The sequence below is a fragment of the Mus caroli genome, unplaced genomic scaffold (genome assembly GCF_978045245.1).
Source record: "Mus caroli unplaced genomic scaffold, Mus_caroli_1 scaffold_3, whole genome shotgun sequence".
NCBI classification, from domain to species: domain Eukaryota; kingdom Metazoa; phylum Chordata; class Mammalia; order Rodentia; family Muridae; genus Mus; species Mus caroli.
In genome coordinates, this window is record NW_028227258.1 from 21,699,956 (window position 1) to 21,772,044 (window position 72,089).

At 42.6% G+C, this 72,089-nt stretch overlaps 2 protein-coding genes across 2 annotated transcripts; both read right to left on the bottom strand.

Moving 5' to 3' along the window:
* Positions 1–3,530: 3,530 nt before the first annotated feature.
* On the bottom strand, positions 3,531–18,938 carry LOC110291935 (alcohol dehydrogenase 1-like). The gene is made up of 9 exons (XM_085835249.1): positions 18,885–18,938; positions 16,349–16,450; positions 11,787–11,925; positions 10,019–10,106; positions 9,666–9,885; positions 8,756–9,016; positions 7,428–7,563; positions 5,707–5,845; positions 3,531–3,882 (listed from the first exon to the last, which is right to left on the bottom strand). Exons 1-9 carry the CDS (start codon positions 18,900–18,902, stop codon positions 3,858–3,860), a joined length of 1,128 nt encoding a protein of 375 aa, XP_085691375.1. The 5' UTR covers positions 18,903–18,938; the 3' UTR covers positions 3,531–3,857.
* A 20,726-nt stretch (positions 18,939–39,664) lies between these two features.
* Positions 39,665–59,022, bottom strand: Adh1c (alcohol dehydrogenase 1C (class I), gamma polypeptide). Its single transcript, XM_021157535.3, has 9 exons — positions 58,869–59,022; positions 56,867–56,968; positions 56,186–56,324; positions 54,037–54,124; positions 53,725–53,944; positions 43,389–43,649; positions 41,463–41,598; positions 40,431–40,569; positions 39,665–39,829 (listed from the first exon to the last, which is right to left on the bottom strand). Exons 1-9 carry the CDS (start codon positions 58,884–58,886, stop codon positions 39,805–39,807), a joined length of 1,128 nt encoding a protein of 375 aa, XP_021013194.1. The 5' UTR covers positions 58,887–59,022; the 3' UTR covers positions 39,665–39,804.
* Between the last annotated feature and the right edge of the window lie 13,067 nt (positions 59,023–72,089).

Below are 72,089 nucleotides of genomic sequence, written 5' to 3' on the forward strand. Positions count from 1 at the left end.
TTCTGGGGCACCACCTGATCTTATCTCACGCCCAGATTAGTCACCAGACTCTTCAAGGGCCGATGTTCCACTAACAGTGTGTAGCCTGACCTTGTTCACAATTTGGAGTGGCTACTCTCAGGCAACCTAGAATGAGATAAAAGATCCAGAAAACTAAAACCTAACCTCTTGTCTAGTTCACCAACTGACATAGGTGGCTATCGGGGTTCTGTGGGCACCTCTGAAAGAGTTTCACGGTCTTGTGTCCCAGAATGAGGAACTGAACAGAGACCTGTGGATAGAGCAGAAATGGAAGCTCATTAGGAAAACACCCATTTCCAGGGGAGCAGGAGGCCAGAGTGAAAAACGGCAGTGGCAGCACAAATGCAGGGGCTTTTCCCTCTGACGCACAGAGCAGGCGTTACAGATTATTTGCATAACTGAGTCTTCATCAGCATGTTCTATGTGTTGAAGCGGTCGTGTCTAGTTAGTTCTATATGTGATGTCTTGCAACTTGTTCCTCATTAGCATTTTAGATTTCCTCCCAGATGTGGATTTTAATGTAACAAGCTCCAGGTCAATACAATGGCACCTTTGCACCTGCCCCAGCGGCGCCAGCCAAATCTAGTCAGCCTTAGCTCGTCATTTCCAGCCTTCCTCTGTGCAAAGAAGCGTTTCTCATGGGCTAATTTCGCAGCCTTTGTGTGTAAGGCTCTCTGGACCTGACTCTCTGCCCCCATTCTCTTGTCTTAATTATTCCCTCCAGTGAAGAAGAAGAAGAAGAAGAAGAAGAAGAAGAAGAAGAAGAAGAAGAAGAAGAAGAAGAAGAAGAAGAAGAAGAAGGGTTGTCTAGTCACTTGTATAAATTCTTTAATTTTTTATTCAATAGATTATTACCACCCCACTGAGAGCTGAATTCATGATCATTACTGGCATTGGAAAGGCAAATATGATAGGTGAATTTACTATTCACTGAGTGTCATCTGTGGGTTTTTGATTGGGAGCTGAAGGTAGAGGAACAGACTTATGAAAGGCAGCAATACTTTCAGTGTAAATATTTGGAAGCGAAAACAAAACAAAACAAAACCAAGGAGAGATGGCAGTACCTGCATACTGAAGTAAGAAAAAGAATTTGGGTTATCCTACAACACACAATTTATGAGTCAGAAGACATCAGAAATTTACATTACACATACTTTAGCATCTCAGTTACAGCATATAAAACAGACTTTTGGGAATTAAATTTCTTTCCCTCTGATGGTGTTCTATGGTGACAATTCTGAACTCCTGGAAAGTGGACAGTTTTCTTTCTTGGCTAATTTGAAATGTTCCTGGATGTCAGCATGCTGGGTCTCTGAAGAAAGCAGAGATGTTTCAGTCCACATGTCTCTGGTTCTGCCTTGGCCAGAGTCTGGGGATGTCAGAAGGAAGTGGTCTATTCATTCCATATCTCTTTCCTGAAGAGTCACTGTATCCCAGAAACCAAACTGAATTTAAAAACCTAAAAATACAATTTCAAAACACTGTTTTGAAAAGTTAAAAGTGCAACATTACACATAGTTCCCTTTATCTACAAAATGGTGGATTTCAATTTAAAATTAGCAGAGTTACAGCAGAGTGGAGGAAAAATGTAAGAGGACTTTTCCTTGTGGACTTGTGTTTCAAAATCCAAAGGATTGGGTGAGTTTTAATGAGTGCAGGTAAAGATAGACAGTATGAGGGAAAAGTCATGAATGAGAAGAGCTAAGCGCCTACCGGGGCAGCACAGTGGAGCTGGCCCTAGTAGAGAGGGCATGGGTGAGCCGCTGAGAGTATGAGCATGGGCGAGCTAATCCCATCACTTGTCTGCTGTGAGGTGGAGTTGGTGCAGGGATAATGCACTCCTCACCTGCCCCTCACCACCTGTGGTGGTCCATGGGCCTGGCCCCAAGGTCATGAGAGCAGGAGAGGTAGCCCTGCCCCTCACAGGTTATAACACTTGGGAGCACAGGCCCTGCAACTCACTGGAGCAACACCGTGGAACCAGTTCTGATGGCAAAAGTGTGGATGAGCCAGTCCTGAGGGTGTGGGAGCTGGAGAGCTGTCCCAACCCCTCAACAGAGGCAGCCCCCTGGAAGAGTAGCCCTACACCTCGACTGGGCAGTACAGAGGAGCTGGCTCTGGAGACATGGGTGCAGGTAAGCAGGCCCTTAGGGCTTGAGAGCAGGAGAGCTGACCCTGCCTTCTGCCCAATGGTTGTGGGAAGCCACATGTGCCGTTGCAGAGTGGCACAGGCTTCTGCTGGCCACCACGCATACATAGGCAGGAAAGTTTTTTGCCAAGATGAGGTTTTGAGAATTAACCAAAATTGACCAATCAGATGAGAGAGAAGTTGACCAATCAGATGAGAGAGAAGTTAACCAATCAGATGAGAGAGAAGTTAACCAATCAGATGAGAGAGAAATTAACCAATCAGATGTAGGCATGCAAATGAGGTGGTAAGCATCAACCAAGCACAACCAATCCGGGTGTGAGACACGCCTCTCCTAGGCCTATATAAAGCAGCACCAGTTCTGGGCTCGGGGTCTATTCTCCTCTACAATCAAGCTCTCCCAATAAACGTGTGCAGAAGGATCCTGTTGCAGCGTCGTTCTTGCTGGTCGAGTCGGACGCGCGCAAGAAATGGTGACATTGGGTGACCTAGCCAGAGAAGTGTTGGAGAGCTTGCCCTGGTGGTACAAGTAAGGAGAGCTGTTGCCTTGAGCAGCTCGGCTACCACCCAGGCCCAGATCTAGGGCTCTGAGTTGGCTCACCCACAAATCTCTATCATCTGTGACTCATAAAAGTTGATCTGCTGATCTAAAGTTGCAGGACCTCCATGCCACAGCTCTGATGAGGATCCAATATTGATGGTGTTATAGAAACCAGAGAACTCATACCAGACCAATGACTCATTGCAATGACGTTTGCGAGTAAAGATGTATGGACAGAGGGATATACTATGGGACACACTATGACACACTACAACTTCCACAACGAGATGTTTTTAATGGTGTCCATGTGTGTCCGTGTGTGTGTGTTTTATTTTCTTTTGCAGGGGAGATTGCAAGGGCAGAGGGCAGATATGAGGGGACAGGGAGATGAGCAGGACTGGGGTGCATGATGGGAAACTCACAGAGAATCAATAAAAAGTTTGGAAAAAAAAGAGCTAAGCCTCATTCTCTTTATTTTGAGTCTTTCAATTGCAAGTGAGATGACTACACTGGATTTGGTGAGGAAAAGAGGCTTGATAGAAATGGGGGCGGGGTGGGGAAGAGCCAGAGGCGTGGCTATGTTCCTCTCAGAAGATCCTATACCTTGTCCCTTCACTGCAAGTTTTAAAATCTCCCAAACAGGCAGCTGGGAGCCATGCTTCACTACTCGGTGAGTAAAAGCAGTGGTTGATGCTGAGGGACAGAAGATGACTCACTGCATCCGAGCGTGCCTCTCACTAATGATGGCTCCACAGCACAACGGAAAATCCGCAACATCAGCACATCAACTCAAGAGTGGGGTGAAAGGCGCTGGGAAGTTTGCACGTATACAGGCACCTAGAAGATGGGACACGAAGACTGCTTTCATGTACTTATGGCGGACATCAGTTGGATTGTGGACATGATCAATACTATCGTGAATAAGATGCCATCATTTCTTTTTTTAAGGTCACATATTGTGAGTTACACAACACTCGTTCTTCCAACTTATTTTATTATTAGTATGGTCTAGAAGTCCTCGTTTCAGGAGAACAGCTGCACTCTGTTTCTGTCTCTTCCTGCTGCTCAGGAACACTCAGGGAGGTGAAACAGGAAGGAAGGAAAGCCCTTCTGGTTGCTCCCGAGCTCTTCTTTATCACTGAGATCTCAGAAGAGCAGAACACAACGGATGCTGAAATAGAAAAGCGTGATCATGAGATGCCTGGGAAGCACTGACGTCAGCAAATCCGTTGCATGGGGCACCCTAAGGACTCTCAATGCCCACCTGTTCCCATCTTGATTCAACTATTGCCCTAGTTCACCCAAGTAAAACATTAGCATCTGAACAGGGTCTGGGTTGGAGTCCAGCACATAAAGAAAAGGAGGCACTTTCTTCTAGCACCTTTCCTTGTGGCCACACAACCACCAAAGAGCCCCAGGAGCTCACTGAAACTTCTCATCAACATTCTGCTGCTGTAGCATCATGCCTAATGTCTGGACCAGAAAGAAAAAGATGGCTTTCTTTGGTTCCTTTCACCCTGCAATATGCCTACTGCCTGATGGATGGCTTTCCCCATACGTAATAATAATTTCAACACTTCAGATAAGTTTTTCTGGAGCTTTGTTCTAGATTTCAATGGGTAGACATACTCAATGAAAATTTGACAAAGAAAAATAGGGCAAAAATGTGAAGATTTTCATTTAAAAAAATTAAGCAAATGAAGTATGCAGGCAGGGTTGGGTAGGAACGTGTGATGAACTAGAGACCTGCTTCAAGGTGAAACAAGAAAAGCACATTTGCCGGGCAGTGGTGGTGCACGCCTTTAATTAATCCCAGCACTTGTGGGGCAGAGGCAGGCGGATTTCTGAGTTCGAGGCCAGCCTGGCCTACAGCGTGAGTTCCAGGACAGCCAGGGATATACAGAGAAACCCTGTCTCAAATAATAATAATAATAATAATAATAATAATAATAATAATAATAATAATAATAATAATAAAACAAAACAAAAAAACAAAACAAGAAAAGCACTTTCAGGGCAGCTTTGATTGGTTCTTTACTGTTTGAAACTTGCTCTACACTGACTCTGCAACACTTGTAGCACTCCTGGATACAATTGATGGTCAGTTGTCTTCAAATTGAAACATTTGCTCCCAGAGGGAGAAAAAAGATGCAGGAAAGTTAGGAGACAGACAAGCGACAGAGTCAGGGAAAGCTGAAGCCTGCCTGCGTGATTCTTTAGCCCTGCTATAGAAACAGTGAGCAGTTGTACAAGAGGAGTCTAACCAGCCCAGCTATAGACCCTGGGACAGTTAGAACTATTTGTAACCAATGCAGAGGGCTGCAGGGATGCAGTTCTTGTGGATCATCACCCATGCTGAGGGGGCTTCTCTGTGATGCAGCCGCTTGAGAGTCATCCCTGTTCCTGTGAATAACCCTGTGCCCCTGTTAGTAACCCCAATAAAAATGTTCCCTTTCTGGGGTGAATAGGTGTGTGTGTGTGTGTCTAATACAAGTCCCCAGGAAATCTCTCACACAAGTCTGCCATCAATTCTTGAGCATTAAAAGAACATGTAAGCAGATTAGTATTGAGGGAGCAAATGAAGCGGACCTACAGCTGTGCCGACATGTGGATTGAGCATCATTCAGAAAAGATGTGTAAGAATTTGTGCCCTTAGCAGGAGTCTCAAGCCATTGTTAGACTTCTTGCAAGGTTCCTGACTCCAGAAATTCAAATAAGTTGTTTTAGGTAATTTCTCTAACCAGGAAAATATACACTATTGACCAGTGTGGAAAAATCCATTATCTTTAGTATCCTTCTGAAATTCTGAAGTTGATTGTGTAGATGTCTCCTAAACAGATGCCCTGTAGGTAAGCCTTTTCCTATCTTAATGACATCAGAAAGCAGGTAGATGTGTGTAAAAGATACTCAGGGTTCAAGTAGACACAGCCCCCCTTAATGAAATATCTGACTAGTCATTTCCTCAGAACGTAAGACACCATTGATCAAAACTCACGCTTTTCCTGAATGATACAGCTCCAAGGCTTCATGGAGCTTGTTAAAAGGCAGCTGATAAGTCACTAAAGGATCTATATTAATCTTATTTTGGAGATAATCAGTCACTATTTGGGGTATGCAGTCTCTGGTTTTATAATCTGCAAAACAAAAAGTTTATTATTTTTATATATTATTAATATACTATTAATAATAAGACCCAAGACCAACCAGGCTATTGAGATGGTTCAGTGGGCAATGGCATTTGTGTAGAAACACGACAACCTGAACTAGATCTTTGGGATCCATGTGCCGGGAGGAGAGAACCAACTTCAGCAAGTCATCCTCTGATTTCCTGTTTGTGTCCTGGCATGCACACACACACACACACACACACACACACACACACTCAAACACAGAAGTAATCATAAAATAAATGTAATAAAAATGAGAAGTATCAACCAATCAAAAGAGTAAAAAAAGGAATCAGTGAATCATGATAGATGGTAAGATACCCATTTTATCATTGATCATGAAAGAGAAAGCATTTGTTCCTGAGAAGCCACTGGGTGACAGATGTTGTTTAAATGTGGCTACTATAGACAGTTCTGTTACTTAGTCATCTGTTAAGTAAAATCTGGGTCAATGTTCATATTCCTGAATCGAAAAGCAATCTTTTAAACCTTATCAACCCACACTGGGATTACCATTATGAAACCATCTTCTCTCACATGCTTAGGGATGGCATGGGGATGTTCTTTATCTACACGCTTAGAACAGGCATAGGAACCCTCTTTATTCATGTGCATGGAGATGCATGGAGAATCTGCTATATCCACATGCTAGGAATGACATGTAGACTTTATCAACATACATGGGGATTGCACAAGAGCACTCTCTGCCCACATGCATGGCAGTGGCATTGACACATACCACTAAATACATGGGTAGAAATGCAAGTGTTAGTTTTTCAAATCATCTGATCAATATTGATCAGAAATAAGGGTTTTTTTTTTCTGGAACTATAGAAGCACCTGTTCAAAAACACCAGTTTAAATGCATACAGCAACACTTAAGACATGGAGACATTACTAGTAAAATAGCACAATAAACTTTGACGCCATCAATGCAGAACCAATATTGATTAAGTTATTCTAACTGTCACAAAAATATTTCTCTAAGAGAACAATGATAATCCTCAACACCTCCAGTGTTTAATTTAGCTAATTAAAATTAATTTGAAGCTTTGGGAAAATGGCTTGTTTGGTAAAGTGCTTTCCATGAATTCATGTCCCCAGCACCTAGAGTAAGCAGGCAGGCATGGTAGTTATGCACATGTAATCTTAGCATAGGAAAGCAGAGACAGGAGGATTCCTGGGACTCACTGGTCAGTTGCTGAACTCCAGGCATAGTGAGGGACGCTGTGTCGAAAAATAAGCAAGACAGAGGAAGACGTCTGATATCAAACTCTGGCTTTCACATGTACACTCATATAGTCATGCTTACACAACCTTATACATGTATGATCATACATGAACCTGCATACACACACAGACACATGAATCCATACACATGCCTATATCATACTACAGCATCCTCCAAATTAAAAAAAAATGTAATTTGAGGACTGTTACACTCATTTCAGGAGGAGTCTTTGGACACATGTACCCTAGATGTCCCCTAGATGTCTGGTCCCCTGAAGGGAGAAGCTAAGTGACCACACCATTCTATTCCCCCACCTACCTCCCAGACACACGCCCTTCAGAGTTTTCCCAGACAAAATCTTGGCTGCCTCAAGGGATAACTGTGCATCTAATGGAGCAAGCCCAGCGATCAGACAGACGCCATAGCTGTTGTTGCAGGAGTTCCAAGCAGCAACCTGAGAAAACAATGATAACTGCTAGCACACCCTATGTGCTCATACCAGCTGCCCACAAAGGGAAAGAGTCCTGGATACTCTGGACTTTGAATTTCTCTTGGATAGATGCTACTTCAAATTCAACTCCATTTGCCACTGGGGTCGTGGGGTCTCCTCAGAGAATCAGTGCAGCATAGAAATAAAAGATGCCGACTCTGCAACTTGTGGGACTTGGGCAATCTCTTTAACTTCTTGCTCACTGTTTCCTTGCAGGGTTGCTCTATGAATTGAATAATTTATCATCTCTAAGACCCCCAGAGCAACACCAGTGTACAAGAATAAATGGCATGTTCAATCAACTGCTGTGAAGGCCATGCATTCTGTTTGACTCTTTGCTATGCTTTACTGCTCAGCTAATTTCTGCTAAAACAAAACAGAATAGAGCATAGTAAGTATAGATGAAATTTAGGGAAGCTTCATTTTTTTCAAAAAATGAACTTTCCAGTGATCGATAGGCACACATTTTAAAAATTTATTGTCTTCTTACCTCAGTTTTCTTTCTCTTTCCCTCAAATTTTACTGTATTGGCCTCTTTTCAGTCACCTACATTCCCTACACTAACGTTCTTCAGCCTTAGACCTAGGAATTAGCCACACATTTCAATGTAATGAGTGTAAACATTCTCTTCTTTAAACCATCTGACCCAGAGGAATGGCACCTAGTTCATCAATTCCTGTAGCCATAGAACCTGACACATGGAGGTATAGGAATTGACGGTTTCTCAAATTTTGTTAGAACACGGAGATAAATATACGTGAATCCAATAATGTTCTTATTCAGGTATAAGTAACTAGAATTGAGAAAAGAGAATTACTGATCTCATGGCTCTTTGCGTGTTTAAAAATTTGGTATACAATAGCCGGGCTGTGGTGGTGCACGCCTTTAATCCCTTTAAGCACTTGAGAGGCAGAGGCAGGCAGATTTCTGAGTTCAAGGCCAGCCTGGTTTACAGAGTGAGTTCCAGAACAGCCAGGGCTATACAGAGAAACCCTGTCTCAAAAACAACTTTGTATCTCTTCATACATAGTGTTTTTGTATAATAAAATAAGGCTGTGGAGTGAATTTATATTCCATTTTTCATCTGGGGCACATAGGCCCAGAGATTTTAAAGTTGTGCATACCCCCCAACCCCCATTGTGCCCAGTAAACACACCATGGTATCAACCAGTCCAATGGCCTCAAAGGCAAAGTCAACACCAACACCCGTCATTTCCATCACCACCTCCTGCACAGGCTTCTCCAGCTTGTTAGGGTTGAGACAGTCGGTGACCCCCAAGGCTCTTGCCCGAGGAAACTTCTCCTCATTGATGTCAACCCCGATGATTCTAGATGCACCAGAGGCTTTGCAGCCCATGACAATAGCTGAGCCGACCCCTCCGAGTCCAAAAACCACACAGGTAGAGCCAGGGGTGACCTACAGATTCATAAAATGTGTTTGTATTAGTTTTCAAAGCTGGGCGTAGGCAGTTAAAAAAAATAACCACGAGTAAAAAAACTAGTGAGGTTTTTGAAACCTGGGTATGCTACTTTGATCATTTGGACAGGTTAGCCCCCACTCCCCATCCCATCTCCACCTCCACCTCCTGCCACTGCCCCATGTGCAAATAACTGTAATATATGGATAACACAAATTTAAGCGAGATGCTGTCAAACCGCTGACCTAGAATACTCCATGGGTAGAAAGAGGTTTATTGGGGGCTGGGGGGGGGGCAGCCGAAGTGGCAAAAGCCTTGTAAGTTTTATTGGGGTAGGTTTCTAGGGGAGGTAGATGGGGGCTAAAAGAGGCAGGAGTTAGTGTGGGGAATTTAAAATGATACAGGCTGTTTGGGTCAATAAGGAACTAGATACGCTTTACTACTGGGGACGAAAAAGGGACATCACTGCTTTCCTGATGAACAGAAACCTGCATTATGGGGTTTCTGAGGGATGCCAGGTTTACATTTCTGCTTACCAGATAAGAATCTTATTTACCCAGTAAGAATCCAGGCCTCTTTTTTAGGACACTGTTAGCAGCATTGCCGGTCCCGCCCGCTTTGTGAACTAACAACAAATACCGTGCTCACCTTGGCAGAGTTAACAGCAGCCCCATAGCCTGTAGGGAAGCCACAGCTTATGAGACAAACTTTATCCATAGGAGCTGCATCATCAATTTTTACCGCTGCGATCTCGGGCACCACAGTGTACTCTGTGAATGTGCTTGTTCGGAAAGAGTGATAAATCTTCTGTCCTCGGCAGGAAAACCGGGAGGTCCCGTCGAGCATCACCCCAGAACAAGGCAGAACACTGCTCCACGGAGACGCAGACGGACACCCACGTACAGGCACAGTCATGAGGAGTTGAAAAGAAAGACGCGGTCACCATTAGGCACATTCCATGTGAGCCATTTGATAAAAGGACTAGGGACAAATCTACTAACTCTTGCTTGTCGCAGAAATTTCCTTTGGGGTTCAAGCAGGCGTCACATTCTCTACACTGTGGAATAATGAGGATGAGGACTTTATCTCCTGTGGGGGAGGGGAAAAGAAACCAATAAATCTCAAATTATTGATGGAATAAAAATACAATAAAACCTTACCCATTCTCTTGAAAACATGCTACGGACAGATGGCGGCAGCCAGGGTGACGTCTGGCGTTATTTTAAAGCATAGGTCGTTTGACCTGGTTTCAGATCCTTATCAATTGTTAAAGATGAGGAGACGTTGCCTGCTGGGTAGATAGCTGTAGGACTGCTTAGAAAATAGAACACTAAAACCAGGAAGGAGCCTCAGAGTCATCTTTAATGGCTGCCTAGTTTAGTCTAGTGCAGGTTTAATTCTTTTGCTTTCCATTAAAAAGACAAATCCATCCCCTTGCTGGTGGTAGCCTGTTCACAGTGACCCAGCCTTCTCAGAGCTTCCTCCTGAGTCTTCCAACCGACACTCCCCGCCCCCCCACCCAGCCCCCAGCCCCGCCCGGGTCCACACTGATATTCAGCAGGCCTCCACACTGGTTCTCTCTGATGAATTCTGAGCTGTATCGACTTCAGCGGGAGAAACGCTTCTGTTTCTCACTCTTCCTGGAACAATGACTAGGAAAGGTAGCTTTAAAGCCACGGAGCTCTGGAGAGGATCTTGATCAAGTTTGAATCTTGGATCAGCTCACACCCGGAGGTTTATAGTGTCACACTGAGCTTAACCTACTCAATCATCACAGACTCCAGAAGACTCGGTCAGGGTCCACCGTGACGTCTCTCTCTACACGGGCCCTTACCCAGGCTTATTGTAGAGGAGAGTTCCTTAAGATGGCATTAAAAATCTCTTTAAGTTTAGATAAAGCACATCTTAATTTTATTGACTCTACAGCTTTCTAGCTACGAGATCTCATATCCGGAAGAGGTTCTAACTACCCTTTTCCTTCAGTGTTCATGATTGGCTCCCACAAAGTCCCCCACTGCATCTATCAGGCTGAAGAGCAGGTAGACTATAAACTCTCCCATTTATACTACCTTCCGGGAGATGCATATTCAGCCCTTTACTCTCGGGCTTTTTCCTCGATCCACAGTAGGCATCTCATAATTGCTATCCATTTTTTGTGAATACACTTGACGGCCATGAATGGCCTTGCTATGTACTTTCTTAAGTTCTCAATCTGCGGCTGGTCCCAAGTTACGGTGTTTCTAAATCGCCATTTGCTCATTCACTGCGATTGTTGTGGGCATGCTAAGAATAGTAATGTCAAGATCCTTGAAGATACAGCTGGGAAAGACTCACTGGCATGGAACCATCATCCTGCCCTGTGACTTCCAAGCAGTCCATTCTAGTCCATTCTAGTTGACTAAAACACTCACTCATGTGTCAAAAGCTCCAACTTTGGAATGAACACTAATCTAAAACATTCTGGGGAAATCAAAACATAAGAAGGTCTTAAGCCTAAGGACCTTTCAACCTGTTTAGAGGTTCTCTGCTCTTCTATCAATCGTTAGTTGGCTTTGGGTAGAGACCCGGGAACTGTTCTCCACACCGTATATTTATCAGAAAAGAGGTGACAGCCATTGTAGCTCTTTGGATTACTGGCCTCATTTGATGACATGATACCTCGTCAACTACAAGAACCTAGAGGCAAACCTAACTTGTTTTTCTGCTTGTCTATACCAATAGTGCAGGCAGAGCACCTCCTCCGTGGATCGCAAGTTTCCCATTTCCTACCTGGTTTCATGGAGCAAACTCCATCGCCAACACTCTCCACTATTCCTGCTCCTTCATGACCCGGAATTAAAGGAAAGTTCGCCATGAGTTCTCCTTTCAGCAAGTGGTCATCAGAACCACAGATCCCTGAAGAGATGATCTGCATAGAAATTCAATGACCAAAAGGCAGCTGCTTTAAGATTTTTTTTTTTTTTTTGAGACAGGGTTTCTCTGTATAGCCTTGGCTGTCCTGGAACTCACTTTGTAGACCAGGCTGGCCTTGAACTCCTCCTGCCTTTGTGGCTGAATGTTCAGTTTTGTTTTGTTTGATACAAAAGACCTCACTTGTCTCTAAAACAACAGTCAGGTGTTAGAACAAAACCTGCCAGTAAAAGAGAGATCCCTTTCAAAAGGGCATACCCCACTGCCTGCAGAGACCCTGCCTGTGCCTCCCTGCACCTCTCTCTGTGACAGAAGTAAGAGGCAGCCTGTGCTGTGACTGAGTCCTTCTGTGTTCTCTGTCTTGTCCACCATGTTGAACCAAATCATGTGATATAAAACTCCCCAACAGCCCCCCCTTACCCCGAGACTTATAGAAGCCAGATTTTTGCTTTGTTCTGGGGATTGACACAGAGATTTCTCAGTGGTCTTTGCTTGGGGAGTACCCTAAAGACTGCTCCCTGTGAGGCAGCTCTGGCCTCCCTGCTATTCCTGTCCTGGTTGCTCTTTGTTTCTCTTCCAAGCTCTCTCATTTTTACTTTTGATGAAGTGTCACTTCAGGCTTTAAAGAGAAATCTCTCCCCTTTATGTCTCCATCATGTTTCCATTTAGCAGATTATTTCTGTTAAAGGCTCCCTCTTTTCATGTCCTTATACTGCATTGTTTCTGTGTAACATCCCTCCCCTGCAACCTTGAAGCCAGAACATGGCCCTGAAGTCCTTTCTCCCAATAAGCTGCATCTTTGGACTGACCACTGCTAATTTATTATTGCTTCTTTTATTATGGTTGACACTAAGTTCAGAGAAAGTCTTACCCTCAATTTAGGTATGGGAGAAGGGAGACCCAGAGACTTAGAATGACTTCTCCAGTGTCACATGGCTTCATGCTCAGACCTTGTATTAACTTAAGTCTTTTAAAATATAGTCTATATTATTCATGCAATAAAGTTTTTGAAACAAAAAGGTTTTGTTTTCATTTTGGGAAATATTAATAATAGCTACCATTATCAAGACAGAAGTTTAGGTACAATATTGTGAAGTTAAATGCTTTGGGTAAATCAATTTTCAAAATTTTAAACCTGTACATTTAAAACCTGTACATTTGGGCATGATGGCACACACCTTTAATCTCAGTACTTGGGAGGCAGAGGCAGGCGGGTCTCAGTTTGAGGCCAGCCTGGTCTACAGAGTAAGTTCCAATATAGCCAGGGTATCTTTAGCATTTGGAAGGCAGAGGCAGGCAGATCTTTTATGAGTACAAGGCCAGCCTGGTCTACATAAAGAGTTCTAGGCCAGCCAGGGCTACATAATAGGAGTGGAGGAAGAGACAATATTGTAAAATAAGGGTAAGTTAAATAAGCTAGTATTGCAATATTTAACTGTCCCTGGGAAGTTTGAAAACTTCTTAGATAACTGCTTAAGATCTCTTGTCTCTGGTTTGCCTAACCCATCTATATTAGCCCTTCCAAATGAAGTGTCACATCCACAAAAGCCTATGTCTTCTAGGTCCTAGAAGAATGCAGAAAAGCAGTCAGTGGGTTTCTGTCATCTGTGCTGGAAGTGTTGACTAGGAAAAAGCCAGGTCTGCATTCAGCAAGTGGGAGAAAAGATGTGCCAGAGAGAAATGCCCAGGTTTTGGGTCCTCACTGTGTTAAAATGGATTCAAGATACTACCAAAGGCTGGAAATGCTTTTTATATACGGAGGAGACTCCATGAACCCGTGAGTTTGTTGTGTACAGCAAATGAGAATATGTGATTGTCCGTGACCATGTTTCCTAGAAGAAGCTAGAAGGCTATACAGGGCATATCCAGTCACTAGCTTAGATTTTCATCCAGGGTTCAATGTGATAATGCTTCCTGCTTGATGCTGAAGTCTCTGACCTGGTGGGGTAGTCTATGTCTGATCTTCTTTATAGTCATTATGAGTTAGGAGGATAGCAGCCTAAGAGCAGCAGCCAGGTAACTAGGAAGCATTGGGGACTCAACTGTGTGGCTCAACACAAGAGTATGCACGGAGTACTGCCCAGGTTTGTGAGGAACAAGGGGACACTATTGAACCATGTGCCCTGCCACACCTGTCACGCTCATTTTGCCCTCAGCGTCTCTCTCACACTTGCTGGCCATGGTGTTGGTAATTTACCAAGTGGGAGTTCCTTAGTTTTCTCTTTTGCCTTCCATCCCTCATCTGCCCTTTTGTTTTTCCCTTTCCCTCCAAGATTTATTTTTTAGTATTTTAAAATTCCTAGTTTTATTTTTTAAATCATTTTTTGAAAGATCATATATACAAATATATATATATATATATATATACTGTAGCTGTCCTCTTTAGACACACACTAGAAGAGTGCATAGGATCCCATTACAGAAGGTTGTGAGCCACCATGTAGTTGCTGGGATTTGAACTCAGGACCTCTGGAAGAGCAGTCAGTGCTCTTAACTGCTGAGCCATCTCTCCAGCCCCCAGGAGCTTTATTTTTAATCATGTGTCTGCATGCATATCTGTGTAGGGATATGTGCATACAAATATGTCTGCCTGTGAAGGCCAAAAAACGGATGGAATCCCCTGGAGCTGGAGTTATAGGCTGTTTTGAGACTCTAAACCTAGGTGCTAGGAACTGAACTCAGGTCCTCTGGATTGGCAGTAATACTCACTGAACCTTCTTCCCAGTCTGTCTGTCTGTCTGTCTGTCTGTCTGTCTGTCTGTCTCTCTCTCTCTTTCCTAGTATCTTGCCAACACATTAAATTGTTGCTTGTTGCTTGTCTGTTTGTTTGTTTTTTCTTCTGTTCCTCTTGTAACCCCTGACCTCCATTCTGAATCTTGCCCTACGCTGTTGAGCTGTTATGGGCAAGAGTTATGTACCTTTTTGGAGTTGTTGTACTCCATGTATCTAGTGTTGAATTTCCTGTGTAAAAGTAAAATGAACAGGTGAATTTAATGTGTGTTATTGTGTGCTTAAACATATTGGTCTGGTGGTCCATGTGATAAAGGGCTGGCCCCAGATACTCTGAGAGGGGCTGAGACTTTCAGGCAGGAGGCCTAGCTGGGGACTGTTGGATCACTGGGTGAATGCCTCTGAAGAGAATTGTCGCTTTGCCCTCTGGCTTCGACATGAGTGGGTTTGCTGAGCTGGGCACTTCTGCTGAGATGAGCTGAGATGCCCTCATCCCAGATTAAACAAAATGAGGAATAACAGATCCTGGGCTGAACGCTCTGTATCCCAGAGTGAGCCTTTTGTCTTTCTAAGTTAATTATCTTAGGTATCTAGTAATGGTGAGAGAAAATTAATACCACAGGCTGTTGGAGTCTAGTCAACATATCCCCAGTCTTTAATACTAAATGGCCTTGTGGAATTTGAGATGACAGGTTAAACATTTGACTGGAAAGTGGTGAGGGAGTTTTGGTGAGCCTGCTTTTCTAGACATTGTCTAAGCTCTGTGCAGTATATGCTGAGTTTTGGAAACCATGAATCTTTCAGTCCTCGTTATTTCTGGAAGATGAAGTTACCTCCCAGTGTCTTTTTCCAGACGTGATTTAGAGGCTTGTACAGTGTGTAGGCTTAAATCATGAGAGCAGGGCAATGAAAAAAGATACTGAGACTGGAAAAAAAAGCCTTTTGGGTAACACTGAAAAATACATAGGCCTATAACAATACATGGTTTAAGTTAGAGTTACTGTAACAATGATCCTAGGTAACGTGTTTGCCAATGCTTACAGTTATTAAGAATATGTGCACATACCCACATATAGACATGCATATATAAGAATATTTTTTAGACTGACAAGTGATAAACTAAAGAATAAATCTTTTTTTTTTTTTTAAAGGAATATGTCCTGGGCTGTGGTGGCATGTGCTTACAGAGTGAGGTCTCAGGAGGCTGAAGCAGGAGGATTGTGGGTTTGAGGACACCCTAAGCTGTATATTGAGATTCTGTCTCAAACAAGCAACTAGCTCTAATTATTCAACAATATCCTTTATTTACTTTAAAATCTTTTTCTTTTATTAAGAAAGGTGGGGAGAGTGATATGCAAAAATGCTTGTCATTTGTACATGTCTATGCCTATCCATGTTTTTAAACAGATTGATTTATTTTATGTGTCTATGTGTTTTGCCTGCACTGTTGGCTGTTGCACCATATGCATACAGTGTCTTTGGGGGCCAGCATGGGCATTGGTTCTCTTGAAGCTGGAGTTACAAATAGCTGCCATTTGTAGGTGCTGGGAACAGAACCTAGGTCCACTGGAAGAGCAGCCAGTGCTCCTAGCTGCTGAGCCATCTCTTCAGCCCCTACATCTATTTTTAAGGTGTAGCATTCATTATTTTCTTTTATCTTGAAAAGTGGAGGCTGGCTGACTTAAGCTTACCTTAATACGAACTTCTCCAGACTTCGGTGGCTCAACTTGCACTTCTTCAATTGAAAGAGGAGAATTTTTTGCCCAGGCAATGGCTGCCCGACATGTGATTGTCTAACAGACACAAAATAAGATGTCAGTTACAATAAACTTCATTTTTTTTTTCTGATCACAGTTGCTATTATTTGTCAAAGTATGAAAGTCACAGGGAGAGAGTCAAAAGTAAATGAATACAAATAAGTCCTACATTTCAAAAGTAAACTCCTGTGAATTTAACAAATTTCCTCTAGATATTTCAAAATGCTTTTAGTTAAAATTTTAATAATTTAAAATTGTTCTGACATCATTTCATATAAGGACACTTGCCACCTTCTTCTCCTCCTCCTCTCACTTCATCCTTGTCTTCTTTCTAAAACAGTCAGTAGTTACTGAAACTCTAACCACCACTGACAGGTTTATAAGAATTTCTCTTGACATTGAAGAACTTCTTCGTCGTAGTCATAGATTACAACAACCATTTTATTTGGGTATATCCTAATTTTCTTAATAATTACCTAGATATGGGAGTGTTTCTATTGCTTTTATCTTACAAAGGGTATTGCACTGAACATGTTTGTTCATGTTTTTGTTTTTTGTTTTGTTTGTTTTATTTTTTGTTTGTTTTGTTTTGTTTTGTTTGGTTTTGTTTTCTGGGTTAGTTTGTTTCCTTAAGTGAAAATTTCTTTGGAAGAATGGAGTCATTGTTAGTGCTGTGCTGATTTCCAAATCTCTTTCCAGAAAGATTAAATCCCTTGACACACTCCCCAGAATAATAAATAGTCTATGCTATCATGTATTTCATTTTACTTAGCATGGACTATATTGTAAAACAAAATATTGGACAGGCAGAAAAACCTGGTATCTTCATTAGTATTGTTCAGTGTATGGGTGTGGGTAGTCACTACGGTTAGAAGCGTTGTAAAAGGCCTGGTCCTGTGTTTACAGAACTATTGGCATCTTGTTGCTTTTGTTAATGCAAATGTTTCTTCAAACATCAAAGGAGTGACTTGCTGCCTGGCTACTGACCTTACCCACTGTTTTTCCTCTGCTGTTTTGCTCATATCAGTGTTGTATGAAATTATGCATATGTTTTGTGATGTTTGTGTATAGCAGTCTCTTCCTTTGGTAATTTATTCCGTTTCTGCAGTCTGAAATTTCTCTGTGTTGTAACAAATGTTTCTTATCCTCTCTTTGAAGTTTTTTCCAGTTTGATTTTTAATCACTTAACTCATGTTTAATGGAAGATTATTGTGTTGTATAATGTGAAGCTAGAATTGAATGCGTTGTCCCAGGCTACCATGGATTACCATTCTCTTCTCCCCTTTCTCCTCCACTAGAATTGTTGCTGGAGAACAAATTCTTATTTTTCCAGGTTCCTCTTCTGAGGCTGTTTTTATTGGCCTGGATGTGCATTCTTACAGCAGCTCCTTCTTCAATGAGTAGACTAGCTTCCCTTTTAGATTTAGTCCCCGGCAATACTAGTTTGTATAACTTGAAATGTGTTCCATATGTAGGTAGAACTTCTGCATTGGTAATTGAAAGTGGAGTAAATCTGTTGTTTCTTTGAGGAATTAAGACTCCAGTAGAAGAGAAAACACAGGAGTTTATCATATAAAGGAAAGAAAAAGGTGTCACAAGAGTGTCCAACTAAAGGTACTTCTGTCTAAGAACAATATAATTAGAATAATTGTGCTTTCACTCAAAAGTTTCATAAAAGATAACTTTTAGGGGAAGAATTTCTTATTTCGAAAGCAATATACACATAACTCAAAACTCAGACAAGTGTGAGGGGAGCAAACGGGGGAAACTTGGCATCCAGCTCTCCCCACTGCTAACAATAGAGGGTAAATTCTTTAATCGGAACTCTCTGTGTGCACTGTGGGTTTATGAGACCACACTGAGCACTCTGGACACAGGCTGATGTTCTGTGTAACTTGATGAGTAATGTTCAGGTGATCTTTACTGACCACTTAAGTTTCACGGAGTAATACATTGTAACCACAGCGCCCTAATATTTAATACATTGTAACCATAGCACCCTAATATTTAATACATTGTAACCACAAGTCCCTAGTATTTAATACATTGTAACCGCAGCTCCCTAATATTTAACACATTGTAACTTCAGCTCCCTAATATTCCCTAGATGTTGCTTCCACCCAGGCTCTCTTCACCATGATGCTGTCAACCTGTTCCTAAGAACATACAGGAGGGACACTTTTACTGGGCTCTGTTTCCAGAGCAAGGTCCCTCCATAGCACAGCAGATAGCATGTCAGCCCCTTAAACTTCCAGAGAAAATGGTAGGCAAAATTTTAAAGATTTTTGCAACAATATTAGCAAATGATCCCATGTAAACTTGTCAGAAATTCATTCTCCAAGCAGTGGAGGAAGCTTTTCCACATCTTGGAAAACTTTGAGTATTGCTGTCATTAAAACTTGACAATAATCTGTTCAGAGAGTACAGAATCTGAAGGTGATGTGGGGCCATCACAGAGCAGCTCACTCACCTTTCCCAGGGTATTCATGGTGACTTTTCTGGTTTCGTGTGTGTCCTTTGTGGTTTCTCTGAATAAGCTTTGATTCTGAAGCTTAGAAACTTGGGCCAAGTATTTATAGGGTTCATGAAACCAAAAGCCATTAAAAGTAATTACCCTATCAAGATGGAGACTGCCAGAAGGGCAAGTGGAGGGCTGGAAGAAATGAAAGATCAGGTAAGGACAATAAAGGAGGAAATAGACTGACAGCCATGGTATGAGGGGACAGAAGACCAGGAAAGGACAATGAAGGAGGAGATTGACAGTCAAGGTGGGGCAGAGTCAGCCTGAAGAGGAGGCAGAGGCAATGGGGCTAAGAGACACTGCAGGAAAACATGCATAGAAAGAACAAGCCAGACAGCGCCTGCTAATTAGCCAACAAAGTTTCTGGAAGGGCAATTAGATAGATGCTATTGCCAAATGAACAATAAAGATCAGTTAAGCCTGGGTTGCCTGTAGTCAGAGGAATGAAAATGTACAAGCATCCCTATGAATGATAGCTTAACCTGAGAAATGCATTGTGCCAATGAGGAATGCTGAAGATGAAGTCAGGGGTTATGAAAGAGTCTCACACAGGTCAAACTGTGGCTGTTGGGGGAGAGCTTACATAAAAGCAGGAAATGGGTGTGGATCCAAAACAGGGGGCCAAGTCAATCAAGGTGAAGTGAAATAAGGAGGCCATGCTGTTGATGGGGGCAGGGAGAGATGTTCAAAGTTTGTGAACAGAAAACATGAGAGCAGGCAGTCATAATCTGACTGTGGGCAAGGTCTGGCTGCTGCTGTGTTTGACTCCAGTTCACATCTGGAAATCCTATATTCCCAGCATGCTCCAGGAACTTCTGTGATGAGGCCCCCCCCCCCATTGTCATCTCTCTGCTAATACCTAGAGCCTGTTATTCTCAAGGTGCACCACTGTTATACTGTGAGGGTCAGTCTCGGGAAGCAGGGCTGAGAAAGCCACTGGGGACAGAGGTCTGTAGAGGCAGTTACAGGTTTCTAGGTGTGGAGATGTTCTAGCAAGAGATCAATCTGAACATTCTAGTCAGATGATCTCAGGACCTGCCTTTTCCTCCTGGACCAGAATTGGGATTAGGGCAGAGAGATCTGGTTTATCTGCTGTAAAATCTGATCTAAAGGATGCTTTTAGGCAGGCATGGTGATGACTGCAGTTTAAGTTGGGGAAGCATCATCTTTATGTACCTAGAAATGGTCCAAGAAAGACTTTTTAGGAGTGAGGGACTGAAACCTACTCAGTAAAGGGCCTTTTGCAAGTGTCTCCATTCTTATAGCTTCTGCATCCTTGTTCCTCCTCTTTGGTCCTACATATTGACATATTGACCCTGTCCAATAAAGTTCCATGTGATTGGCAGCAGCCTACTAAGAAAGGTCACACCTTGAGGCAGTGTCCAGATGTGAGCTTTCCACCCTATATTCCACTGTGACACCATCTGGAACTTTAAGTTAAAAAAAAAAATCTGTATATGTATGGGTGTTTTGCCTGCCTGCATATTATATGAGTGCTTGATACACTTGGAGGCCAGAAGAGGGCACCAGATCCCCATGAACTGTCGTTGTGAGGGTTGTAAGCCATCATTGGGGGGCTGGAATAGAATGCGGGTCCTCTGGAAAAACAACCAGGGCTCTTAACCATGAAGCCGGCTCTCCAGCCTCACCTGGGAAATTTTTAGTCTTTGGATTTTGTTTCTACCAAATTTTCTAACTTTAGAGCTCGACTAGGCACAAGGTTCAGAATCCTAAGAGATGATGCCAGGAGTCTTGGTACTCACAGTGGACTCCTGAGAGCTCCCTCTGACCCCGCCCAGCCAGTGTGCTCCAGGCCCAGTCAGTGTGCTCCTTTGATAAGTGCCAACGAGCCTGTGATTTCTGGGACTGGGTTTCTGTCAAGTTTAGTCAAGTTGTTCCCAGCAGCAATAAACTTAGGGAAAAAACAAACTGTTTGGCACACAGGAACCTTGGAAGGGATGCTCACTGAAAGGCAAGGTCACAAGTGCAGCTGGGATTTGAACCCATTTGGTTTTGACAGGATTTCCGCTCTGGTGTGAGAGTAGGTAGTTATGAGTACCATGCCAGAGCTAACAGACCTGGGTCCAAATCTTACCTTCTTCTCCAACTTATTAAGACATAAGAACTACAACACCAGGTTTCCTCTCAATGAAGGGATGATGTTATATTAGCTAATATAACCAAGTAACCTCACCTCCTCGGTTTTCCCCCAAGCACCAAGTCAGTTATCATACACAGATACTCAGTATCCTGCCTCGTACGTAGTAGGTCTCTGTGTAAGTGTTTATCATCATTATCATCATCACCATCAGCATCACTACCGTGTCTCTCAGAGCATTCATTTCATTCTTCCTTGGCACTGACTTGCTTTCTGCCCTGTGGTAGGGAATACAGCCATGGAGAAAACACCCGATTCTTAAATTTAACAACTTCAATCAGAGAGTTCTTAGCTCTCTCCTCTTAAGCACACAAAATGCAAGGAAGGCTGTCCTCTCTTCACAAGGATCAGGTGTTCTCTTGCCCCAGTGAAGTCTAGAAAAACCTGTGGGGTTGGGTAAGAACTTGGCAAGCATCACGGGCAGCTATGTGGATGCCTCTGAGAAGGTGAGAATGGGCGGGGATGCTCGGAGCAATTCAGCCAATTCTCGCTCACTGAAGACAACCAAAGCCCAAGCCTTGCTTTGAAAGCCTGTCTTTCCTGTAGATGCAAGTAGACGAGGCCAAGTCTGATTCCTCTGCACCACATATCAATATACACGGTGTCCTTTCCAGAAGATAGTGTGCCAAGGTGTAGAGAGGTCCGTGTGACGTGACATGTTTGTAGAGGCAACTTTTGCATAACTCTTGGAAAGTAATACAATGCTCAATTGATACGAGGCAAAATAACCACTGGCTTATAGAATCAATGAAGTATTTTAGTAAGAAAGAAGCAATAAAAGGGCACATAGTTAAAACAATAAAATAATGAGATTAAGTTGAGTTTCAAGCTGTCATAATTCTTATTCAAAGATGTATATTCCTGGTGTTTTCTAATGCAGTCCTAGGAGTTGTTACTTACGTACAGTTTATGTCAATATAGCTCTAGATTCCCTACATGTCAATAAAACATACAGCATGTGCTTATATAGTCTAAATTTGTCCTTGCTTTACCTAACTTTCCATTACTATAATAAAAGCCATGTGATGAGTTTGTTTAGAGAGAAAAGAGGCCTAATTTTGCTGTGATCTGCATGGGAAGGGCCTACCCCACAGACTCGGCTCCTCACCCTCCTATCTGCTGAGCCATATGTATCACATCAAAGAGGGGGCAGATATGTATTTGCTGTCTGAATGTCTCTTTCTCCTTACAATGTTACCAGGATTCAAGCATGGAAACTCTACCCTGATGGCCTCAGATCTCACTTCTAGCTGTTGTAGTCAAGTTCTGTTTCTCACCCAGGCTGCCATTACCATGAGCTCATCTCTGGAGGATTGGCTGTATTCAAACCACTGCACTGCTGGGTCCCATTTTTTGCTTCAACCAAACCATTATGTGATCAGTCCCAATATTTTTTATAGTTTCTCTGCTTCTCTTCTCTGCCCAACTGGAGGATTCTTCTCTCTCTCTCTCTCTCTCTCTCTCTCTCTCTCTCTCTCTCTCTCTCTCTCTCTCTCTCTCTCTCTCTCTCTCCCCGAGTCTGCCACCCTCTGTTCATTTGCCCAATGGTTCAGGGGCAGGTTTTGTGTCTACAGCTCACCCAACCCTGAGCGCACACACGGTCTCTGATGGAAACACTGTCCTCTGGGTTAAATTGAAGTTTAGAGACCCAAAAGGCACCATGTTCTTCCTCCCTCTTTTCTTCCTCTTTCTCTTCTTTCTCTTCCTCTTCCTCTCTGTGTTAGGTTTGAATCCCTCCTTCGAGAACTTGCATGGTGACCACGTCTAGCAGTTAATTTGACTTAGATGCTTTGAGCATCAGTGAAATATGTCAAGTCATGTCACTTCCTACTTCACTGTCACAATGCAACTGAAGCATCCCCATGGGGGGCGGGGCTGACGTAGACTCAGTGTGCCCAGAAGTGTCTGAAGGAGCTGATTGACTTTTGCCAATTTATTCATAGCACAACCTGCAAAGAGCTCTTTCTGTCATGTTTTGAAACTGATAAAAAAAAAAAAAAAACAATCCTGGGCCTTACAGATACAGAGACTGGGTTTCAGAGTGAAGTCGTGTTCCCATGTGACGACTCACAAATCTGGACTATATCTTCCGAAGTGCCCTCTAACTGGTACGTGAAAGGCACAGAATGGGTAGTGCTAACAGCCCATGCTCCCCAGTCTTTCCTGTGTGCCTGTTTGCTTCAGTGAGGAGAATAGTTTGATCCTTGTGCCAATGCCCTGGGTTATGGTATCCTTTGCAGAGAAATAAGTGGATGTGAAGATGTTAGCTGAAAGTACGTGCAGTGATGCTTGCTGTAGCTGATAGACAGGAGTGAGGCAGCCCTGATGTCATCACCTCCCCTACACATACACACACACACACACACACACACACACACACACACACACACTGCCTTATTCCCTTTCCTTCCGTCTTGTCAGACAAGATTTGAGGTCTTTGATATTCCTTTATGCCATTCATTTTTCTACCTTACCCAGAATTCCCTGTTAGTGTTTACGTAAGAAGAGTTGGATAAGACAACTGAGGACAACTCACAGTTTATCTGCTCTTGCCCATCCTGTTGTGCCTTTGGATCTTGTCAGGGCCCCTAGGCACTCTGACTTGAATTGTCCTTGTTATGAAATCAATTTCTAACAAAACAAGTAAACGAGCTAGAGAAGCCGTGGGGCCTTTGGAGTGCAGCAAAACCCATTTTTGTGCTTTGAGCATATACATGTGAATAGTTTGCTCATAAGCATGTCTTTACATAAAGTCAAAGTGCAATGTATGCTTTTAGTGCACATCTCATGAGTTACCATTGGCTGTAGCGAATACAAGCATTCCCTCAGCATGGGGAATCTGCTACATATGGAAGCTCTGGGAAAACCCTGCATCTCACATATTATACATACGCAGAATTTCAAACATAGCTTATGGTATTTAACTTGTGCAGTTATGGCATTTCTAATATTTGACCCGATGTGCACTGATGGCTCTGTAAGAAATTTCAGAGAATCTATTCAATGTCATTAGAGACTAAACACTCACAGAAAACCATTTGTCAATGTGCACTTTCAAGACTTCAAAGAATAGTCCTTATAGATGTTAACTTCCTCATATAAAGACAATTTCACAGCTAGTTACTCTTCAAAACAAAACATATGTTAATCCAATCACATTTGGCTTGGAATAAAACCCCAGTAAATTATTTTACAGATTTACATGCTGAGTATTTTTTTAACTGTCTCTGCCACAAGTCAGCGTAGGCATAATGTTTTTGTGCATTGTGTAAAGATTATCCTTGTGTTAGTTAAATGCTAATTTCTCTGCTCTGATATCTTGTTTTAATATGGACATTGGATTATAATGCTTATGTCTAGAGTCTCCTGTCTGAAATGTGTGTAAACAGTTCTTACCATCTATTCTCTGCCTTGTCAATAAATGCTGATCACCCAATGGCTGGGCAGAAGAGAGAATAGGACAGAAACTTCTGCCAGCCAGGGGAGGGAGAGAGGGAGGGAGATTCAGATCGGCCATGAGGAGGAGAGGATCTGAAAAGACATCATGGAAAAAAAAATCAGAAGCTCAAAGAGCCAGATCAATCATCATATGCAAGAATCATGATATCACGACTGGGAGGTAATTAGCTTGGGGGTTAATAGAAATCAATATTGCCCAGAAATTGAGGTACAGCATGAAATAAATCTTAGTAAATAAATCTTAGTTCTGTGTGGTTATTGGGTAAAGGTAAAGAAATCCATCTGCTGAATTAATTCACTATTTACATTTATATTAAATATGATTCCTTTTGCCAGTCAGCACATCTTTATCATCCCTAACTTAAACACAGCGAGCCGTCCTGCAACTCTGTCTTTCTCCGTATGATCTGCTTACACTCTGGATAATCAACTTCTGCTGGAGCTGGCGTGGGATTTCTGCCCTCTCTGCATTCTTGGAGGCTGCACAAAGGAAAGGCAAACCAGTTTGCAGCGTGTGCTCTGGAGCCCTTAAAGCACAGCAGAGCTCATCATTCAGTGTCACGTCTCCTTGCAAAGTGTGCTCACTTAGTAGCTGAGACCTTGGCATTGCTTACAGCAGCCAGTTTTAGGTCACATATTGCTTACATTAGGTTAAATATTTCCCAGCATAAAAATCCTTATCTTCTTCCTCGTGGATTTCACATTCTCCCCTCAGGTCAGTCAGTTCAGAGCTGTTTTCTTTTGTTTGCATTACACGCCAACTTTCAATCCACACCATGTGTGTCAAAGACAGCTGGGTGGATCAGACAGACTGGGTTCCTAACTAGCTGTGGGAACAGAGATTTCTTATTTAACTCCAGGTCTGAGAGAGCCAGACCCAGTATCACAAAGCTAGGTTAGCTCGGGTTGCAGGTTCCTGCATGGAAATAGTTCCATGAGGTTTTATAGTAGCAGGATAAATCAAGTCACAGATCTATCAAGGCAACTTGAAAGCTCATTGGTGTGCACTACAGAGATGCAGGTCACAGCCAGCTAGACTGGTCTCAGGTGTCCTTTGACAGCATTCTTAACCTCCCACTGATGGGGAATAACATCTGTTGATGTTAGGGCTGACACACAGTGACAAGGAATGGCTATCTGGCTGGCTAAAGATCCCTGCAATACACTTTAAATTAGGCCTTGAACTGGCAGCATTCTAACCCCTCTACCCTCACTGAGTCAGCCCTGGTACATACAACTTCTTTCCAGGAATTTTCTCTCGCCATCTGGAATGGTCTGTGATGGACCACATGGTGTTTGCTGAGTCTCTGCTTTGATAACTACTGGAAGGTGGTAAAAACATTATCAGGCAGGGTCTAGCTGCTGGGGCTGTGTGTGCCCTCCAGGGGTAGTGGGGGATCCCAGGTACAGCCTATTCTTTCATTCTGAGGGATGAATGTCAAAGCCTTGCTATGTTGTTCCACTGCGTGCCCGAGCAATGGAGCCTGTCAATTTTGGTGTAAACCATCCAAAGCCACGGGCTGAAAGCAACCTTTGCTCCTTCTCAGTGGTCCAGGGCATTTGTTACAGTGGTGGTGGTGGTGGGGCATTAACTCAGTGAATAAATGTGATCTACAGAGTATGGCGCCATCCCAGAGGACCCCCCCCCCAATAAATTTTAGCTGCAGGCAGTATCTTTAAAATGAAGCTGGGGACAGAGAGATGGCTTTACCAGTCAGGGTCAGGTGCTTGCTGTGGTGCAAGGACTGGGACCTGGGTTTGTTCCCCCAAACATGGTCGCTTGTCCTTGTAATCCCAGTGGGAGAGACAGTGGCTAGTCAGCCAAACTTACTTGATGAGTTCTAGGCCAGTGAGAGATCCTACCTCAAAAACCAAGGTGTAGTTTCCTGCAGCCACACGAACTGGGTACCTGAGTGGGAGGCCGGAGCTGTACCAGAGGGAACCACGAGAGAAGTAAAGAGACCAAGACAAATTTCTGATCATGGCCCAATGTTTACTAGCAGTCTGTGCTTGTAAAGGGGGAAGCCTATCCTCCCACCCCCCAACCAGGCTTCTTGATGCTTTGTTACCAAGTTGTTAGCACTAGTCTGCCAGAGCTGTTAGCATTAGGTCACCAATTCCACAGGTTGTCAGCTATCTCAGGAATATCTCAGGAAGACAGGTTCAGCCTCTCAGCAGAGAAGAGCCACAGTAGGTGACAGAACAATAGAACCATCTTTGTTGGAAGGCTCCACCCTACATGGTCTCATTCACAGTGGCAGCAAGGTCTGAATCAGCCTGCTCAAGGCTGGGGGAGGTTACACCAAGATGGACTACTCCAGAAGGACTGATGTAGGAGAGACTGAAAGTGGTAGAATTAGTGCTAGACAGGATTTACTAATACGTTTGCTTAAGCCATTAATTCTCACAATGTTAAATTTAGCTAAGAGAGCCCTGGCTCCAAAATGCCCCAGAAATAGGTAGTGTGCTAGCCAGGCCTGTTAGAGAGAAGCAAAACTTATGACAGCAGGAAGCTAGTGTCTGCTCACCAATATTTACCTCCAGTTAGGCTCCATTCCCAGAAGGAAAGGAGACAGCCCTGCATTCCAACCTGCTATTAGGCCTGTCCCTACAGAACAGAGCATACTTCCAAGGGCAGCTCAAGGGGTCAGCGCAGGGTTATAGCAACCATTAAGTCCTGTTCTGCCACTAAGAGTCCTATGCTCTTATCAGGAAAAGGATAATTCTGCCAGGTGGGCAGGATGTGCCCCTGTAACAACTTATCGAAAAGAACACAGCTGCTGTCCTTAAGAAACAAGTCTGGCAGTGCCTTTGCTGTGTCAATCTCCCATCTGCTCAAGTAGCCAGACTTGTAGTCTCCTGTCTCTGTGTAAATGGTTCAAAGCGTAACCTGGGGCCAGGGCATAAAAGAGATTTAAGGATGACAGTGTTTGTGAAATGCATACGCCTAAGGTATATAAATTAGTAATATCTTCTCCTCATGGCTGGCTCCTCTTTGAGCATTAGCCAGAGATGGATGTATGCTATATGAAAGAGCTTTTTTCCTTTATTAATCTCTAAGGGTGCAGGGTGATTTCTCCCTGTGAAGGCACATTAATTCTAGAACAGAATGACATTTGAGGTTGTCCTCTGGCCTAGACACTCACCCACCCACACAAGCGTGCACATACACATGCTTGCCCCGGGTGAAGCTGGTGGCTTTGCAGAAAAGGTGTTTTGATACACACATTTATGAATGCTGGCCTGTCTGGAAAGTGCCCTGTCAGGTTTGAGTGCTTTGGGAACAGGGAGGGAAGGGCTGTTCTGAATGAAGGATCCAGGGGAGGTAGAACTGCAAGAATTTGTGCATTTTCGGGTGGGTTCTACTTTTGGAAGAATCCAAGCAGCGGTACATTTTGGTTTGTTTTCTTGGGCTGGCCAGAGTTATTACAGACACTTTTAAAGTTGATTTTTGTTTGTGTGTTTTTGTGTGTGAGTGTGTGTGTGTGGTGTGCATGCTTGTGTGAAAAAAAAAATACCTTCCCAGATGCTGGCATTTGGGGACTCAAGAGAGCAACTGAAAATCCAAATATAAAACAACCTGAGAAAATGACAGAGTCTAGAACTATTCAGGTGACTCCAAAAAGTTCATTTGTATTAATCTTATAAAACTAAAATCCAAAAATCTATTTGATTAATACAATATCATGTTTTCTCATAAGGCCTGTGAGAAAATGTTCAATATGTACCTACATATATAACATAAGACGTGCACGTATCTGCTTTTGATAATCTTGGGTTCCTAAATGATCCAGTGAGAAGAGCAGTTTTATGATTCAGAGGAATGTGATACACAGACAAAATATTTTTGACAATTTCCCCTGAGGTTTTAGACATCTGGGGGAGGGTGTTAATATTATTTTGACAATTATTTGGCCAGGAGATTAAAATAACAACAAAAGAAAACACTCTCACCCCACCCCCAAACAGCAATTACAGTGTCTCAAAGCTATTTCACAATGCTGGCATGTGGAGCTTTTATTTTGTGTTGGGAGCTATTAAGACAACACAATTGTCCTGATCTCTGAATTGGGCCTCTCCCCCACCCCCCAAAGAAGAAAAGGGGGTCAAAAGCGGGCCACCGATGCACTGCTCCGAGAACAACCACAGATTATTCCAGCCCTAAGTCAGTGCCAGATGTCCTGACCACAAGATGTACCCTGATACCACCAAGTTCCTGCTTCCCCGTGTAGTTGCCAAAAGAAAAATTTCTGTTGCCCCATCCCTCCTGCTGAGAAGTACTTCCCCTTTTGCTTGTGCATTTAAGCCTTGAGCCTTGCTGAATACAGTGACACCTTGATGCTAATCAGACTGCTTCCGTGTGTTCTTGCACTTGATATCCATCTCTCCGTCCCCCCATTTGGTTCTTAGGAGAAGGTCCCCTGGAAAGCCTCGAATAACTGGACCTGCTGGACGGGTCAATTTTGTTCCTCTGCACTTTCTTTATGAGGCATTAAGTGATGGCCTCATGCATGCCATTGTAGAGGTGACACAAAACAGCTGCATGTAGGAAGTCCCTTCAGTCTCTTCATTCTTCTCCATGGGGTGTGGACGCTCTGTTCATCTCTCTGTACCTTTCTCCATAGGACACGAAGCTACATGGGAATAAATGGGAGTTTTTATTTGCTGTTCCGACTTTCACAAGAATTGGATGATCTGATGAATCATTCTGAACCTGGTCATGCATGGTTGGGGAAGCATCATAGTCACCAGACCAGAGTTCAAGACATAGGTTGTTCTGTCTGAAGATTCCCCGGCCGCTCCGGACAGGAAGTTAGAATTCCTCGTTCTTCCGGTTACAATGTTCAAGGATCACTCTTACTTTATAAAAAAACAAAACAAAACAAAAACAAACAAACAGCTGAAGTGAATAGCCTTGTGCTTTTATCTGTTTCCATTGATACTTTTATTTCTATAGAGTTATTCCCCGAGCGTAACCTTGCTGGGGAAGTAAGTGGACATGCGTGTTTTTATAGTTTAATAACTATTGCTAAGCAGTTGCTAGAACCTGTGATGAGTCACATGTCTGTGGGAACAAGGGCCAGCAAGTGAGTAGTGAGGTGGCCCTTCTCATTGCCAGGGCTCAGCACACCGTTTTCTATGCTCCTAAGACACAGACTTCCCTCTCACAAGAAGCTTCAGTTCTATTTAGGGTTTTGGTTTTTTTGTTTGTTTGTTTTGGGTTTTTTTTTTTTTTTGTCCTAGATGAACAAACATGTAGGTATTAGAGATAGATTCACCAATCAGATGTTACAAATATTGTCCTTTGCACAATGCGTTTTTCCTTTCCCCTCTGTTCGTCCCTGTCTCCCCCCAACCCATACCCACCCTATCTCCTTTTCTGCCTCTTCTCTTTTTAAGATAGGACCTTGCTATATAGCCCAGCTTTGCCCCAAATTCAGATTCTCTTGTCCGTATCTTCCGAGTCCTGGAATTGCAGGTTTATGCTACATCATCTGGTTGGTTTTATTTGTTTATAGCAAAATTTGCATGTCTTTCAGAGTTTGACTAATGGTGTGATACAAGGAGAAGTGTGTAAGATTATTGAAATTAATATCCCACTTTAAGTCACAAATTGTCAAAGAATCAAAGCAATATGTTCTCAGACCACGGACAGTTTCTTGTCGTTTGCACTCCTATGTCTGTTACTCCTATAACTGTGTTTCGCCACTCATGAAACTACTGGTGTTCCAACCACACAACCCACTTCTGTGAAAACAGCCAACTGAGAACTAACCAGTAGTTTCTAGGTTGGAATACATGTACATATAAATACAGTTGTTTAACCTATTTCAACCATTCTCCCCATAGGAAGAACAGTATTCCATCGTCTTCCCATGAAAGACACTCAATGTAAGGCACTCAAGCTGCTGTTGACCATAGTCTGTAATCATCTGTGAGAATTTGATGGTGAAGATACCTCACACATCCTCTTGTCGAGAGTGGGCTATGGAAATTGATAGGTTAATCCTCTGCTGGTGAACTGAGCCAATTCAAGCCAGATTAGATTACATTAAAGGCAGGTTTATTGGTAAGCTGCTCTTGGGTTGGCGAGTTCACTGGGCCCCCAGAACCAAAGCCTGGGAAGTTGTTGTGGGGAAAAGGGATGAGGGGAGGGAGAGAGAAAGGGCACGTGCACAGAGAGAAGAGAAGAAGAAGAGGAGGAGGAGGAGGAAGAGAAGGAAGAAGGAAGAAGGAAGAAGAAAGGAAGAGGTAGAAGAGGAGAGAGAAGAAGAGAGGGAGGGAGAGGGAAAGAGGGAGGGAGGGAAGGAGGGAGGGAGGGAGAGAGAGAACACAAAAATGCCTGGATTATATAGGGAAGGTTGGGGGCAGGGAATGCCAGGTAGGGACTGAGGGATGCTGGGAGAACCTGGGGAGCAGGTCTGCGTTGCTATATAAAATATGCACCTCTGCCCCTTGTCCCTGGAGTCGAAAACCAAGCATGGCTGTGTCTTGCTCAAATTTGTATGTTGATTCCTAATTTGAGATTAAGATCCTGGGAGGAACTCCAGTCCTCCTGAGTAGAACTGGTTGATCTCTTGGCTGTCAACATTTATGTGCAGGCCAGGCCTTAGTGAACACTGGCTGTGGTGGCACCTTGAACCTGTGTCCAGAATGGTGAGAAATAGATGTCTTCCTTTAATACACACAGCATATGCTGTTCTTGTTATAGCAACCCAGGCTAAGACAGAGTAGAAGTCAGAATTCTGAGATGACTTCCAGGATTCCAATCCCCTGTACGGGTGCCCCTGTGGCATCTCACACTTAAGTGGGGCTGGGGTCTTAGGCTATGTTTTGGGCCAAATGCTGCTAAGATTCCCACAACCATGACTATATTACATGATATAAGACTGTGTCCCTGCAGGCAGGATGGACAGTGGAACCAGGAGATGGCCGTGTAGGAGTTATGCAATGGAGCAAGCAGGTTGAGGTATGTTCCATGGTTGACAGCCAGCGAGAGAATGGGAGCTTCCGAGCAACATAGACATAGAGAACCAATTCTGCTTTTGATAAGTCTACACCCACAGTTTCTGTTATTAGTTGAGTTGGCAAGTGTCAGTGCGCTGCAGGAGATCCCGAGCTCTAGAAGGCAATCCAGGCCACTCAGGGTTCACCTCGAGACCATAGAGAAACCAGTTCTACCATGCCCAGATTCTTGACCTAAAAAAGGCAATGAACGGGCATGCTCTGTAACCTTTAACTGGATGGTGCACTTTTCACTTGGACACAGAAAACTAATGTGCACTTGAAGAAAATATTTCATATGATTAACCTCTTATAGCTGTCTTTAGCTTTCAATCTTTACAAATTTCACTTTTCTGTGAAAGCATGGATGTCTAGAAAGCATCACTTTTAATTTGTAAGAAAAATCTTCAGGGAGGAGAGAGAGTGAAGTTTTTCAGTGACACAAAGGAGACAGGGATGTAGAGGTGTAGAAGTCACGTGGGATTAGGCTCTTGACTTGTGGGAAGGCACAGAAGAATCTGACTGCACACTGCTACTTACTAACTCAAAACAGAAAAGATTATGCGCATCTAACATTCGGACAGTTCTATATTCCACATAAATGTAAAATTCTTTCTTTCTTTCTTTCTTTCTTTCTTTCTTTCTTTCTTTTTTTTTTTTTTTTTTTGGTTTTTGAGACAGGGTTTCTCTGTGTAGCCCTGGCTGTCCTGGAACTCACTCTGTAGACCAGGCTGGCCTCGAACTCAGAAATCTGCCTGCCTCTGCCTCCTGAGTGCTGGGATTAAAGGTGTGTGCCACCACTGCCCAGCTCAAATTATTTATTTCTATTTTGAATATTCATGTAAAGGAGGTTTTTTTTTCGTAATTGAAGGATATAATTTTATTACTTTATTTTTAAAGACAGATTTATTTATTTATTTCAGTACATATCTCTTTGGTTTTTTTCAATAATTTATTTTTTATATAGTTTATATTGGGATCACAGGCCTTCCTCCTCTTGTCCCAGTCCCATTCTTACAAATTCTTCTTCCATTATCTTCTCCCTTTCTCTTCAGAGTAGGGGAACCTAACTTTGCATACAATCCCAGCCTGGAAGAAGATCAGGACTAGGCACATCTCCTACTGATGCTCCATCAGGCAGTCTAGGTAGGGGAGGAGTATCCAAAGGCAGAAAACAGCGTCCAAGACAGCCCCTGCTCCAATTGTTAAGGGTCCCACATGAAGACCAAGATGCACTTCTGCTACAAATGTATAGGGGGGCTCGGCCCAGCCACTGAGTACTCTTTGGTTGGTCTCTATGAGCCCTCATAGGCACTGGTTAGTTGACTTCATAGGTCTTCTTGTAGTGTTCCTGACCCTTGCAACTTGTTCAGTTCTATTCTACAAGATTCTCAAAGCTCCACCTGATGTTTGGCTGTGGATCTCTTGCTTCTATTTCCATACACTGTTGAATGAAGGCTCTCAGGAGACAGTTAAGCTAGGTTTCTGTCTGCAAGCATAGCAGAGTATCATTAATTATATCCATGATTGGCTCTCTTACATGGTATGGGTCTCAAGTTAGGGCAGTCATTGGTTGGCTATTGTCTCAATCTCTGCTCCATCTTTATCCCTGTGCATGTTGCCGGTAGAACAAATTTTGAGAGAAATGTGTTTTTTTTAGGCTTAGATTTTTAAAAACCTACTTTTAATAAGGGTTTTTAAATGCTTTAACGTCCCTTCTAGTCAACCACCCAGAAGTAGTGGAAAGGAAAGGTTAATAGAACAAAAGAGGATGTGGGCCTGTTTAGAAATAGTTCTTTGGAGCAAATCAAATCTGCACTGTCAGGATATCAGCAGTTCAGTTCATATGAATCAGCAGGAATCAGCTCTTGCAGCTGGATCCATTTCTAAACATCATTCATGAACCAGCAACAACAGATCTATCCAGAAGAAACCGAGGGGCTCTGTCAATCAGCCCGAGTCTGTGGAAGTGGCAAGAAGCTGCCAGAATACCACCAGAAGTTCTTTGATGGCATTTCTCTCTATGAAGTCATGACAGATGATGACCTTCAAAGAATGGCAAGTGAACAAATACAATACAGTGTCATTAGCCCAAGACCAGCATCAGCAAAGCCCAAAGATGACCAGCAAAGGATGGTAAGGCGAACCAATACCACACAGCATTGGCCGTTGTCTGTTGGGTTATACTTACATCCTTTCTAAATGTCATGTGGTCTCTCAAGTATCCCCTCTAGCAAAATATCACATGCCCCCTTCCAGGCTGCATTCAGAAAGACGCCATTCATCTACTTCAGTGAAACACCCTCTCACAGGACAGTTTCCAGAGAAACATCACAGAACACAACTGAGTCTCCAAAGAAACCAGGACAGTTTCCAGAGAAACATCACAGAACACAACTGAGTCTCCAAAGAAACCAGAAGTATCCACTTCAGGGTTTGTGAGTGGGTTGATGTCCTCCTCTTTTCTTTGGAAGTCCTGCCTGGTTACAGGAGGTGGCCATTTCAGTCTCTTAATTCCCCACTGGTAGGAATCTCAGCTAGGGTCACCCATAGACACCTAGTAGCCTCCCCAGTCACAGGTCTTGAGCTATGTCCAGAGATGCTTCCCACCAATTTTCATTCTTACTCCTAGTACACTCCCATCCTGTGCTCCACATATGATCTCCATTCCTGTTCCCCTCCTCATACCCTCTCCCGCCCTATTCCCTCTCTTCATCTACATTCTAAGATTATTTTGTTTCCTCTTCTGAGTGAGATTCATACATCCTCTCTTGAACCTTCCTTATTACCCAGTTTCTTCAGATCTATGGATTCTAGAATTTTGCATTGTTATCTTACACTTTATGGCTAATGTCCATTTATATGCGAGTACAATCCCTATGCGTATTTTTTGGGTCTGAGTTATCACATTCAGGTTGATATTTTCTATTCCCATCCATTTGCCTGCATATTGCATGATATCTTTGTATTTAATATCTGAAGAGTATTCCATTATGTGGATGTACCACATTTTCTTTATCCACTCTTCAGTCAAGGGGCATTTAGGTTGTTTCCAGTACTGGGCTATTACAAATGTAGGAACTATTAGCATAGTGATCAAGTGTCCCTGTGGTGTAGTAGGGCATCTTATAGGTATTTTCCAGGAGTGGTATAGCTGAGTTCATGGTAGAACTATTTCTGTTTTTTGGGGAAACTTACTGTAGTAGCTATTCCTGGTTGTCAACTTGACTATATCTGGAATGAACTACAATCCAGAATTGGAAGGCTCACCAGTGATCCTAATCTGGAGGCTAGGAGATACAAGTTTCTGACCTGTATCTTGGCATGGAGATCTTGAGGCATAGTGGCTGTGAATTCCAGAAGATTAAGACAGGGAGTTCTCTGAGTTCAAAGTCATTTGGGATTAAAGGCCTGCTGGCACATAATTGATTTCCAGAATGGATAAACAATTTTGTACTCCTACCAGTACTGGGAGAGTGTTCCTCTTGCTTCATATCCTCAGCAGCAGGTGCTGTCACTAGAGCTTTTGATCTTAGCCATTCTAATGATTTTAAGATGAAATCTCAGTCATTTTGATTTGCGTTTCCCTGATGATTAAGAATGTTGGACAATTTTTTAAGTACTTTGCAGCCATTTGAGAATCCTCTGTTGAGAATTCTCTGTTTAGCTCTGTTCAATATTTTTCTTCCTTCCTTCGTTCCTTCCTTCCTTCCTTCCTTCCTTCCTTCCTTCCTTCCTTCCTGCTTTCTGTGGAACATGATTTTAATGTTTTCAACTGTTGATATTCAACAAACAGAATAATTATTTTAAGATATATTTTGTTGTTATATCTCCCTTTTTATTTCTGATTCCTGAGTTTATTTCCTGTCATCTACTCCTCTTGGGTGTATTTGCTTCTTTTTGTTCTAGAGCTTTCAGGTGTGCTGTCAAGCTGCTAGTGTAAGCTCTCTTCAGTTTCTTTTTGGAGACACTCAGAGTTACGAGTTTTCCTCTTACCACTGCTTTCATTGTGTCTCATAAGTTTTGTTGTGATGTGTCTTCATTTTCATTAGATTCTAAAAAGCCTTTAATTTCTTTAGTTATTTCTTCCTTGATCAAGTAATCATGGAGTAGAGTGTTGTTCAGCTTCCATGTGTATGTGTGCTTTCCTTTGTTTTTATTGGTATTTAAGACCAGCCTTAGTCCATAATGATCTGATAGGGTGCATGGGATTATTTCAATCTTCTTGTATCTGTATTTGGAGTTCTGTAGGCTTCTTGTGTATTCATGGCATCTCTTTCTTTAGGTTAGGGGACTTTCCTTCTATAATTTTGTTGGAGATATTTACTGTCCCTTTAAGTTGGGAATCTTCACTGTCTTCTATACCTATTATTCTTAGGTTTGGTCTTCTCATTGTGTCCTGGATTTCCTGGATGTTTTGGGTTAGGAGCTTTTTGCTTTTTCCATTTTCTTTGACTGTTGTGTCAATGTTTTCTACGGTATTTTCTGTACCTGAGATTCTTTCTTTCTATCTCTTGTATTCTGTTGCTGATGCTAGCATCTATGACTCCTGATCTCTTTTCTAGGTTTTCTAGCTCCAGGGTTGTCTCCCTTTTTGATTTCTTTATTGTTTCTATTTCTGTTTTTAGATCTTGGATGGTTTAGTTCATTTCCTTTGCCTGTTTGATTGTGTTTTCCTGTAACTCTTTAAAGGATTTTTGTGTTTCTTTTTAAAGTGCTTCTAGCTGTTTACCTGTGTTCTCCTGTATTTCTTTAAGGGAGTTATTTATGTCCTTCGTAAAGTCATCTATCATCATCATGAGAAGTGATTTTAGATCCACATTTTGCCTTTCCGGGCTGATGGTGTATATAGGACTTGCTATGGTGGGAGAATTAGGATCTGATAATGCCAAGTAACCTTGGCTTCTGTTGCTTCTGTTCTTACACTTGCCTCCTGCCATCTGGTTATCTTTAGTGCGATCTACCCTCACTATATCTGACTGTAGCCTGTCCTCCCTGTAATCTTGGTTGTGTCAGAACTCCTCTGAGTCAAACTGTCTGTGTGATCCTGTGATTCTGGGATCCTGAGATCCTGAGTGTGTCAGAGCTCCTGGGAGTCAAGCTGCCTCTGGGATCCTGAGATCCTGGTGTGATCAAGCTCCTGTGATCCTGTAATCCTGTAATCCTGTGATCCTGTGATCCTGTGACCCTGGGCATGTTCGAGTGCCTGGGAACAGAGCTTCTTCTGGGTGTGGGTGTGGCTGCGGAGTTTGCACCAAAGGTCTGCTCAGGGAACTGGCTCAGACCAAAAGGAACCTGTGGCACTGGTTGGGTGGAGATCCTAGGTGCCTTTTACTCCCAGTGTTGAGGCAGATGTGTCCTCCTCACTACTGATCATATGATCCTGGGTGTGTTAGAGTGCTTGGGAGTGGAGCTTCCTCTGGGTGTTGTGGGACTGGCTACGGAGTTCATGCTGAAGGTCTGCTCATGGCACTAGCCCAGACTGGAAGGATCCCGTGCAGCTGGTCCGGCAGAGTTCCTGGGTGCCTGGGTCCTGCTGGTCCCAGTTACTTCCAGTGTTGGGGCAGATGTTGTGTCCTGTTCATCTCTGATCCTATGTAAGGACTTTTAAAGACAGGATTCAACCAACAATTTCTAGTTACAAAAATGTAGTCAAAGTGACTCTATTTTCAAGTGAGGCTAGAGATTTTTTCTCCACAAGGATGACCGAGTGTAGACCAATCTGCCTCAGGCAACCTGGTAATAACAGTCTCTGTTATTCGTCTGCCTTTGGTATAGAGAATTCCACTTGAAAGTCCATGTTTATTTAAATGTATCAAGTCCACTGCCAAACTTATTGCTATGTTTGGTTGCTTGTCCCCTCCACACTTTCTGTTGATGACAGCTTTGTTTCTCTCTAGTTTTTATAATATTCCAATTTTTAGAAGCTTCAAAAGAAAACGCTATTTTCAAAGTTACTTCCCAACATCCTCTTCTCACCGTCTCTGCAATATGGCATTACCTACATGACATTTGTTCTTTGACTACAATCAACTAAGAATTTCTTGTTTCAAAGCTGTTTTTATATTACTGTTAAGCAGCTAGATATCTGTTAACTACTGACATCTAAGTAAGGAGTATCTTTAAATGTCATACTCGAATGAGAGTTAGCTGGGGAGGGACTGTGGAGATAGCTCAGTCGGTAATGTGTTAATTGCATGAAGACTTGAATTCTGACCCCAGCCCCAGTGTAAAAGTTTCATGGGGGCTGGGATGATGGAAATGGGTCCCTGGACTCATTTTCTCTCTCCCTCTCCTTCCACTTCCCCTCTCTGTGTGTGTACACGCACATAGACATGCATGTGTTGGCTAGTTTGTGTCAACCAGACAGAAGAAGGAGTTTTGATTGAGAAAATTCCTCCATAATTCTGACCTAAAGGCAAGTCTGTAGGGAATTTTCTTAATTAGGAACTGATGTGGGAAATATAAGCTCATTGTAGGTGATGCTATCTCTAGGCTGGTGGTCCTGGGTTCTATAAGAAATTCTTCTGAGAAAGGAAGCCAGTAAGTTCCATTTCTTCATGGTCTCTGCTTCAGTCTGCTTCCAGGCTCTGTTTGTTTGAGTTCCTGCTTCACAGTCAGTGATGTACTGTGAGGGAAACTGTAGGGTGAGATAAACACTGTCCTCACCAAATTGCTTTTGGTTGTGGTGTTTGATCACAATAGAAACCCCACTAAGACATTAACATACATATGTGTAGCAACGATAATTAAAGAGGGGTCATGATTTTAGAAGAAGGGGATATGGGAAGAGTCAGAGGGTGAAGGATCATGGGAGTGACATAGGTATAGGGCTCATATATTGGTGAATGAGGATAGTCAGTGTTGACCTTTGACTTCACACACACACACACACACACAGAGATTATCTAGTGATCTGTCTGACCTGTTTTGCTGGTTATGAGGTTATCATATTACTTACTGACATGCTGGGTAATAATTGAAAGAGCAGGCTGAGGTGCAGAAACCAGTTCTTTCTCACTCTCTAAGTTTGCTTTGACTCAGTCTTGTGAGATATTGAGAAACCTCTGGGTTCTCTTCATAACTATAGCAGTGCCACAAAGACTTTTCTGATCCTGAATCTCAGGTGAATGAAATAAGCAAGCCAAGTCCACATACCTGTTCATACATGTACACATACATCTCCTCAAGTCCACATACCTGTTCATACATGTACACATACATCTCCTCAAGTCCACATACCTGTTCATACAAGTGCACACACATCTTCTCAAAAGAGTATTTAACGCTAGCTAAATCTCCCCCATTTTACTATTATATTTATCTCATCATTTTCTCTCTCTTTTTTAATGAAATGATACACTTCTTGAATATTATTAGATATTTGACAGACGATATATTACATATCTGGAAAATGCTGTTAATTTAACATTTAAAGGGAATTCTCAGTAATGGTTATAAGAGCACAGGTTATGACTGTTCAGTGGGAGTAAGAAATTATCAAATGCCAATGTTTCTTTTCTTCAACTCTGGAGTAATGTCCTCACAACTGTGGCCTGGCTCTCTAGTCCTGCAGCAGCCTGTTAAATACCACGAGTATAACTCCTAGCCCATTGCTCTTCTCCCCCAACCCCCGCCCCACTCTACTATTTCTAGAGGTGCTGAGCTGTTATTTCAGACTGGCTTTTATTGAAGGGAATGATTCCATATTCATTGTTCACAAAAGAGCATAAGAGCAGAGTGTCCATGTGTGATGTTCCCTTTTAGTCGCTAAGACAGAGACTCTCCAGCTTCCAGCCCAGCTCTGTCCATTGGCATGCTGTGGGCTTACTGCACACTCATGCATTTCATAGAGAATGAAGTTCAGACAGTGGAAAGGCTGTGGCTGGAAGACTAAGCACGTAGGGCATTCTGTGTGCATTGAGGTAGAAAGATCGATCTCTGCCATTGAGTGTCAGTGACTGAGATTCCATAGAGAAAAGAATGCAAGATGTCAACAAGACACACTGTCCCCTGTAGGGAAGATGATCTAAGTCAATCAAATAAGGATGGTTGGTACCCTACAGTTGCCCAGCTGAGGTGTGGTTGAAAGAGGTTTCACAGAAAATTCAGTTTCTTGTGGAGAGCTTACACAAGTACTTTATTGGCTGTGTCTCTAAAGAGCAAGATTAAGGCTGTGATGTGGCTGGTGCTTGATTCGGTCTGGTGGGGTAAGAAACTGGTGCGTGGGAAGGCATCCACATGGTCTCAGAACGTCAGGACGGTACGGATACTGAAATACAGAACAGAAGATACTGATTTCACATTCCATAACTCACACTCCCCATAAAAGTGAGCAGAACACGTGTTAGGAGTCTCTGAGAAAATCTATCCGGGTTCCCAACCATGCCATGCCCAAGGTCAGGTCAGTAAAAGAGCAATCCACCTTTCTGATCACTCTTGCATTCTCTCCAGCTCTCAACTCACACTTAACATCCTGATGTGGCTGCCATTTTGATTCAGGTTCTAGTTTAGCATTCTTAAACAACACTGAAAGCCTGGATCCCCTGTGTAACAATGGGCAACACCAGCCATTTCCTCCTTGCTATCTGCCATGTGCTTTATGGAAGCTTCTAAGGCGTGGTTATCTCATTTAGACCTCATCCTAAACAGCAATACTACAAGGTGGATTATCACATATTGTCACCTTTAGGAACTGTGGGAACTAAAGCCTAGGTTTGCAATTGTCCTAGGTCATATACCTGTGCGCAGAGCCAAACTGGTGACAGAAGCCAGCCCCTTCCCCCACCCCCTCCACTTATGGTCTTATCCCACTTCTCCTTCATTTTTCTGTTAGCCAATTCCTCTGCCGTAAAAATAATCTCACAGCTTACCTCTTTCCAGAGCGAAGCAGGTCAAATGCTTCATTTATTTTCTCGAAAGGTAAAACATGGGTAATTAACGGGTCCAAGGGAAACTTCTTAGCCATGAAGTCAGCCACAAGTTTAGGGACAGAATCTTTACTCTTAAACCCTGAAAGGAGAACAGCATCTCCATGAGATCCAGCCTGGAGGATTGGAGGGAGGGAACTGGGGGCGGGGGTTGGGGGGGAGCAAGCCAACCAGACTTTGCAGGGAAACTAAAGTTCACGAAAGAACAGTGGTCTGCAGGCCGCCGTCTCAGGCTCAAAAACATTCTACATTTCATTAACATTTCTATCGTATGCTACCCTGATAAGCCGTGATCTCTCGCTAATGAAGGTGGCTTATTAGTTCTTTCCTAGAGAAATCATATTGAAGATGTTTGTACTCAAAGTAAGGGAGCTTTGCCATTCTCACCGCTGTTCAGACTTAGGTCATGAGTATAGGCATGGAGTACTACTGCCTTGGATTTCCTGTGTCCTATAAGGCATTTTGGGGGTCTCACAACGACATTAGGAAGTAGGAGCCAGAAGAAGCCCTGGCTAGTTTATGGGGACACAGGGAAGCTTGTCTTACAATTTCTTGCATTAGTTCTTGCTTAGAGAGAACAGTAATTTTCATGTTTTTAAATTGTTTTGCCTTCTAAAATCTGACCTTCTCTATAACAGAAGGGAAGAAATTCTGAAATACATTAAGAATTTGATCCTCAAAGCAGAGGAGATGGCTCAGTCAATAAAGTTCTTCCACCTGAGTTTGAATAACAAAACAAAACAACTGACCAACCAACCAACAGCTGATGTGGTTGTGGGAGTTCTTGTAATTCCAGTTCTGGATAAAGGAAACCAGTGGATTCCAGCCAGCAAGGCTAGCCTGGTCACTGTGACACCCTGTCACAAAGAATGCGGCAAATGGCTCCCAAGTAAGGAATCGAATGTTCTCTGTCCTCACGCCCACCCTGACATATGCAGACAGATGCAGGATTGAGCTTGAGCTGTGAATACATACCGCCAAATATTGCTCCCTTCCAGGTGCGTCCCAGCAGCAGCAACATGGGGTTCATGGAGAGGTTCTGGGCATTGGGAGGCACTCCTACAACGACACTTACACCACATGCTGCATGGCAGCTCAGCAGGGCAGAAGTCTGCAATAAAGTGTAATAGTTAAAGTAGAAGAGTCTTTTGTGGTCTCTCCTCACTATGAAGTTTCAGGCATTACAAAGAAATACACTGAAGATTTTTTTTTTTAATGAAAGAGTGAATGAATTAACTTACCTATATCTAATTCTTCCTTAAAGGTGCAAGTATCATCATGAAAATGTAAAGTCTGGTTCTCAAGGGAGAATATTGTTTCCCCATCGCATAAATCTCTACAAACTGGTTAGTTCACTTTTCATTTGCCCAGTAAGGACAATTTCTAAACCAGGACTCTGAGCCAGAAATTTAATGGTGAAGAAGATAAATGATGGCATCATCAAAACGTATCTTTTAACCATTTGTCAAATTCTCATTTAATGAGTCCCTCCTCAGGTGCTTACATCAAGAGTGGGCATGTTTTAAGTGGTTATGTGATAGTTTTATATTATGCTATAGCTGTAGACATCCAGGAAGTTTTTGCCTTCCAATAGGTACTTTTCTTTAGTTTGTTTGGTTTTTTGTTTGTTTAAAACACATTCTATAGTAAAAATCATTTGGAATCCTTAAAGATACATGACTGGCCTTTTGATTTTGCAATATGATGTTTAGAAACCAGATATCCTCAGAGCATGTGGTTATCAGACTTTTGGATCTTCCAGTCAATTGACAGCCCAGCTTAAGATGAGCAGATTGAGAAAACTGCCAGTGAGCCACAGAAGAGCAGTGGCTCTGGGGAGAGCTGGAAACCTGGGTTTGGAAAGAGGAGGTACTGTGCACTTGAATCTGCTACAGTCTATGGCGTCTTGTCACAGTTCAAGGATGGAAAAAAACCAAACCAAACCATCACTCTCAGGCTACCGTACCTATTCTCTAGCACCAACTCTGCCAAGACTTTGTGGAGAGCCTGGATAACGGTGACTTCCTTGCTCCCTGGGGACATTTCTCAGTAGAGTTCTAGAGCTCTTTGGTTAGGTGAGATGTAACTGGAGAACAGTTCTTTAGCAAAGGATGATATTTGTACTTGACTGTAGTGTCATTTGTATTCCAAAATCCAATCGCTCTAAGCTTGACCGTAGTATTTCTTATCATTATCCTCAGCTGACCTTCATTGAATGCTTACTACATTGGGGAGGGGGGCTCTACAGTAAGTATTTTATGTGCACTGTCTTGTGGAGATCATAAGCAATCCTATAAAATGTATCTCTTAAATTTAGGAGATATGCCAGAATTCTTTTTTAAAAGGTATTTACTACAAACGGTAGATCTGGAAGCTTGGAAGGCCCAGCCCTGTGCTGTCTCTGCAATGAGAACTAAATGGTGATGTATAAATCAGTCACTTCCCTCTACGCGCTGTGTGTTAATAAAATGATCCTTGGGCCCCAAATTGTTCATTATTCCTTTTGGCCATATGATGATACTTAAAAATGCTTTTCAGAATATTTAATTTGAAATATTAAAAAATATTAAGAATGAGGGAGAAAATCATATTCATCCGTTTAAGACCAGACTTTGTATTTAAACCTGCTTGATGAACTGATTTTTTACAGAAAATCAGTAAGTTAACTCACAGTGTCCCCACTGAAAGCTTCGTTGCATTAAAGGAGGGTTAGCACTTGAGACAAGTTTGCAGACCTGACAAATGAAAGGTTTATCTCAACAGCAAATTAAGCAGTCTGAGCAGGAAACAGGACATGGAAAATGACCACTCTAAAAATAGATTTCTGCATGAGATTTCTGTTAGTCTACCTAGAGCATTCTAGATGGAAGGACAGATCTCAAGGCTTGCCAAAGTACATACCATGGTGTCAAGGCGGCCGATGACTTCAAACGAAAAGTCCACCCCTCCGTCGGTCATCTCCTGGAGAACTTCCTGGATGGGTTTGCTGTAGTCTTGAGGGTTGATGCACTCAGTTGCACCCAACTCTTTGGCCTTGGCAAACTTGTCCTTGTTGATGTCCACAGCAATGATCCTGGCTGCTCCTGCTGCTTTACAGCCAATGATGACAGACAGACCGACACCTCCGAGGCCAAACACAGCACAGGTGGAGCCTGGGGTCACCTGTGTTTCCAGAAAATGCAAAAGTGGATTGAGTGGTGACTGCTAGGGGGGGCTCCACACTGCACATATTGTCTTGCTGTGTCCTTTATCACGGCTACCTCATTCCATTTGTTGCCAAATCCACTTCTGGTTATGGTTGCCCAAAGTGTACATCATTGGTACTCAACATTTGCTATATATTAGACATATCTGGGGATTTCTTTCGTTAATATCAAGGTCTGATAGCAGCTTCTACCAATTAAACTGGAATCACTGCAAATGGAACCTCATTCCTATTTCAATGGGGAAAACCCAAATTGAGATCAGCTGTTCCAGATGATCTTTGAATTCTAAATAAAAATGACTTTCATCTTTGAGAGCTTTTCAATAACATCTTACACACTAAGCAATTTAATGAAACAAGTGATCAAGATTACTCCAAGAGACTAAAAAGTAACCCAACTGCCCTTCACTCATGAACTCCTTTCTTGGTTCACTAACTTTCAGTAGTCACAACTAGGGTACTGGGAGCAGAAGTCGGCTGAGAAGCATGCACAAGTCACACCTGGCTTAAAGCAATGGGAAAGTGGACATGAAACTTTAAGACAAGATAGCATGAGACCAATGTAATCTCTGTGGGACTTTATGACTGAATGTTTAGAAGAAGCAAATGACAAATACTTCAACAAAAGCTGATCTGTATTTTAATCACGATTAATTAAAATCCATGATTACAACTACCCTTGGCTTGCAAATAGGCACACTCGGCCTTCCAGCTGAGACAGTTAAACAACAGCACAAGCACGAATTGCATTTAGGTCTAAAGCCTCAGAATTGGAAAAAGGCAGGCTCCTCATTACTGTGACTGGCTTAGGTCTATTTAATTGGTGCAGCCACCTGTGTACCATACCCCGACTGTCACTTCCCCCTAGTGGTGTCTATCTTGTCATTCGTCCATCAAATGCTCTTAAATGCTCTGGGACACATCGCCACTCTCCACCTGGCCCAGAAAAATGCAAGGCCTGTTACTGTGATGGCAGTCATGACCAGTGTGCACTCTAGTTTCAGATGCAGCAGATAAGTTGAGAGGAATTCTAGTCTTTATTTCCCTAGTAGCTACCAGTGAAAAATTTATATGAATAGTTTTAGCTTCAGCTTCCTGCATTTCAGTTTTCATAAAATGAAAGATAACTACTGAATTTGTTTCAACCATTTGGGAAGGAAATTATTTTTAAAATCGCCATCTAAAATGTATTGCTTCTAGTGTGTGTTGGTTATGAGTGTGTTTGTGTGTATGTTTCTGTTTGTGTTTGTATGCATATGTGTATTTGTCTCTCTGTGTGTGTGTGTGTGTGTGTGTGTGTGTGTGTGTTCGTGTGTTTTGGTTGCAAGGGAAAAGATGTAGTGATGAGGTCTCAAATGTAATCAATACTTTGCTTAAGTTCTCTTGAGTCTTCTGGGATCCACTCAGTGGGTAGCCATGCTACAGATGAATCAGGTAAGGCTGAGCGGAGACAAACCGTTTGCTTTGGCTACTTCAGAACCTAGCGGAACCCATCATGATGGATGAGTGACGTCTCTTTTCAACTGGAGAATAGGCTACTACAAGAGTTCGCAGCTTTAAATTTTGGTAGTCATATAGAATACACAGATTATAATATCTTCTACATCTATATATATAATATATATAAAATATTTACTTTTTCTTAATTCAGAATCAGCATAATTTTCATCTTTAAAAAAAACCAGATGAATTTTCTTTTTTTTCCAGTTCCATCTGGGGTTATTTTTCTATTAATAACTTAAAACCATAAATCTATGAAGTGACATAGGAGAAACCCAGAGTGATAAATTGATGTCTTGAAGGATCTACTAATGAGCTTGCTTAGGAAATATTATATCACACCAAGTAGAGTTTAGCTAACCTGGTGTTGTCGCTCACATAACACACTAGGCAGGCTTGTCAGAAACTATAGGAAAAAGCATGCCTCTGACATCATGAATATGTTAACAGAGACAACCACAACCCACAGCTGGCCACTAGGCTCTTCCCATTATCAAAAACATGCCTCTGTCAGGCAGCTCACAATGCTGCACTGGGTCATGGTTCCATTAAATCCTGGTCCATCATTAAGCCTTGGTTTTCTTTCTTTTTTTTTAAATGTAAAGGTTTTTTATCGGATATTTCCTTTATTTACATTTCAAATATTATCCCCCTTTCCAGTTTCCCCCACTTCTAGAAACCCTCTATACCACTCCCCTCCCCCTGCTTCTATGAGAGTGTTCCTTCACCCACCCACCCACTCCCACCTCACCATCCTGGGATTCTCCTACACTGGGGCAACTATTGAGCCTTCACAGGACCAAGAACCTCTCCTCCCATCGATGCCTGACAAGATCATCCTCTGTTACATATAAGGCTGAGCCATGGGTCCCTCCATGTGTACTCTTTGGTTGGTGTCTTAGTCCCTTCGGCTCCTTAAGTTCTTTCTCTAAATCCTCCATTTGGGACCTTGCACTCAGTCCAATGGTTGGCTTTGAGCATCTGCATCTGTATTTGTAAGGCTCTGGCAGGGTCTCTCAGGAGAGAGCTGTATCATGCTCCTGTCAGGATGCACTTCTTGGCATCTACAATAGTGTCTGGGTTTGGTGACTGTATTTGGGATGGAGCCGCATGTGGGGCAGTCTCTGGATGGCCTTCCCTTCAGTCTCTGCTCTACACTTCATCTCTATATTTGCTCCCAACCGTCTTTTGTTCCCCTTTCTAAGAAGGACCCACACTTAGGTCTCCTTCTTCTTGAGCTTTATGTGATCTGTGAATTGTGTCTTAAGTATTCCATGCTTTGGGGCTAATATCCCCACTTATTAGTGAATGCTTACTATGTGTGTTCTTTTGTGATTGGGTTACCTCATTCAGGATGATATTTTCTAGTTCCATCCATTTCCTAAGAATTTCAGCAGATGCTGGTGAGGATGTGGAGAAAGAGGCACATTCCTCCATTGTTGGTGGGATTACAACCACTCTGGAAATCAGTTTGTTGGTTCCTCAGAAATTTGACATGAGGACCCAGCATATACTCCTGGGCATATACACAGAAGATGCTCTAACATAAAACAAGGACACATGCTCCACTATGTTCATAACAGCCTTATTTATAATAGCCAGAAGCTGGGAAGAACCCAGATGTCTTTCAACAGAGGGATGGATAGATACAGAAAATGTGGTAGATTTACACAATGGAGTACTACTCTGCTATTAAAAGCCTTGGTTTTCTTATCTAGAAAATTCTACCTGGAAGGCAGGACGGCTCTAGGTAACAATGTTGGTCTACTTAAAAACAAACTAGCGCACACTTGTGGCACTATCTCTGCAGTACAAATATCCCCATTGTGGCTTGCTTTAGAAATAACAGTGATGGCATTTCCACATTATAAAATCTACCATTTGTCCAATATAGTCAAGATTTCCAGTTTCTGTCTCCTTAAAACGTATTTCATTGCTCAGTGAGTCTTGCAGCTGGGACATAACAGAGATTTGCAGACAATGGCATATGTAGAATGTTACAGCTCAAGACCTGTAAGGAGCCGTCCTCACATTCGCCATTATAAGATGGCACTGACACCTGTGTTCTAAGTAGTAAACAAACCATCTGCACATGCGCTGGGGTAGTTTCCCACCCCATGTGCTCTGCCTTTCCCGTGATGACAACTCTGGCTGATGGGCTGCAGCCAATCAGGGAGTGACACTCCGAGGCGGAGGACAGTCCTCCAAAAAGGGAGGGGGCTCCGCCATCTGGCGCTCTCTCTCTGGCTCCTTTCTCCACTGGCTCCTGATGGGGTAAGCAATAAAGTTTGTACTGCAGAAGATTCTTGTTGCCCTGAGCGTGTTCTTACCAGGGGGACACACAAAAGCGCGGGCAACAAATGGTGCCGGAACCCGCGAGCTACTGCATCACGGAGAAGGAGCGGTTAATGAAGTGTTCCCGGAAACAGACTGTTGAGAAGGACCCGGTGTAGGTTCAGAACTCATCAGCTGGGGAACTGTGGTTAATGAAGTTTTCCCGGAAACAGACTGTTGAGAAGGACCCGGTGTAGGTTCAGAACTCTTCAGCTGTGGGACGGCGTGTTACAGCTTTACAAGGTATGTCTGGTCTTGAACTTTCTCTAGTGTTAAAAGCCTTTTTGTTTCTTTTCATATGTCAACAAGTAGTTAAGATGGGGTGGAGAATTCTGAACGAAATTCAAGACAGTCTATCAGAAGTAAAGCGGGGAGAGAGAGCAGAAAAAAAGAGGAAACATGGTGCGCCAAATAAGTATACAGGCCTTTCCACGGGTCTTGAACCCGAGGAAAAGTTAATGTCAGGGAAGAATACCTGGGGAGAGATTGGAAGGAAAGAGGAGAAAAGAGATGAGTTTAAGGAGCCAGTTCTTAATAGCTGTGAATCAGATGAAGAAATTAGCCCTTCTGAGGAAACAGACTTGGAGGAGGAAGCAGCTTGTTATGAGAGAGAAATGCGAGCTTATAGGTCAAGAAAAAAGCCAAAAGCGACTGGCAAAGGCCAGCTTGCTGCTTGGCCTCAGGGCAGTCAGCTTCAGGGTCTTAGTGCACCTCCGCCCTATGCGGAGCCCCCGCCCTGCGTAGTGCGTCAGCCCTGCGCAGAGAGGCAGTGCGCAGACTCGTTCATTCCAAGAGAGGAACAAAGGAAGATGCAACAGGCATTTCCGGTCTTTGAAGGAGCCGAGGGTGGGCGTGTTCACGCTCCGGTAGACTATACACAGATTAAAGAGCTTGCCGAATCGGTCCGTAAATATGGAGCCAATGCTAATTTTACCTTGGTGCAGTTAGACAGGCTTGCTGGCATGGCACTAACTCCTGCCGACTGGCAAATGATTGCAAAAGCCGCTCTCCCCAGTATGGGCAAATATATGGAATGGAGAGCACTATGGCAAGAGGCTGCACAAACTCAGGCCCGAGCAAATGCTGCCGCTTTGACTCCAGAGCAGAGAGATTGGACCTTTGACCTGTTAACGGGTCAGGGAGCTTATACCGCTGATCAAACAAATTATCACTGGGGAGCTTATGCCCAAATTTCCTCCGCGGCTATTAAGGCCTGGAAGGCGCTCTCCCGAACAGGTGAAGCCACTGGACAATTAACCAAGATCATCCAGGGACCCCAGGAGTCCTTCTCAGACTTTGTGGCCAGAATGACAGAGGCAGCAGAGCGTATTTTTGGAGATTCAGAGCAAGCCGCACCTCTGATAGAACAGCTCATTTATGAGCAAGCCACACAGGAGTGTCGAACGGCCATAGCCCCAAGAAAGAATAAAGGCTTACAGGATTGGCTCAGGGTTTGTCGAGAGCTCGGGGGACCTCTCACCAATGCAGGCTTAGCGGCTGCCATCCTCCAATCCCAAAAACGCTTCATAGGCAGAAATGATTGGAGGACATGTTTTAACTGTGGGAGGCCTGGGCATTTTAAGAAAGATTGTAGAGCTCCAGACAAAAAGGGGGGGACCCTCACTCTTTGCTCTAAGTGTGGCAAGGGCTATCATAGAGCCGACCAGTGTCGCTCTGTGAGGGATATAAAGGGCAGATTCCTTCCCCCACCTGATAATCAATCAGCTGATGTGTCAAAAAAACGGGCTATCGGGCCCTCGGTCCCAGGGCCCTCAAAGATATGGGAACCGGTTTGTCAGGACCCAGGAAGCAGTCAGAGAGGCGACCCAGGAAGACCCACAAGGGTGGACCTGCGCGCCACCTCCGATTTCCTACTAATGCCTCAAATGAGTATTCAGCCGGTGCCGGTGGAGCCTATACCATCTTTGCCCCCTGGAACCATGGGCCTTATTCTCGGCCGGGGTTCACTCACCTTGCAGGGCTTAGTAGTCCACCCTGGAGTTATGGATTGTCAACATTCCCCTGAAATACAGGTCCTGTGTTCAAGCCCTAAGGGCGTTTTTTCTATTAGTAAAGGAGATAGGATAGCTCAGCTGCTACTCCTCCCTGATAATACCAGGGAGAAATCTGCAGGACCTGAGACAAAGAAAATGGGCTCCTCTGAAAATGATTCTGCCTATTTGGCTGTATCTTTGAATGATAGACCTAAGCCCCGCCTTAAGATCAGCGGAAAAGAGTTTGAAGGCATCCTTGATACCGGAGCAGATAAAAGTATAATCTCTACACATTGGTGGCCCAAAGCATGGCCCACCACAGAGTCATCTCATTCATTACAGGGCCTAGGATATCAATCATGTCCCACTATAAGCTCTGTTGCCTTGACATGGGAATCTTCCGAGGGGCAGCGAGGGAAATTCATACCTTATGTGCTCCCACTCCCGGTTAACCTCTGGGGGAGGGATATTATGCAGCATTTGGGCCTTGTTTTGTCCAATGAGAATGCCCCGTCGGGAGGGTGTTCGGTTAAAGTAAGAAATATCATGGCAAAGATGGGTTATAAAGAGGGAAAAGGGTTAGGAAATGAACAATTAAAACTGGGCCATATTGAACCATCTACCTCACCTTGGAATACTCCAATTTTTGTAATTAAGAAAAAGTCAGGAAAGTGGAGACTGCTCCATGACCTCAGAGCCATTAATGAGCAAATGAACTTATTTGGCCCCGTACAGAGAGGTCTCCCTGTACTTTCCGCCTTACCACGTGGCTGGAATTTAATTATTATAGATATTAAAGATTGTTTCTTTTCTATACCTTTGTGTCCAAGGGATAGGCCCAGATTTGCCTTTACCATCCCCTCTATTAATCACATGGAACCTGATAAGAGGTATCAATGGAAGGTCTTACCACAGGGAATGTCCAATAGTCCTACAATGTGCCAACTTTATGTGCAGGAAGCTCTTTTGCCAGTGAGGGAACAATTCCCCTCTTTAATTTTGCTTCTTTACATGGATGACATCCTTCTATGCCATAAAAACCTTACCATACTACAAAAGGCATATCCTTTTCTACTTAAGACTTTAAGTCAGTGGGGTTTACAGATAGCCACAGAAAAGGTCCAAATTTCTGATACAGGACAATTTTTGGGCTCTGTGGTGTCCCCAAATAAAATTGTGCCCCAAAAGGTAGAGATAAGAAGAGATCACCTCCATACCTTAAATGATTTTCAGAAGCTGTTAGGGGATATTAACTGGCTCAGACCTTTTTTGAAGATTCCTTCCGCTGAGTTAAGGCCTTTGTTTGATATTTTAGAAGGAGATTCTCATATCTCCTCCCCTAGGGCTCTTACTCTAGCTGCTAGCCAGGCCTTACAAAAGGTGGAAGATGCCTTACAGAATGCACAATTACAACGTATTGAGGATTCGCAGCCTTTTAGTTTATGTGTCTTTAAGACAGCACAATTGCCAACCGCAGTTTTGTGGCAGAATGGGCCATTGTTGTGGATCCATCCAAATGTATCTCCAGCTAAAATAATAAATTGGTATCCTGATGCAATTGCACAGCTCGCCCTTAAAGGCCTAAAAGCAGCGATCACCCATTTTGGACGAAATCCCTATCTTTTAATTGTACCTTATACCGCTGCACAGGTTCAGACCTTGGCAGCCACATCTAATGATTGGGCAGTTTTAGTTACCTCCTTTTCAGGACAAATAGATAACCATTATCCAAAACATCCAATTTTACAGTTCGCCCAAAATCAATCTGTTGTGTTTCCACAAATAACAGTAAGAAACCCACTTAAAAATGGGGTTGTGGTATATACTGATGGATCAAAAACTGGCATAGGTGCCTATGTGGCTAATGGTGAAGTAGTATCCAAACAATATAATGAAAATTCACCTCAAGTGGTAGAATGTTTAGTGGTTTTAGAAGTTTTAAAAACCTTTTTAGAACCCCTCAATTTTTTAGAAGTGGCTGGAGTGATTAAGCCTTCCAGTAAAGTTGCCAATATTTTTCAGCAGATACAATTAGTTTTGTTATCTAGAAGATTTCCTGTTTATATTACTCATGTTAGAGCCCATTCAGGCCTACCTGGCCCCATGGCTCTGGGGAATGATCTGGCAGATAAAGCCACTAAAGTGGTGGCTGCTGCCCTAACATCCCCGATAGAGGCTGCAAGAAATTTTCATAACAATTTTCATGTGACGGCTGAAACATTACGCCGCCGTTTCTCCTTGACGAGAAAAGAAGCCCGTGACATTGTTACTCAATGTCAAAGCTGCTATGAGTTCTTGCCAGTTCCTCAGGTGGGAATTAACCCACGCGGTATTCGACCTCTACAGGTCTGGCAAATGGATGTTACACATGTTTCTTCCTTTGGAAAACTTCAATATCTCCATGTGTCCATTGACACATACTCTGGCATCATGTTTGCCTCTCCTTTAACCGGAGAAAAGGCCTCACATGTGATTCAACATTGTCTTGAGGCATGGAGTGCTTGGGGAAAACCCAAACTCCTTAAGACTGATAATGGACCAGCTTATACATCTCAAAAATTCCAACAGTTCTGCCGTCAGATGGACGTGACCCACCTGACTGGACTTCCATCTAATAAAACAGAAAGAGGAGGCTCTACCCCGAGTACCAAGAGTGTCTGTGTCTACAGCACTTTTACACTCAATTTTTTAAATCTTGATTCTCATGGCCATACCTCGGCTGAACGACATTGTTCAGAGCCAGATAGGCCCAAAGAGATGGTTAAATGGAAAGATGTTTTAAATAACAAATGGAAAGGCCCGGATCCTATTTTGATAAGATCCAGGGGAGCTGTTTGTGTTTTTCCACAGAATGAAGACAACCCATACCAGAAAGACTCACCCGAAAAATCCAGACTGACCAAGGGAATACTGATGTCCCTCGTCTTGGTGATGTCCAGTGCGACAACAACAAAGGGAAAGCAGCGTTGGGAGATACAGAATTGGACGGCTAAATTTGAACAGACCCTTTGAAAATTAAGACTTGCCCCATGCACTTGGACCTGTCCCTGACCTAAGGACTATCTTTTCAACATTTTCCTTCTTTAAAGAATGGGTGGGGGTGGAATTATTTGGAGCTGTTCTTTGCTGTGGATTAGTGTTGCTTCTTTGATTGGTCTGTAAGCTTAAGGCCCAAATTAGGAGAGACATGGTGGTTATTTCCCAGGCGCTTGCAGCACTAGAACATGGTGCTTCCCCTGATATATGGTTATCTATGCTTAAGCAATAGGTCGCTGGCCACTCAGCTCTTGCACCCCACGAGGCTAGTCTCATTGCACGGGATAGAGTGAGTGTGCTTCAGCAGCCCGAGAGAGTTGCACGGCTAAGCACTGCAGTAGAAGGGCTCTGTGGCATTTATGAGCCTATTCTAGGGAGACATGTCATCTTTCAAGAAGGTTGAGTGTCCAAATGTCCTTCCCCCAGGAAAAACGACACGGGACCAGACCAGGACCCCTCCGGGTGATGAGCCTGGGAGGAGGTTTTGTGTACGGCTCCTTTACCTGCACACTGGGGATTTGACCTCTATCTCCACTCTCATTATTATGGGTGGCCTATTGCTCTTAAATAAAAGAAAAGGGGGAGATGTAAGGAGCCGTCCTCACATTCGCCATTATAAGATGGCACTGACACCTGTGTTCTAAGTAGTAAACAAACCATCTGCACATGCGCTGGGGTAGTTTCCCACCCCATGTGCTCTGCCTTTCCCGTGATGACAACTCTGGCTGATGGGCTGCAGCCAATCAGGGAGTGACACTCCGAGGCGGAGGACAGTCCTCCAAAAAGGGAGGGGGCTCCGCCATCTGGCGCTCTCTCTCTGGCTCCTTTCTCCACTGGCTCCTGATGGGGTAAGCAATAAAGTTTGTACTGCAGAAGATTCTTGTTGCCCTGAGCGTGTTCTTACCAGGGGGACACACAAAAGCGCGGGCAACAAAGACCTATACAAACTTCAAATAATTCCTGTTAGATGCTGGTTTCTCTTTGGGCAAGAGCTAAAACTAGACACACACTATTATAGAGCTTTCCCTTGCTTCTCTCAAGTGTGTGGAGTGAATTCTCACTGGGGCTGGAGAGGCTTATTTCACTTCTACAAAAATACTCTGATGCCTTCCCTTTAGGTACCAATAATATACACTTAGCTTGTTCCATGGCCCACTGTCCATCCTACCTTGGCGACTTTGATGGCAGAGCCATAGCCAGTTGAGAACCCACAGCCGATGAGGCAGACTTTGTCCAGTGGTGAAGCTCCATCGATTTTGGCCACTGCTATATCATCTACCACGGTGTACTGGGAGAAGGTGCTGGTGTTGATAAAGTTGTGGATAGGCTTTCCCTTGCAGGAGAACCTGCTGGTGCCTTCGCGCAAAGTCCCCCGAGGCATTAGCAGACTGGTTGGTGAAACATGGGCAGACAAAGGACATGAGACAGAATAAAGCCAGTGTGCCCACCCAACTGTGCAAGAAGACAATAAGAAACATACTCGCTTTGGCTACAAAAGTTGCTTTCCGGGTGCTTGCAAATCCTGCATTCTCCACACTGAGGGGAAAAGAGTGGAATGACTTTATCACCTGGATGAAGAAAAACAAAATGACTTAAATGTCTGTCCAGAAATCAATAAAGCAACAACTTGAAGCTTACACTTAGAGACATGTGTCTTTGAAAAGTCCCCAGGAGATAAGGCCTCACCCGGGCTCTGTCAGTCTAGTTAGTCATTCGCATTTAAAGCGCCTGAAGATTCCCGGGAGAGAAAAATGAACCTGAAACCAGTCATTTCCACCCATCAGCAGTTAAACTTTGTTGTGTGCCTCAGTTTCTCTTAGGAGCTTTGTACATATCCTAATCAAACTTTGGATATGCTTGCTGCTAAGAAGAAAAATACACTGTCATTGCAAATGAGTTGCTATCTTCCTGTTAGATTTTGGCGAGAACTGATATGATAGTTTCAATAAAAGTAAGATTAAAGAAACACTATACAGGCAATATTTTATAATAAAAATAAAACAAATTAAACTTGATCATAAAATCAAATTAAAGTGGGAATCTTGGTAGTTAGCTTTTGCCCTTTTATTGTTTAAGACTTTGTTGTTGGTGGTGGTTTTTTTCTTTTTGTGTACATGTGAGAGTACTTGTGTGTGTATGCCATCTCTGTATGTGTGCCCTTGGAAGCCAGCAAAGGGTGTTGGGTCCCCGGGAGCTGGAGTTACAAGTGGTTGTGAGTAACCCAGTTGGGTGCTCTATAAGAGCATGGTATGCCCTGAGCCACGTTATCATTTCTCCGAGGTCCAGTTTTGGCTTTTTAAGGTGATTGTGCTTCTCCTATTATGAAATAAATGCTTAAAAAACAATCTTGTTCGAGGCCAGCCTGGTCTACAAAGTGAGTCCCAGGACAGCCAGGGCTATACAGAGAAACCCTGTCTCGAAAAAACAAAAAACAAAAAAAAAAATAAATAAAAAATAAAATAATAAATAAATAAATAAAAATAAAAAATCTTAGTTATTTTTTAAGGAAGCATAATAAAAACATGATAAGCCACAAATTGCTTTGGAAATCTCAGTTCTTAACAATGAGTTAAATATTTTCTCTGGGAAATAACAAGAAACATTTGTTTTTTAAAGATAATTATTTATGAATTATTGATTTTTCTGCCATAGAAGAAGCAACCTGAAGAGTAAAGGTGTCATTTTGCTGCTAGGTTTTTTGTTGTTGTTGTTTTGTTCTTTTCTGAATAAAAGCAATAATAAAAGCTTAACTCAAACCACATTAGTTCTTTTCCTGTTTCTTGCTTATAGTTTAGTCATCTAGAGGAGAAGTCTCACTCTACTGACTAATGCGATCTTTTTGAAGATGAACATAATTTTTGTTTTTAAATCATGTATGCTACCTACGTTATTGGACCAAAAAAAGGTTTGGTCATTATATTTTATAGATAAAATTAATGTGGGATGGTATCACGGAAATTTTATGTTTTTCTCATCCTTTACCTTAAATACATACAAAGTGGAACCATGTAAAGCAATACTACCACCTACAGCCACAATTAGTGATAAGAAGGTCTGTGGGTTTGAAGGCCTTTGGCTATGCTTTTCCCTTATATTCCCTCTTATATTTTATTTTCTCTATATTCATAAAGAAGGAGCATACAGGAAAAGAGGAAGCCATCATGTTGTCCCAGTGTGTGGTTAAAACTATGGTGGTCGTCCTGCAAGTAGGGCAAGCCTTCACGTCTCTGCGCTCAGCACAGAACAGTTTCTGTGTATCTCAGAACTTGGACCTGCATTTTCTGCCTCGGGTACTTTTGAAGGTCTGTCTGGGTTTTGAAAGTCCACAGCGCTCAGGGACACTAAAGTAGAAGTTAGCAGATTATAAACTGCACACTCTTACGGGCACCGTGCTTCCAGATCTTCATATAAGAGTCTCTGGCTTGATGCCTGACATGTAGGAGATAAACAGATGTTGAAAGAGAAAAGACATGCTTGGATGTAGCGCGACTGAGGCATGCCGGGAGGAAGGGGCAGAGGAAGCCTTCTATTGCCTGGCTTTTCATCTCCCACTTCCTCAACTTCCTCTCCTGGGAGGGATGCTCTTGAGATCAGAACCGAAACACAAGCCCTGAGGGTGAATTCTGTACCTGGTTTCACACAAGTCACCCCTTCTCCAACGCTCTCAACAATGCCTGCGCCCTCATGGCCTAAAACTGCAGGAAGAGGTGTGACCAGGGTTCCACTAATCACGTGATCGTCTGAGCGGCAGACACCAGTGGCCACCATCTGTGGATGAAAGGTAAAGTTCAGTTGACCAAGTTTGTGATTGTGGAGGTTTCACAAGCCTATTCGTCTGAAATCGTGCTTCTGAGGGGCTTTCTAACAATCCTTACTGCTTCCAAATTCCAGAGTTCATTTATCTCCAAGATTCTCCAGTGTTTCCATCTACCTTTTCCCAATTAAACGGCTCAGTTATCAATCTGGTAGCGTAGGTGGCTCTGAAAATGTGTTTTATGGAATATATGAAAATGCATGCTGCTTTATGCAAACAGAAGTCAAACATTAGCACCAAGACATTACCCAACATGAGTTGGTTTTGGACTCAAGATGTTTAGCACTTCATAAACACATAAACATCTAAGATAAGAAAATTCTGAGATTAGGTTAAACATACTTTCTAGTCACTTGAAACTTTGGACATTTGATATTGATAGCAGCAAATTAATTAAGCACATGAAAGGAGCTATTAACGGATTTCTAGATGCGGCTATGGAGTATTTTTCAAGTTTTTCCAACCTAACTTTACAGGAGTTGAAAAGGGCAGTCACCTTAATTCGAACTTCATGGGCCTTGGGGGGTGCGACTTCTATGTCCTCGATGGTGAAGGGCTTGTGAAGCTCCCATAGCACCGCAGCTTTGCATTTGATCACCTGGAAGGCGAAGGGTTACTTCAGCTCCAATGACATCACGGCGATTGCGTCCTTTCATTCACACACACACACAAACACACACACACACACACACACACACACACACACACACACACATATATATATATATATACACACACACATACATACATACATATATGTGTGTATATATGTATATGTATATATATATATATATATATATATATATATATGTATATCATTTGTCCCCGTCTATGTCACCCAGTAAGTGTTACATAGAGACAGACAGTTCTGATTTACAAAGACTTAAAAAACCTTTAAAAAATGTGTGACAGCTTAGTCCAAGGTCCAGAAAACACAAGTAACTGTTGTATACCAAGTTAAAGCGACACGGGTGCTGTCAAGCTACGCTGCCCCATGTTTTGATTGCTTGCTTGCTTGCTGGTTTGCTTTCTGGATGTCACCCATACTATTCCCAAAAAGGTTGTTTATGTGCAATTGTTGGGCATATATTTAATTCTAAATTATAATTATTTATTTTTCAGGCACCAAGGACAGTACCCAGAACTTTGTGCACTCTAGGCAAGTCCTCTATCACAGAGTTAACCCCCAGGGGTGGGACTTCAGAGACAAAAATTCTAATAAGCAGCCCAGGCTGGCCTTAAGCTAGGGACCTTTCTGCCTTGGCCTTCCTATTCCCAAGATTTCAGAGATATTCTACCATACCTGGCTACATTATGATTTTGCTGCTCTAGGAAGTATAAACATAGACGGAATATCATCATAGCGCTGTTATTGACCCCTATACCGAAGACTGCTTTCTCTGTCCCCTCCCTCAACTGTTGTGTGATGGATATGGTGGATTTACATTTTTGCTATATGAACTTACTTTTTTTTAACTTTTTCAGCTAGAAATTTTAGTTTAACTTTTTTCCTAACTACTTTTTCTTTGAAATGTAATATGCCATCCTAAACATAACCAGTGTGAAGCGAATTGAAATAAAAATGAGGAATCTTGTCACACAGTGCGTGCCGAAACCTCTGCAATGTCAGACACCCAGTTCTCACCGAAACCTCTGCAATGTCAGACACCCAGTTCTCACTGTGAGCTGTTGGACTTTTGACCCACTCCTAAAATAGCCTCTGTGCCAACAGAAACATAGGCTTATATAACTAAGCGATAGCTAATTAATTATACTGATTGGCTGTTTACCATCATTACCATATACACACTGAACAAGTGAGTGTGATTTTTGTGGAAAACTCAGTACCATATGCGTGTATTCTTAATACTAACAATCAATTCCATTTTTATTCAAATTAATTTTCCATAAAATCTGGATGATTTTTTTATAAACAGGAGAGAGACTGTTTATAGGATTTTTGTAGAAATCCGTGAGTTGTGCAATAATGGACCCTTCAAATCACAATTTGCATGGTAACATAATCTTACTGTGAATGACTCTAATGCTTTCAAGTCAGTCCATCTCTTGCCAGCAATGTTACCTAAAGGCTACAGGAACAGTACTAAGTTCCCTGAATCAAATTCCTCCTATGAAACTCTTGCCAGATTTAACTTTTCTATGTTCATAATAAAATATGACCAGCAAGAAGAACACATTATTGATAAATACAGACTTTCGGTAAAAGACCTTTTTAAAAACTTTCTGTTTGCAAAGCAGCCACCACTGACTTGGAATACGTTCCCTGCCCTGCAGAGTAAGTGAGGGAATAAAGACATTCACAAACCCAGCTTCTCGACCCTCTTGTTAAAGATATTTAGTAGCAGTCAAGCTGTGCTGTCACCCAGGACACCTTCTGCACTACAGCAGATCAGAGCCTGTTATTTCTAAGGTAGGACTCTGCGTCTCTCTCACGTATCAGTGAGAATACATTTGCAACAGTGAGATCTTTTCCTTACTTTTCCAGCGGTGCTCATGCCGTCTGTCCTCGCTGCAGGCTGGCAGGAAATTGATGGGTCCTTGTAGACTTCTTCCCGCCTCCAGTGAACGGAGCCAAAGTTGCACACATATTTTGTTTGCTGGGGTGTCAGCTGATCCAGCACGTGACCTGGCCCTTTACGACACACCCTTCAGTTTATTCTCATTGCAAGTTAGGTTAAAACAAAGGGTAGTGGCCCATCAAGAAACTCGTGCTCTGGACGTGTGCTGTTGGGCACATTTTGTTTTTATTATGCTTAGTGCTCCTTTCTCATTTATCTCCCTGTCGCGATCTCCATCCACTCTTCCACTTTCTCAGCTGCACTCAGTCAGGTTAGAGCACTGTTTTCTTTTACCTACAGAACAAAACTGAAACTTCCAGTCCACAGGGTGTGTAGTATGGAGGAGAGACAAGGAGGCAGGGCTGGTAGAGTGGACAGACAGAGCTTCGGGGGAAAAAAAGGGTTGACCTCCATGCTTCAAAGCAGAAATGCATCTTCAGTCACAGCAAGGTGCTGAGGCCCCTGGTTTTCTGCAGCACACAGCACTGGACTGACATCACCACTGACTGAGAGCCTGTGGAGAGTATGGAGCTGGCCCAGGGGTGGCGGTCATGAGTAAGAGATAGACTCCACTCCTGCCAAGAGATAGTGGTTATAATATGCCCTATGCCTTCATGCTGAGAGAACTTGGACATATCTAATGCTCTTTGCCATAGTTTCCTTCTCTGTAAGATAGAGATTAATAAGATTGTTATTTCAAAGACTGTGTCAATAAATAAAACGACAAGCACACGGCTTATTATGGAGCCAATTGTGTGGGAGACAGCTCAATGATTTATAGCTACAACTACCATCCCTGAAGATATAAGCTTACAACACACTGGGAGGACAAAGGCACACAGGTATATGTGTTGACTACATAGTAAGTGCTGGGAGAAAGGGTGACTGAAGGCCTAGAGGAGGTGTGGGGAAAGCATACACTTGAATTAGTCTAAGGAATGACTGTTTGGGAAAATGGGACAAAAAAAGTCACTTAACACCTCTTCATTGTCCTTTGTTTAATGTCATGAACTTGAGAACAAGAACTCGAATTTGACTTTTATTGAATGTCAAGTCTTCTACCAGCATTAGTGAGCCATATAAACATAGGTGGTCAACACGTATACATAGACGTACAATGGACGCTTCTCAAGGGTTGTCAAAGAAACGATAATGTTGTCTGTGTTCAGTTTTAATGAGTGTAGAGAGTCAACTAGAGGTCACATAATCTAATCAGGTACCTCTTCCAGAGAACGATTGTCCCTGTCACCCACCCATCTTTGTTGGCAATGGTCTGGATAGTGGCCCGGAGTCCACCAAGTCCAACACCTTTGAAAGCCTCACTGGATTACTGTGTTCAGACAGTAATGGATGTGCACCATAGGATATCAGAAGTCATTCGAAATTTTAATAATCTAGTGGTTTATCTATGAAGCACAAATCTAGTGGTTGTCTATTATGTGTCCAAAACTCTAGAGGGAGTTCTTCCTGCATTATCACATGATCTTAAGAGCAACATCACAAGGAAGGTTATTTCAACCCATTTTACAGACGAGGTTTAGAGAAGTGCAGAGATTTCCTAAATACCCTTTCCCATTCACAGATGTTGACTTCAAGAGTGGAACTGTGTGTGGACGGGTATCAAGGAGAGTTTTATAAACTGAACACAGTAGGCAGGTCACTAAAACATCAAAGTTCAAGTACACTATGTGTTTTGAACAACTGGATCTTAGAGATAATTCATACCCTGCCCCCTTTCTCTCTGAATGCACTTTGGTGGTAATTCTTGTGTCTTTTGACTAGACTGTGTCACGCAGGTGGGTCAGTTTGGGTTTGGTGTCTAATTCTGACACATTCAGGTAAAACAGGAAGATTGAGGTGATTCAAGTGTAACCACCTTGCCTTCAGAGGTGCCCCAAGCTGGTAATTAATTAGCTGTTCTAGGATCTTTACACAAAGCTGCCTGAGTTAGAGATGCATGTTCTTTGTGCTCATCACCAAAGTTGGGGGGTGGGGGGAGTCCAAAGTTTCTTCAGTTCTTGACCACAAAGGTAGTAGCCTCCATATTTTGTAAGGCTTAAGGAAAAAAAAACAAAACATACAGGGGGTCTGAAGCTCAGATAACATCGTTTTCAAATTCAGAACTTTGTAGGCCAAAGATTTTGTCAAAGTAACTGTGGTTAATATTTACCTGAAAGGTATTTGGAAAAGAAAAGGTATGTTTAATATTTAGACTTTTGTATGTGTAGATAATCAAGCAGCCTTCGATTGCTGCTAGTTAAGGTAGGGCAAGCAGCAAAAATTCCACTTCCTGGGATAATGTTCTTAATCAAGACAGAGCCGATACCAGACATCAAGAGCTTGCTTAATGTTTCACTTTGAAGCTAAAGCCACAGCCCAGCTGGTGAGGGAGTGAATGTGAGCTTCCTCTCACACGCTTAGAATGTATCACTAAGTTGGATCCTGATTTTGATGTAAAGAACATGAAGAGAATGTTGGAAATATTTGTCCGCAGATGTCACTGTTCAAGATCTTTTTTTTTTTTTTTTAAGATTTATTTATTTATTATATGTAAGTATACTGTAGCCGTCTTCAGACACTCCAGAAGAGGGCGCCAGATCTCGTTGCAGATGGTTGTGAGCCACCATGTGGTTTCTGGGATTTGAACTCTGGACCTTCGGAAGAGCAGTCGGGTGCTCTTACCCACTGAGCCATCTCACCAGCCCACTGTTCAAGATCTTAGAAATAATCTCAGAGATGCTAAAAAGCAGAGGCAGGTAGGAGGCCTCAGTGTCCTGAGCACCAACGAAGAAGATTGACATGTTTAGCAGATATGGAGCAGAATTCTTCAGATCATGCAACAGCGGTTTATGCTGTAGATCACTGCAACAAAGGTTTATACAGACAATCATCTTTTGTAGCCGCCTGCGGCCACACTCACTAGGTTCCTGAGTGGGAGGCCGGAGCTGTATGGAAGGAAACGGTGAGAGAGAGATAATGGAGGCCAAGACATGTTTTCTGTTCAAGGCCCCAAAGTTTACTAAGAGTCTGTGCTTATAAAGAGGGGAGGCCCATCCCCCACCAATCCATTCTTGGTGCCTGTTGCCAGCCTGTAGGCTCTGCTCAATGTGGATTGGCTCAAAGGTATCTCAGCAGGCAGCAGGATCTTGGAGAAGAGCAGCATCAGGTGACAGAACAATAGAGCCATCTAGGTTGGAAGGCTACCACCCAGGTGGCCCCACCTCAGTAGTGACAAGGTCTGCACCAGCCTGCTTCAGGCTGGGGGAGGCTACAATCTTTAAGGTGGTGCCAAACCAGAAGCGTGACAGAATATAGTTAGTATACTGAAAAGGACAAAAATCCCACAGTCTTGATAATACAGAAACACAACATTGCAAAATACAGATGTATCTCAAAAATCGTGATGTAAGAATCAGTGGTGATTTTTTTTTCATAGTATAGTATAGCACAGCACTATTTCCCTTGACCATCACATTATATCACCAGTCACAGCCAAAGTTTATCAGTAGGCTGTTTTACTCAGCTGTTTAGTTCCTGGGTGAGTGGTGTATTATACAGAAGGGCCTTACCTAGGTCTGTATTTTTTAAATGTTTCTCTGTGATTTCTTCCACTACTTTCAAGGTTTTCAGCCTTATGTTAAGACCTTTGACCCATTTTGAATTGCCTGTTGTATAGGGAGGAAGATGGAACATATTTGATTCAGTATACGGACTTAGGGTTTTCCCAGTAACATTTGCCGGAGGCTTGTTTCTGTTGTTGTTGCTGTTACTGTTGTCTGGTTGGTTGGTTTTATATTCCAGTGTATGTTTTCAGCACTTTTGTTAAAATTCAGTTCACTGTAACTGAGTCAATGTAAAAAACACACATCTCACCTCAAGGGAAGTAAGAGTTTATTCTGAGGCCAGGTATTAGTATTAGCCTGGGAATATGAAGATAGCTGACCCAGAATTCTTTGTTCCAGCATAGTAGCAGCTTTGTGAAGTTGTTATGGAAACAGAACAAAGACAGTGCAAATCAAAACATTTTTGAAATACACTGGTGTAGGTAGGTCTGTCAGGTGGGCTAAAGGGGGTGGGGTGGGGCTCTTGGCTTCAGATGTTATCTGCTGATGGAGGATAGGTCTGTTTGTATATTTGAAAAGTATTTACAAGTATTATGAATTTACAAGTGTTTTGTATATTCGAAAAGTCACAAGGATGCTGAAGACACAGGTAGGCAATAAAGGGCACTTAAGTGACTAAGATCGCACTGGATAAACTGGCTCTGGACCTATAGTATTCCACCCTCCCCCTCCCCGTGATCATTAACATCCTAATCACATTACTAGCTTCTGTAGACTATACAGTGCAGGCATGGCTTTAGGTGTAACCTGTCTAGTTTTATTTACAAGCTTTAGGTGTCTGTTTTGTGCTATCAAGTTTTCTTGTTACTATGGTTGTATGGTATACCCTAAAACCAAGCTCAGTTGCGCCTCGAGCACTGTTCTTTAGTTATTCAAGGTCTTTGTGCTGGCGCCTGACTTACAGAATTGGTTTTCTAGTTATGTGAAGAATGAGTCAAGAATCTTGATGGGCTTGGCAGTGATTCTGTAGACTGCTCAAGGCTATTTTAACTTGTCCCTGAATCTGGAAAGTTCTGGTTGTGATTTCTTATTTTTCCTCTTCTTTGTTGCCTGAATGCGATGATTCACAGAGTTGGGCTGCAAGCCCTGATAGCATCCTTTCTGCTTGCTCCGGAGAGCCTCTCGGCTGCTCCAGTGCACACGTGGAGGTCAGAGATTCTTGCTTTCTGCCTTTCTGTGGGTGCTGGCTATTGAGCAAAGGTTCCTAGGTTTTCAAAGCAAATGTCTGCCTGCTGAGCTGTCTCACTGAATTTTTAGAATTGGATTTATTGATCTTTTCCTTTACCAGTTTTTTTTTTTAGTGGTTCTTCTTTTATTTTTTTAAATATTTTTATTACATATTTTCCTCAATTACATTTCCAATACTATCCCAAAAGTCCCCCATAGCGCCCCCCACTTCCCTACCCACCCATTCCCATTCTTTTGGCCCTGGCATTCCCCTATATTGGGGCATATAAAGTTTGCAAGTCCAATGGGCCTCTCTTTCCATTGATGGCCGACTAGGTCATCTTTCGATACATATGCAGCTAGAGACAAGAGCTCCGGGGTTCTGGTTAGTACATCATGTTGTTCCAACAATAGGGTTGCAGATCCCTTTAGCTCCTTGGGTACTTTCTCTAGCTTCTCCATTGGGAGCCCTGTGATACATCCAATAGCTGACTGTAAACATCCACTCCTGTGTTTGCTAGGCCCCGGCATCGTCTCACAAGAGACAGCTATATTTTTCAGAATCTCTAGCTCTTCGCTGAATTCACTCATATCCTGAATTGTCTTCCTTCATCGATTCATCTGTTTATTTGTAGAATTCCTGAAGTCATTGGTTACTTTTTAAATTATCCCTTTGTCTTAGTCAGGGTTTCTATTGCTGCTACAAAAAAACAGGACCAAGAAGCCAGTTGTAGAGGAAAGGGTTTATTCAGCTTCCACTTTCACATTACTGTTCATCACCAAAGGAAGTCAGGAACTCAAACACAGCAGGAACCCGGAAGCAGGAGCTGATAGAGTGGTGCTGCTGAGTGGACTGCTCCCCATGGCTTGCTCAGCCTGGTCTTTATAAAACCCAGGACTACAAGCCCAAGGATGGCACCACCCACCATGGGATGCCCCCCACCCCCACCCCACTGATCACTAATTAAGAAAATGCCTTTATAGCTGGATCTCATGGAGGCATTTTCTCACCTGAGGCTCCTTCCTCTCTGATGACTCTAACACCCTTTGATTCTTTTGTTTGGCATTCTGAAGACCAGACAGGATGCAAATGAGGGGATGCATCCTTGGGGAATGAAGGGCAGGAAGCAGAGAGCAAATGGGAGACAGACTAGCCTAAGCTGAGTTTTTTATGGCTGCTTGTGGCCTGTGCAAAAGTGAGGACATCAGGAAAACCTAGTGAGGGTGGGTGCTGGAGAAATGGGGCTCCGGGACTGAAAGGTCCCCTCTAGAGAGACCTTCTGTGTGGCCCTTGGAAGGATGAAGGGTTGAAGTTAAGGCAAATGAATACAAATGCTAAGTATCTCATTCCCTTGTCATCTCCCCCAGTTCACCCTGTTGGACTATGCCCCATGCTGCTGGGGCTACAGATCTCCAGAATCAACTAGGCAAACTCCCTTAAGATCTGGCTTTCCTAACAGTTCTACCAATAAGCAGCACCGGTGGGATCGGGAGGTATTTGGAGAGGGGAGGGACTTCTTTCCCAGTTCTCTGTGCTATCTTTCCAGCTGGGTATTAACTTCATCTCCCAGCTGCTGCAGGCCTGGCCGGCCCACACTTGCCTCAATTTGTCCCCTCAGGGAGGTGAGCAGCAGCTAAGCTACAACTCTTTTGGTAGAATGAATATGAGATTTGCTTTCTAAGTAACCTCAGGCTACCCAGTTTTCATCGAAGGTCTCCCACCCCAAATTCCTGTGGCCTTTCTCTGGAAATCCCACTACACTTAGTTTCCTTCTAATTTTCTTTTTTTTTTTTTTTTTTTTTGGTTTTTCGAGACAGGGTTTCTCTGTGTAGCCCTGGCTGTCCTGGCACTCACTTTGTAGACCAGGCTGGCCTCGAACTCAGAAATCTGCCTGCCTCTGCCTCCCGAGTGCTGGGATTAAAGGCGTGTGCCACCACGCCCGGCTAAGGAACTTAATGTTCTTAAGTGTTTTGAGTAATTTCATCATGTGACCTTTGACCATCTAATATACCCATAATTTTAAGTTTAATCTACTTTATTTTGGATCTACTGGGGACATCAACATGTCGATGGCACTAGTAGTCCTTGAAGAAACAGACTTCAAAGTGAACATGTGCATTTAAACAGCTGGCGATGATTTTATGATGGTTTTTATTTGCTGAGCTAGCACTGGGTGAGGCTGTTTATATGACTTGAGAAGACAGGGAAAAATCTAGAGGGACCAGAGGAGAAGACAATGGAGATGAGTGGGCAGAGCCTGGATTCCCTTCTCTATTAGTGGTGTGAGAGAGCTTGGCTGTGAAGAGTTGGGCCCTCCATTTGCCTTCATGTAGAGAGATTCCTAGGGCAATTGTTTGATGCGTAGTAGCTTCTTTTAAACACATGTCGCTAAAAGTGACAGAGTCACTAAAAATGTTCTCTCTCTCTCTCTCTCTCTCTCTCTCTCTCTCTCTCTCTCTCTCTCCCACACCCACCCACCTGTATGTGTGGCTTTTTTATGTGGCTTCTTACTAATGGCCTTTGCTTTCTCATTCCTTCTCAGCTTTCCCCAGAGCCAATGCTGTCAACTTTGAACATTATTATTTGATTCTTATCTCTCATCTCTAAGTACAATTGGGTCCCTTGCCAGTTTGATTTACTGTTGGCAGTTCTTTTTCTCTACTTCTTTTTTAAATTTACTCTTCTCTCATATATTACATCCTGGCCCTGTTTGCTTTCCCTCCTTTCTTCCCAGTTCCTCCCGGACCTCCCCTCTCCCCCAGATCGACTCCTCTTCTGGGTAACGCAGTGGAAACTCCCAGGAAGCTACAAGGGGGACCCTTTGGCATTTCTAATGCCTTCTTGGAGGAGGTGAATTTATGACTTTAGGGACAGGTCTATTGCTCTTCTGGTTCCCAACTGAGCAATAGGGTGCTTGATTACAACCCAGAAAATGCTGTTGTAAATCAGCCTTGCTGTTTGTAATGCCCTTCCCCTATAATCACAGCTTTCCTTCAAGCTTCAGCTTAGACTTGCTTAACTCCCAAAGCATCACCATTGTTGGAGTTTCCTTTTAGGATAGACAGATGTGTCATGGAGCCTGCCAATTTGTCTCTAGAGAAGTCTTTTCTGGCATCTTGACTGGGTCACTAAAGCCTGGGTGGACTCTGGGTCTGGGGCACACCCGCTGAGCTGCTCTCTCATGAGTGTGCCAACAATTTATTAAAAAGTCCCAGGCATTTGTTTTCTTGTGGCAAGTGGCCCTTTCTCCAGAGCCTTGAGCAAGGAAATTTTTTGAGGTTGTTCCCAGATTCTGTGGCTGCTTGCATTCCTTAGCTTTGTGCCCTACTTCCCCTTTTCCTCCTCTTCTTCTTCCTCCTCTTCCTCGCCCTCCATTTTTACCTGTAAACTTTTAGAGTATTCTGTTTATATCTACTAGTCTGAAATTTTATAACAATGTGATTTAGGTAGATACAGTTTTTAGCAAGTTTACCTTGGTGAGATCATACACACACAATGACATGAAACAGAAAAACTGGAAAAGGAGATGATCATATTTAACATAAGTCTTATGTGGCACTAAAACCTTAATAAAAGAAATGAAGGTCAAAGACAGAGTTAAACTCATGCACTGAAGTAAGCCAAGTGTCCTTTGTAAATTACAAAATAGGACAAAGCAAATGCACTTGGGCCTGGATAATCAACGTGGGTAGAATATCAGACTAGATCTATCTACCAATTTATCAAAGCCAGCTAAATAGATCATATTTTTCTATTTCCTCAGAGAATTCCAACTGACCCAGAGGTAAATAACAATAAAACTCAAATCCAAATCTAGCTGAAACACTGACAAAATTCATGCAATTCCCAACAGTATGAGAGAAAAGACACCCATTTCCTGACATAACTAATATATAACTCATTTTTTTTGGTGTTCTAATCAGGATTCCTGGCATCTAATAAAAATTAAGACAAAAATATAAAAGTATTATCATTACAGCCTAGATAAAATGTTAAGGCCTACATGGAATATTAAGGCCTATATAAAATGTTAAGGCCTAGCTAACAGTTATCTGGCTAGCCTGCCATTATAAAGAAACTTTTTCATATGTTTCTGATGTAGGAAACTTTCTAATGCCAAGACTGGTTACATATTCTGTTACGTTCTGTGCCAATCATGATAGAAGGGAATAGAACTGTTTTGTATAATTAAACACAATAATCTTAGGCCTGAACCTACCATCCAACAGAACTTCTTGCACCTGTTTATAAGCTTTTATGGTATAAACTGCCTCTGGGATAGACCCCAAAATAAGAGAGACACTGCACCAGTATAAGAAACTATTTGGAATAAGACTTCCATTTTGAGTAACAGTTGAGAAATGTTTAAGTTCCTAAGACCTCCCTGGGAACTCACTTCCTATTTGGTAAAAAGCTACATGTGCATGGGTAATTGGCATCCTGGTTGGCAAGTTCAGATATGAATGTTAGACAAGTCCCATGCTGATAGACAAGTTAGGAGATGAATATTAGACAAGGCAAGTTCCCTGCCAAAGTTGAATACCCCACCCAATGGGAACAGGACAAATGTACAACAAAGCCATGTTCCTAAGGAAATCCCCCTATCCCTAAGTCTTAATTGGTGAAATAACTTGGCATAGATGTTTATAGATTTGGGGCTTAAAAGCCCTGTAATATCTTAACTCTGGGTCACAGTTCAGTTCCCGAATCTGGACCATGGCCCTGGTGGACCAGTCCTGGGGCATATGCTCAATAAACTATCCCTGTCTGACTGAGATCCGTGTTTGTGTGGTTTGTGAGGCAACTCTGAGACCCCAACAATTATCTTTCATCAATAGGTAAAGCAATCAAAAGAGCTAGAGATGTTTTAGATGTTACAGACAGCATCTGATGAAGACTTGAAAATAATCATCACTATTATGTTAAAATAGTATGAAAACCATAACTCACTGGAACAGGTCCGGGAATTTCATTAGCATGATGGGGATATCTAAAACAGCCAAATGGAAGTGTATTAAGAATTTTAATGCACTGAACTACAGGTGAATTATTCTTTTCATGGCTCTGTGAGAATACTGAGCATAGCCGAAGAAAGTAGGAAAGAAGTTGAGCCATAGAAATTCTACAAAATGATTGGCGAAAACAAAATGAATAAGAAAATGTCACAGTGTTGAGAACTAAAGGATGTTAAGTGGTCTGAAAGCTAAGAAATAAGCATCTCAGAAAACCCAGAGCCAATCAAAATGCTAAGCTGTAGAGCCCCACCCTGGTGGATACATGTACAATACAACCTGCTAGCCTAAGAGAATATGGTGAAAGGGAGGCAGAAAGACTGTAAGAGCCAGAAAATCAGAGAGTTTGCTGTGAGACTGTCTCCTTCTAATGTCAGGGGCTACATCCATAAAGCATCAGCTACATGACTGGCTGAACATGAGCTGAACAAGGGCAGGGAAAGACCATGAAGGGCTCAACCCTACACAAGGAACTACTGGCAACTAAAGAATGCTGAGACAGAGAGAGAGTTTTCCCAAGGGAAAGCAAACCAATTGGTTGGTCAATACCAAAATGGTTAGCCCTGAAAACATACCTACAAGTAACTTTAGATGAACTCAGCAGGTTGTAGTTAGGAATATATGTATATACTTATATTTACATTTGAATTTCCATCTGGCATCCTTGGGCTAAGAAAATGACATAGAGTCTGGTTGGGAAGAGGAAGGGCCACTGCAGGAGTGAGAAGGCAACAAGAAGGAGGAAAGGGTATATATATGTGTGTGTGTGTGTGTGTGTGTGTATGCATATATAACTACATATAACTACATATATACATAAGATAATGCATAACTGTGTAACTACATGTAAGGGATATATATACATATTTAACTAACCACACACACACATACACACACACACATATATACACACACACACACATATATACACACACACATATATACACACACACATATATACACACACACACATATATACACACACACATATATACACACACACACACATACACACACACACATATATACACACACACACATATATACACACACACACATATACACACACACACATATATACACACACACATATATACACACACATATATATACACACACACATATATACACACACACATATATACACACACACATATATACACACATAACTATAGGTACAGATACATAACTATGTATCTCTCAATGAGAACAGTGGCCATGAATTGAAAGAGAGCAAGGAGAGGCATGTGGGAGGGTAGTGAGGAGGAAAAGGGAGGGCAAGTGATGTCATTATTCTGTAATCTCAAAATAAGAGAAGCAAATTTTAAAAAGAGTTCTGGAAGAAAAGCAATATTAGAATGAATAAGAAATATTTAAAAGATAATAAGTAAATAGTTTCCAAAGCTAATGAAAGAAAATTGACTTAAGAAACAAGATATTATTACCTCACAAAACATACAAGTCACCGAGGGGAAAAGTACTGAAAAGAAAACCTGTCTGTGTTCCTCACTCATTGAAAACCTTTAGAAGAAAATGAATGCAAAATTAATTTTTAAAGAAACAATAACTGAATTTATTCCAGGCATAGCTATGAGACCAAAATGTCATAGGGATTTCTTTTTTAGATATTCTTCATTAACTTATATTAATTAAACAGTTTAATAGGTTTATTAATTAAACAGTATAATAGGTTTCACAGTGGCTTTTCATCTATGCACATATGTATTGTGATCACATTTACCCACCCCTCTTGTTGTCTTCTCACTCCTGCCGAGCCCCTTACTCTTCCCAACCAGTCTTTAAGTCATTTCTTTGGCACAAGGATTATGATGCCAGATAGAAATCTGAATACACCTAAATAGGGAACATTGGAAGCCAAAATGAAGGCATAGGTAGAAGATATTTCTTATTCTTAAACACCCAAACACTTGCTGTCTACGTCAAATCTAATAACAATGACATTAGAGGTAAAGTGTGCGGTGCCAGCCACACTGAAAATGGTGGAAGAAAATAGAAATATGCAATCCTAATTGGTTTCTTTAAAAAGCTACAGTACTATGTGAGGGCACGTGACTATTACCTATTAGCACCAGTAAATTACAATATTTTAATGGAGATGAGGATCAAGAGATGATCATGTTAAATGGAAAGTCTAGGCTCAGGAAGAAAGACAAATATCACATGTTTTGTCTTCTACTGAAAAAAGCCACCAAGAAGAAGAGGTAGGAGCTGTCTGGGACAGGAGGGAGATGGAGAGAGAGGACTGTTGTGGTAGTTTATTAATTTGTTCTATATTTCTCAGCAGGTAGGTCTGTGCTTCTGGATATCATCCCAATGTTCTGGATTCCCGAAAGAAAGACACATATAAAGCCTTATATTTTAAATATTTGAAACAACTCAATGGCTGTGCCACTCTCTAACTCCCTATGGCTAACACACACTCCCCTCTGATATTCCTGAGTTAATTCTTACTACATCTGTATTTTATGTTTGCTGCCCTGGACTCTGTTAGGCAACCCTCCTGGGACTGCTTTCCCCCTGCACCTACACGTAGGCTGTCTCTCCCTCCTGCACCTTTCCAGCGTGGTCTGTCTCTTACACCTCGTCATGGCACCATGGAGGAATGCTCTCTCCCTCCTTCCTCTGTCCCTTCCTGGGAATCCTAAAAGTCCCACCTCTGTCTCCCTGCTCAGCCATTGGCCACTGATAACTTTATTGACCAAAAACCAATTGGGAACAGGCTTCCTTTAGTCCTTCGTGCAGGACACTACAAACTGGTTTTGGGGTAACATAATTAATATTAAAACACAAGCCGCTCCAGAGAACCAGACCAAAAAGGGCAGTGGAGGGCAACTGTGATATTATGCATTAAATGCCATAATAAACCTCATTTCTTTATGCAATGCAAAAGCCTGAAGCATTCCCTTGCACTGTGACAGATTATGGAGTTTGATGAAGCCAAATTAAGGCTGAAATGGAAAACTAGAGAAGAAATAAAGACTTCAGTTCCCAATACAAGCATTTTGCCACTTAAGCAAAATAAGTAAATAATAAAATAAAATAAAGCGCAGATTTAATAAATAACAAAAATAGGTACCCATAGTAACAAACAGAGGAAATAGAGAAATCAATAAAACCAAAGACAGCTCTTGGAGTTCAGTGTACTGGGTAAATGTCTCACCAGTCAGGTTTGTTAAAATATACAAATGCCAACTTCAGTCTTGAAACAGAATGCACCTTTCATGCACCAGAGACTAAAATACCAGTGGCATTTACAAACACATGTGTGCTGATGAACTTGACAATTTAAATAGCGTCAACAAATTCAGCAGCAGCT

Excerpts from the sequence above, each read along its gene's own strand:
- LOC110291935 (XM_085835249.1), bottom strand. Across the intron at positions 9,886-10,018 it reads AATTTCTGCGACAAGCAAGA|TGTTCTGCCTTGTTCTGGGG; the intron begins GTTAGTAGATTT and ends TCCGTGGAGCAG. Across the intron at positions 7,564-8,755 it reads TTGGACTGGTTGATACCATG|GTTGCTGCTTGGAACTCCTG; the intron begins GTGTGTTTACTG and ends TTGTTTTCTCAG.
- Adh1c (XM_021157535.3), bottom strand. Across the intron at positions 53,945-54,036 it reads AACTTTTGTAGCCAAAGCGA|TCTGCTAATGCCTCGGGGGA; the intron begins GTATGTTTCTTA and ends TTCACCAACCAG. Across the intron at positions 41,599-43,388 it reads TCGGCCGCCTTGACACCATG|ACTTCTGCCCTGCTGAGCTG; the intron begins GTATGTACTTTG and ends ACTTTATTGCAG.